The sequence below is a fragment of the Apium graveolens genome, chromosome 8, assembly GCF_009905375.1.
Source record: "Apium graveolens cultivar Ventura chromosome 8, ASM990537v1, whole genome shotgun sequence".
Classification (NCBI taxonomy): Eukaryota; Viridiplantae; Streptophyta; class Magnoliopsida; order Apiales; family Apiaceae; genus Apium; species Apium graveolens.
Window position 1 is genome coordinate 102,852,317 of NC_133654.1, and position 72,089 is coordinate 102,924,405.

The following is a 72,089-nucleotide window of genomic DNA, read 5'->3' on the forward strand; positions in this document are numbered from 1 at the left end:
ACAATATCACCTACGCAAATATCCAACTCCTTCAGAACTCCATACCATCGTTTCCCAAACAAACACTTATCTTCAACCCAATAAATGACTACATCCCATTTTATGCATCCATGCTTTAAACAAATCTTGGACAATCCTTTCCATTGCTTGTACAAATTTTCCAAATCAGTAGGCAATTCTCTGTTCAATTGAACACATTGAATATTACATTTAAGGATATAAAACCAATCTTTATACATATAAAGTTAATAATAAACGTATATATGGATTGAGTGGTCACTATATTCTCCAAGTCCTCCAAACTTGAATACTGTCTGATCACCATCAAGGATTGCTCAAGATCAAGTCTTGTAGCATTATAGTGAATACAAGCGAGGTACCTTTCTGTGACATCATGATTACAATAATATGTAAACTTATCCATCATCCAATTGTTATAGTTCTCTTTGTTGAAAAAATCCACTGGTTCAACTGATGGATGCGTAATTGAAATCGCCATATGATTATAACAGTGGACATTAAAGTTCCCATACCCATAATATTCAAAAAAAATAACAAAATATATTTTTAAATCATAAAATCTCATAAATTCTTGAAGTTCATAAAATTTCTTTTTATATTTATCATAATTTATGTTCCAAACATTTGTCTTGCACTTAATGTGTAATTGGTAATGAAGTTTACTCTGAAATTTATCAATAAAACTAGATGGAATCCTCTGCAATTTTAGACAGATAACGCAGTCAAGTTTAATAAAACTTCAGCTTCTTAAAAACATTTAAATACAAGCATTCAATCACTTACAAATGCTTCATCCTCATCTCTCTCGACATTTGCGAAAACGAAGGTCACTAACGGTTTTCATCCTCTACCTGCATATAACATTGATTAATCATGTATACCTAAACTTTACATTCAGTTTCCCACAAGCAATGAAAAAAATTTGTTTACATATTACCTTGTTAGATATATTTGAGATGTCATGTCTAATCTTATATGTGTTTAGTTTTTCAGAACTTAACAACAGGACATATCAGGACTTACTGGAAATCAGAACTTACTGAAGTCAGAACTTAATATCAGAACTTAAGGTATCAGAAGATACATATCAGTACTTAAGTGCGGGAAGACTTTCAGATAAGGAATGCGGTTGTTTTACAGGAGAAGATCTGGACTAAATCAAAAGAAGATATGCATGAAGAGTTAGAGGACTAGAAGACTTGTAGAAGATATCTGATTGATATATTTTAGGAGACAGAATTATATTCTATATCAATTAGAGGATATCTTGTAACTGTGTACTATATAAACACAAACTTAGGGTTTACACTATATGTGTTATCATTATCGAGAAACCTTATTCATTGTAACCTAGCAGTTCTTAGTGATATTTGTTCATCACTGAGAGAGAACAATAGTTCATATTGTAATAGAGTTTATTGAATATACTTGATCTTTGTTACATACTTTTGTTCAAATCGATTTGATTGTATAAACACTGTATTCAACCCCCTTCTACAGTGTTGTGTGACCTAACAAGTGCTATCAGAGCTTTTCTGTTAATACACATACACTAAAGATCCAAATCACAATCATGTCTGAAGAAACACAAACCCCAACTAAGCCCACCAAAACTCAAGAAACTCAGAACACTCAAACCCACAGTCGATATGAGACAATTAGGGTTCTTAGTATGGGTAATTGGATACAAGACTGCAAAGGATATATGGGATGCTTTGGAGACAAGATGCCAGGGAACTGATGCAATCAAAATGAACAGGAGGACTATCCTCACTCAAGAGTATGAGCACTTTGACTCAAAAGCTGATGAGTCATTAACTGATTTGTATTACAGGTTTGTCAAACTCTTGAATGATCTGTCACTAGTGGATAAGGAATATGATCTTGAAGATTCAAATCTAAAATTCCTTTTAGCTCTTCCTGAAAATAGGGATTTGAAGTCTACTATCATAAGAGACAACTATGACCTTACTGAAACTACTCTTGATGAAATTTATGGTATGCTCAAGACTTATGAACTTGAGATGGATCAAAGGAGCAAGAGGCATGGAAGAAAGTCAAGGACAGTTGCTCTTAAAGTTGAGGAGGAATGTTCTAAAGTTGATGTCTCAAAGAAGGGCAAAGGAAAGACTCTCATCATAAAGTCTGATTCAAAGTCATCATATTCTGATGATGATGATTCGGAAACTAAAAGTTTATCTGAAGCTGATATTGATGCAGAGATGATGCAACTGTGTGCTCTAAAGGTGAAGGGTATCACAAAGATAGCCTACAAGAAATTCAGAAAGGGCAAGAGGTTTTCCAGGAAAGGTGGAAGTTCTGATAAGAAAGGGTTCAGAAAGTCTGAAGGCAAAGGAGGAAAGTCTGACAGAGGAGACAACTCAAATGTCAAATGCTACAATTATGGTGAAAGAGGCCACATATCTCCTGACTACAAGAAAGGAAAAAGTGATAAAGGCAAAGCACTTGTCACAAAGAAGAAAAGTTGGACAGACACTTCAGATTCTGAAGATGAGGTGAACTATGCATTGATGGAAAATGCTGATAGCAGCCCTGAAACTGCTGAAATGAAGGTACCTCAAACAACCTTTGCTTTTCATACTGATGATATTACTGAGTTGAGATTATACCTTAAAACAATGTTCGTAAGTTTTAGAGATCAGATTTTAACATGTGAAAGATTAACAACTCAAAATTTACTAAGTAGTGGAAACTGGAAAGAAGGCTTAGGTTATGGAGATGACAAAAGTGAGAAAGGAACTGTACAAATTGAGCCAATTGTTATTAAACAGACTGCTAAGCCAAAGGTAAATCCTGTTAAATTTGTAGCAAAAACTGTAATGTCTGATTCTGAAAAGATGAAAGATTCTAAGACAGAAGTAAAAGAAAAGTCAAATTTTGACAAATTAAAACAGGATAAACCAGCTGAAGTAAACATAGGCTTAATGACTAAGAAGCAGCTTAAGCATAAGCTGAAAGAGATTATAAATGTAAACAAGGTAAAGGAAGCTAGGAAAAATAGGAATGGAAAGGAAGGTGTGAATAAAAGCAATAATTATATGCCTGTACCTAATGCTCCTAGGAAGAAATGTTACAACTGTGGAAACTCTAACCATCTTGCTTCTTTTTGCAGGAAAAATAAAGATATAAACTCTTTACCTCCTAAATCAGGAGTTAAGAGTCAGTCTGTTAGGTTTAAACCACAAAATCCTTGTTTTCATTGTGGTAGTTTATGACATTCCATTTATACTTGTAAGGAATATCATAGTTTGTATTATGATTATTATCAAATAAAACCTTCTTTGAAGAAAGTTAGTGTAATTCTTTCTAGTGTAAGTTCTGATGCAAAGTCTGATATAAAGTCTGATAAATAACATGTTAGCATAAACTCTAAAATTAAATCCGCTACAAATGCTAACAAACTTAATAAGGCCAAAGGATCCAAGCAAGTCTGGGTCCTTAAAACTAACCAATAGTGGTCTTTGTGATTGCAGGGCAACAGGAAAAATATCCTAGTTCTTTACAGTGGATGTTCAGGACATATGACTGGAAATAAAGCCCTGCTATCAGACTTTGTGGAGAAAGCTGGCCCAGGATTTTCTTATGGAGATGGAAACATGGGAAAAACTCTGGGATATGGTAATATCAATTTTGGGAATGTCATCATTGAAACAGTAGCTGTTGTCTCAGGACTTAAACACAATCTGCTAAGTGTGAGTCAAATCTGTGACAGAGGTTATCATGTGGATTTCTTTGAAGAACGCTGTGAAGTTGTAAGTAATTCTATAGGAAAAGTGGTTCTGAAAGGTTATAGGCATGGTAACATATATGAAGCCAGACTTTTAATAAATTCTGATGTTTCTGAAATCTGTCTGCTGAGTAGAGCATCAATTGAAGACGGCTGGAATTGGCACAAAAGACTCTCTCATTTAAATTTCAACAACATAAATGAGCTAGTAAAAAAAGGTCTTGTAAGAGGACTGCCAAAATCATTATTTGCTCCCGATGGCCTTTATGATTCATGTCAAAAGGCAAAACAAATTAAATCTTCATTCAAGAGCAAAACTAAATCCTCAATTCTTGAGCCTTATCATCTACTGCATGTTGATCTATTTGGTCCAGTCAATGTTATGTCTATTGTAAAGAAGAAATATGCTATGGTTATAATGGATGAGTTCACAAGATACACTTGGGTGTATTTCTTGCACAAGAAGAATGAAACTGCATCTACTCTAACTGATCATGTCAGATAGCGGGATAAATTGGTCAAAGATTCTGTTAAAATAATAAGAAGTGATAATGGCACTGAGTTCAAGAATTCAATCATGGAAGAGTTCTGCAAAGAACATGGAATTAAGCAGGAATTTTATGCACCTGGAACTCCGCAACAAAATGGAGTTGTAGAAAGAAAGAACATGACTCTCATTGAAGCTGCACGAACTACGCTTCATAAAGCAAAGATGCCAACCTACTTTTGGGCTGAAGCTGTGCAGACTGCTTATTTTACACAGAATGCCACACTCATAAACAAGCATGGAAAAACACCATATGAGATGGTGAAGAAAAAGAAGCCAAATTTGAAATACTTTCATGTATTTGGATGTAACTGTTTTGTTCATACGACTCATCCTAAACAGCTGTCAAAATTTGATCTAAAAGCTGATAAAGGAATTTTTGTTGGATATCCACTTTCCACAAAAGCCTTCAGAGTCTACAATTTAAGAACAAGGGTTGTCATGGAATCTATCAATGTATCTTTTGATGATAAGAAGATTACTGGACTTGAAGATTTCAATGATCATGATCAGCTGAAATTTGAAAATAAAGATTTAAATTCTGATTCTGTAAATTCTACATCTCATGCATCTCAAGACTCTCAAGAAGCATCAGAACCAGTCACTGGCTCTTCAAGTTCTGATTCATCAAGTTCTGATGAGCCAAATTCTGATAATTCTGGAAACTCTGATTCTTCAAATCCTGAAGGATCCAACTCAAATTCTGAAGTCTCAGAGAGCATAACTACAGGGGGAACATCAGAAAATGCTGATGGAGACAGCATGGATCATGGGGGAGGATCCAGCTCTAGAGAACAACTTCTATCGGCAAGGAAGTGGACTAAAGCACATACACCTGACTTAATAATTGGAGATCATGAAGCAGGTGTCAGAACTAGAACTGCAACATCAAATGAATGTCTCTATCATTCCTTTGTATCTCATACTGAACCAATGAAAGTGGAAGAAGCTCTTCAAGATGCTGATTGGGTTCAAGCAATGCAGGAAGAGTTAAATGAATTTGAAAGAAATAAAGTCTGGACCCTAGTGCCAAGTCCAAAGAACAGATCAATTGTTGGCACAAAATTGGTGTTCAGAAACAAAACTGACAGTGATGGCATAATTACAAGAAATAAAGCAAGGCTGGTTGCTAAAGGTTACTCTCAACAGGAGGGTATTGATTATGATGAAACATTTACACCAGTTGCTAGATTGGAAGCCATGAGAATCTTTTTGGCTTATGCTGCTCACAAGAAGTTTAAAGTCTTTCAAATGGATGTGAAAAGTGCTTTTCTTAACTGATAATTGGAAGAAGATGTATATGTTGAACAACCTCCAGGATTTGTAGATTCAAAATTTCCAAATCATGTCTACAGATTAGACAAAGCACTTTATGGCCTTAAGCAAGCTCGAAGAGTATGGTTTGAGACTTTAGCTCAATTCCTTCTGGAAAGTGGATTTAACAGATGCACAATTGATAAAACACTGTTCTACCTCAACCATGGAAAAGACTTACTTTTGGTACAGATATATATTGATGATATCATCTTTGGTTCTACAAATGCCAAACTCTGTGAAAGGTTTGCAAAGCTAATGCAATCAAGATATCAAATGAGTATGATGGGAGAACTTAGTTATTTTCTGGGACTTCAAGTCAAGCAAAATGAAGAAGGTACTTTCATAAATCAATCCAAGTACACCAAAAATTTACTCAAAAAATTTGGAATGCAAGACTGTTCAACAGCATCCACTCCCATGGCCACTACAACCAAGTTAGATAAAGATACTGGAGCACCAGTAAATATTACTAACTACAGAGGTATGATTGACTCTTTACTCTATTTAACTGCTAGTAGACCTGATATCATGTATGCTACCTGTCTTTGTGCAAGATTTCAGGTTGATCCAAGAGAACCTCATCTAATAGCTGTGAAAAGAATTTTCAAGTACCTCAAAGGTATAGCTGATCTAGGATTGTGGTATCCTAGAGAATCAGATTTTAAGCTAATTGGTTACTCAGATGCAGATTTTGCAGGACGCAAAATAGACAGGAAAAGCACTAGTGGAAGCTGCCAATTTCTTGGAGGCAGATTGGTTTCTTGGTTTAGCAAGAAACAGATTTCAATTTCCACATCAACTGTAAAAGCAGAATATATTGCTGCAGGAAGCTGTTGTGCACAGATTCTTTGGATGAAGAATCAGTTACTGGGCTATGGGTTAGAATTTTCTAAAATACCTATTTACTGTGATAATCAAAGTGCTATTGCTATGATAGGTAATCCAGTTCAACACTCAATGATAAAGCACATCAGCATTAGGTACCATTTCATAAGGGAACATGTGATGGAAGGTACAGTGGAATTGTATTTTGTTCTAACAGATCAACAACTAGCAGATATCTTCACAAAACCACTATGTGAAGCTACTTTTACAAGACTGATAAATGAACTTGGAATGGTTTCAGGTTCTTTCTCAAAATCGGCTTAGTTTTTATTCTCATGCATCATACTTTATGATCAATATTTACAGATTATCTTATCTCTATATAATCTGTGCTTAAACTGTAATATATTAAATGCTGATTATTATCTGATGTGATTCTACATACTCTGATAGTGTTTTGAATGTTCTGTGATTATTCAATCCAATGAGGATTACTGTGCTAGATACTGACCTAGTAGTCTTTAACATACTAGAAATTCCATGTTTGAATTAGTTGTTTATGTGGAAATTCATTAACACAAGCAAATTCTGATTTTGAGCTTAGTCAAATTTACTTTGTGTATCTTACTAAGTCACAAACTAGATTCTTGCTTCTTATCTGTCAAATTCTGATGTCTGTAAATCTTAAGGATGAACTACATGCTTGATAAGCCTCACTAATCTGAAGAAAAGAAAAGAAAAGAAATCAAAATCAGGTACTCCTTTGAGATCTAGAGTAAATATGTGGAAGGGAAAACCCAAGTGCATTACTGGTATTAAGTTATATGCATTAGAAAAGCAAATAAATTTTTCTTGGTGACTTTTCACATTCTCTGATTACTGGAGAAATACTCTGATAATAGCATAAATTCTAATAGCAGTTGTGACTCACTTACACTGAGAAGCCACTGTAAAAAGAATGTCAAAAGATGCATAAAATAGGCACAAACAGTTGAGGTGGACTTTGCATAAATTTATTTTATAGTAGACTTCATAATTAAAGACAGATTTTAAGCACTGTTCTTAGTTATGCCTTATTTCTAAGATATACTGAAGTTTATCAGACTTTAATCATTATCTGATCATTTGTAAATGCACACACTCACACTCCATGTAAATGATGAAAATTACTGTGGTGATTAAGTTGTTTTTGACAAACAGTTTAGTATTATTTGCATAAATTCTGAGGACAAGTTCTGATGGAAGTTCTGATGATTAAACTCTGAAGAAACCAGTCAGTATTTGTATGAAGAATCACAGAAACAAACATTCACTTTTTGAGTACAGAAGCCATGTTCTGATGACCATTAAATTCTGATAATAGTCAAATTATGTTGCAAATCCTAATGGAAACTCTGATGCTTACGTGGCATTATTTATTTACTTGACTTATTTGTGGTAAATACTGTAACGGTCATATTTTATCAGAAATATTTAAGTGAGATAAAAACAGTCATAATCATTTGGTTAGTGGGAAACGTGTTTGCTTTGAAAAACTGCATGTGCACAATAATTACTGCTTATTTCTCGTGCCCACTAACTACTGCTTTAACTATTTACTGGCTGACAGGTGTAAAGTGTCTGTTTTACTTCCAAAAAGAACTGTTGAGTGGAGAGAGTATATATATGGGAGTTAAAAGATTTTATAATCTTTTACCTACTTTCTAATTCTTTTCTTATCTTTATTATTCTCTCTTTCTTTCTAATATTCTCTGAAGCTCTATCTTTCACATGCATTTTGTCAAACACTTTGCAAACACACATTTTCTCACTTATTTTACACAGAAATGGCACCAAAGGACATTATTTTCAATGGAGCCAAGTTCGTTCCCAACAACTACATGGCTATTCTCTCTAAGGATGAAGCTCCATCAGAACTTCACTTCATCCAAGATTTTATATCTCAAAGTGAGATTGGGTATGCTTTGACCCAACCAGACAATCTCAGAAACTCAAGTGCTGGAGTTATGGAGGAGTGGTGTGTATGATGATGATGGTACAAATGGGTCCCCAAGTATTATCTTTACAACAGGGGAGGATGAACATGTGGTGACTATGTCTACTGTTCGCAAAGCTCTACATCTTTCAGAAAACTGTGTTTACATTTCAGCAGTTGAGGAGCCAGCCCTTCAGCAAATGATGGCCAATCTGGGCTATGAAAAGACTTTGGCAAAGCTTGGACAATTGAAGGGACCCCACATCAGGAGGGAGTGGAGTTTTTTTCTTTGACTGCATTACAAAGGCCTTTGCCAGCTCCAATTTTGATGCAATCTCAATCCTAAGTCAGCAAATCGCGTATGCTCTCTTAAATCAAACACATTTTGATTATGCAAGTGTTGTTTTAGGATTCATAGGTGATAGGATGACAGAAGATAGAAACACAGTTTATTTTGCTAGATTTTGTCATCTTATATACAGTTTCTATTGTTCTGATGCAGCCCAATTGGCTAGTGAGTTGATTAAACCCTTTAAACTTGCTAAAAGGGCCTTCACTGACTTATTATCTACTGATAATAAGAAGACTGTACTAAGACCCCTCCAAATTCCCGTATCTGTCAAACAAGTCTTAGTAAACTCTGATCCTCACAAATACAGTGCTATATATCCTGATGTACAACCAACTCAACCTCCATCAGCACCTACTACTACTACACAAACAGCTCAAACTTCTCAACCTCAACCAACTCAACCAACCATCAGAACATATTTCCATCTAGCTCAATCATCTCAACCTCAACCATCAGTACCTACCATCAGAACTTCATCCTCAAGGCCTAAAAGAGCAAAGTCTGTTCCTAAGTCTCCACCAAGGAGAAGAAGGATGATTCTTAAGGATGCATCTGATGAAGAAGAGGAGCAAGTCCAGGTTCATGCATCAGAACCTGTGACAGTTGAAGCTGAAAATGTGATTTTTCAGAAGACAGTAGAAGCTGCAGGGTCAATCCATCAGAAAAATACTGAAGCTGAGGGTTCTGATAATTTGAAAAGGAAAAGAACTGTAAGTTCTGATGTTGCTCAAGCAACTCCTTCACTATCAAGGAGATTAAAGAAAATGAGGGCAGGAAGGCATTTGGCTAAGCCTCCATCTGAGGATACTGAAGAAGCTGATGAAGGGGATCAGGAATCTCTGATCTCAAAGCCAATAGTAATTAAATCTTTGCCACCCCCAACTCAGGCTGAAGACACTGTTCAGGATATAGTGATCACACCTCCTATCTCTCCTCTTCATGACAATGTTACAATTGAAGATTCAGGATTAAGTCCTGAAATTGACATCCATATGCTGCACATTCCAACTGTTCTTTATCTGGAAGCTCCATTAGCCATTCACCCATCTACAGTTAATTCTCCAATCTTACAGGGTGAGATACCATCTACACCTATTCTGGATCAGGAACCTGGAGATCAGAATTTATATGAAGTTGTTCCAGAATCTCCTATAGCCTCACACACTCTTGTGTTATCAGAGGATAATGAGTCTTCTTCAAGTTCTGGAGATAGTGTTTCAGTAGATACTCCAACTTCTACTCTTGGCAAGGAGGCACTTATTGAAAAGTTTGTTGAACAAGCTGCTCCCGTTCCTTGGGAAGAAACTCACAGAGGTGTTGAGTGGCCCAAGAAGTGGAATGAATCTGATTTCATTCCAAGCTCTAAAGTTCTGACAGAGCATATTGCTAAAGCTGATTAGCTGATGACAAATTCTGATTTCAAGACACAACTCAAAGTCACAGCTCTAAGTGTCAAGTCTCTTCAAGGTCAACACTCTACAACTCATGAAAAGGTTGACAAACTTCTGGAAAAAGATGAAAAGCTGGATATGGAGACCAAGCTTGATAAAAAGAGGTTTATCAGACCTATTTCTGAGAAAGTTGAAGCTATTGAGAAAGCTCAAGTACAGCAACAGGCCCAAATTAATGAGGTTCTGCAAAATCAAGCTTCTCAAAAAGCTCAACTGGATGAAATTCAATTTTCAGTAGAACTTCTTCTCTCTCTCCTACTACCTGATGTTGCCAAAAAGGGGGAGAAGGTAGTTAAGACCAAATGCTCACATACTCAAATACTGAAGAAGAAGGATGACAAAGGTGATGACCAGGGAAACTCTGATAAAAGTAGAGGTCAAGGAAAAGTTTAAGGAAAATCTTCACAGAAAGTAATTTCTGATATTAGCAAATCTTCTACACAGAACAAGTCAAGTTCTGATGCAGTAAATGCTCAAGATCTGATAGCAAGTTCTGAAGCTCAAAATCCGATAGCAAGTTCTGATTCTGATGTTTTGATTCAAGCTGAAAGTCAAGACTCTCAAAAGTTTTTGCAAACTCTGAAGCTGAAGGGAAAGCAGACTACTGTCTACTACAAAGATCCTAAAATTCAGACACTTGATAAAGAGATTGCTAGAAGATTATTTCTCAAACATAATCCTAGAATGGATTTAGAAACTCTCAAGGAGGAAGAAGCTAGATTTACAGCTGAGAAGACAAATCTAAAGTCTAAAGTTTCTGATGCTAAGAAACCTCCAAGGCCTAAGGTAAAAGGCATTGTGATCAAGGAAAAGTCAAATTCTGAGACTTCAAAGCCCATGATAAGATCACAGATTGATCCCAAAGATAAAGGGAAAGGAAAAGTTGATGAACTATCAAAGCCACAGGAGATGAAAATTTCTCAAATCCTGATGAAACCAGTGTGCAAAATAGTTCAAGTTTGTGATGATACTGCTGTTGAAGATGAAAATGTTCAAATTATGAAAAGAAGGAAGATAAATGAAGAATCCAAGACAACCTCTGATAAAGCTCAAGTTGTTCAGAGTGAGAAACAGCAAGCTACAGAAGAAACATTAAATTCTGAACAAGTCATCAAGAAATCAACTTCTGACAGTGCTCAAGTTGATTTAGACAAGATGAAAGTTGCAGATAAAAAGAAACTGCTATGGAAGAATGTCAAACCATCAGATCCAGAGAAAAGCCAATTGTTATCTGATTTCATGACTGTTGGATTGAAATCCAGAGAAGCAAGAGACAGAGTTTGACTAGGTTCTGATGAAGCTAAGATCAAGACAGGAGTTGAAGTGCTTACAAGAGATCCATTTTTGTTAACTGACAAATCCCTTGAAGATGTTACACAGAATCACCTTGATAAGGTTATATCTGTTCAAGTGGTACTAGATGCTCATGACAAGCATAATGTTAAAGAAAATCTGATTCTATTTCTTGAAGATGGAAGGACATATCAAATGTCAGAATCAGATGTGCTGAACAAATCCCTGAAAGAACTTCAATTCTTTTATTATCTTTTAGAGATAAAGTATGAGATTATCAGGAGATGGTCAAATTTCATTATGAAGACCATAAGAGATAAAGCAAGAATTTATGGTTCAAGGGTTACAGAATTCATTCCAAGCATAGTTGAAGATGATGGAAGTAAAATTCCAATGAAGAAGGATTCTGCTAAACTTGAAGCCATTCTGAAAGAGAAATGTCTGTGCTACAATGAAGATTCTTCTCATCCAAGGGTAATTAGACTTGATGATGATTTGGAAAGAAACCATATCTCAGCATTAAGGACTGCAATCTACCAGATTGGAAGTCAGAATGAAGAATTGAAGCAAGTCAAAGCTACACTATCTCAAGTCCTGAGGAATAAAGAAGAAAAACTGATATCAAACTTTGTCAAGAATCACTTTGGATTCAGATTGATTCAGTGATATTGGTAAAAGCTATAAGGACTGTAAGTTGTAGTTAATTGTCTATTTAAACTCTCATTGCATTTGTACTTAAAATGTTTTTGACATCATCAAATCTATTAACTTGTATATTTTTCATAATTTACAAGTTGGGGGAGATTGTTAGATATATTTGAGATGTCATGTCTAATCTGATTTGTATTTAGTTTTTCAGAACTTAACAACAGGACATATCAGGACTTACTGGAAATCGGAACTTACTAAATTCAGAACTTAATATCAGAACTTAGGGTGTCAGAAGATACCTATCAGTACTTAAGTGCGGGAAGACTTTCAGATAAGGAATGCGGCTGATTTACAGGAGAATATCAGGACTAAATCAAAAGAAGATTTGCATGAAGAGTTAGAGGACTAGAAGACTTGTAGAAGATATCTGATTGATACATTTTAGGAGATAGAATTATATTCTATATCAATTAGAAGATATCTTGTAACAGTGTACTATATAAACACAGACTTAGGGTTTACACTATATGTGTTATCATTATCGAGAAATATTGTTCATTGTAACCTAGCAGCTCTTAGTGATATTTGTTCATCACTGAGAGAGAACAACAGTTCATATTGTAACAGAGTTTATTGAATATACTTGATCTTTGTTACATACTTGTGTTCAAATCGATTTGATTTTATAAACACTATATTTAACCCCCTTCTACAGTGTTGTGTGACCTAACATACCCATATCCTAGTCAACATTCCATGAGTCATGCTTTCTCTTAACTTCCCGAATATTCAAATTTGAAACTCAATCCAAGATAGGATATACAGAAATCTTAATAAAATTGTGATCAATCTACTAACTCTAAGAACTACTGTTATAAACCATGAAATCAAATCATTATCTATATTACTCGCAACTTACCTATGCAGTTAACATCAATAAATGAAATACTCTTATGCATACAAAATTTTTATTATATACACTGAAATATTAGATTTGGATCATAGTTAAAGTATTAATGAAACTATTAAACATAAACCCTTAAAAACAAGTGATCACAAGTACATGCATATAAGGATCGAGTTACGTACTAAACTCCATAAAATTTTCATTATCTTATGATTTCGATAGTTGCTTTGTTTTCTCTGCGTGAGTTGTTGTCGTCGTCATATTCGATCCTCGTGAATTGCCGTGCTCTGTTCTCCGTGCTTTGTTTGCTGTTGTGAGTAGGTTTATTAGGCCGAAACCCAAAATTTGATAAATATATGTTGGGTATGAATTACTTTCTCTAAAAATATAACTCTAAATTATTTTTAAGAAAATATTACTATAACAAAATAATTTGATAAAGAATATTGAATTACATTTTACAACATATCATCAAAAAAAATAAGAAAATTAGATTTATTTCCATTTTAATTCTTATATAGTTATAAATGAATAACTATCACATTTTATAAAGTAATTTTCATTCAAAAAATTACCCAAAAAAATTGAAGATACACATAGTGAGATTATTTAATTTTTCATTAATTAAATAATTTATTTATTTGAAAATTTTCTTCATAAAACTGTAGACATTGCAAAAACAACGTATGTCATATGAAAAAATGTAAAATGTGCGTTGCTTTTATTACAAACAAAATATAATATTGGTTGATTATGTTTAAATAAAATATTATATCACCATATTACATTAAATTTAAACTTATTTTTTCAAAAAATGAAAATTAGTGTGGGCGTATCGCGGGCAAAAAATCCCTAGTTCTTTTAGTATTTTGATCGAATTAAAAAGATCCTACCGTCATACATAGGCATAACCAAACCAACCAAAAATATGGTGATGAATTTCATATCTGAAAAATCTCATGACTGAAAACATAATTATTTTTCATTTATTGGTCAATTTGCGAATGCAATTCCAAAGCACGTTTTCTAAACAACAGTAAATCTGGTTCATGGACTCTAATGGCAACAACCACACATACCAGCATGTCTACATTTGATCAAGCAACCTAAATGAGCAATATACTTTATTCTTAAGAAGTAAATTCCATGATGTTGCAATCGTTTTCGAATTTAGACATGTCATTCACATTCAAATGTACCCATGCTTCAATCCCTTCGCCCGATTTGTCAGAAATTAAATTGTGCCATTTCTGATAGGGAGGTTTGCAGTACTGACCCATATTGGCTTTCCCCAGCCAAAATCAGCTTCGTAAAATGGAAACCTTGACCAATCACTGAAAATACCAGCAATTAAAGTCCCAGGTTCTCGAAGAGTGTTTGTAAAACTGAAAGCTTGAGCAACTATCTTTTGTCCTTCATCCTTGAGTGAGAGTAACATTTTGCAGCTCTCCAGGCCTCTTCTCACAGAGCCTGAAAGCTGTTCCACAAGAGTATGCAACTCCACCCCTTTTTCACCTGCATAAGATTGAGCAGTAGTAAATAAGTATAGATTACCGCACTGATCTTTAGGTAGTGGTGGATTTAATCTTTCCCTTATATTTAGTGTCTGAGCAATCAAAAATCCCCTAGTCATATTTGTTTAATGGTATTAAGTAGGGGATAGGATTATAATCCTTTAAATTTTCCAATCCCATGTTTGTTTTGTAAAAAATTAGCGAAGGGTTATCCAAGGATTATAATCCTTTAAATTATCTTATCCCATGTTTGTTTTGTTGGAGTAGAGGATAGTATTATAATCCCATCTAATGCTCGGTGGGAGAAGGTATTGTTTTATCCCCTCCTACAAATCATTTTTTTAAAAGATTATAATCCCTCATTGTTATCCCATATAAACAAACATAGGATTGACAAATTTAAAGAACTATTTTTTAATCCCAAGTACTATCCCACAAAACAAACATAGGATAAAGTTTTAAAGGATTATATTCCAATTCTACACTTAATCCTTTCAAACAAACTTAGGATATGATTATTTAATCCATAGGACTAATTTTGATGGGATTAGTTATCCCCAATTATTATCTCAGGATTATAATCCCATGAAACAAACATGGCCTTAGGGTTTTCAATAATAGCTTTTGCTATTATCCCCAACACCGACTGCACTCTCGTTGGTGACTTTTCGCTTAAGCTGTCTAGTTTGGCCTTTTCTTTAATTCTTGTGATTGCAGTCTTGTTAAAATACATAATTTTTGTAATGATCTTATGATCCTCAACATTTTCTTTAGCCCTTGAAATTCCAAAGGGAAGAGGGGACATTTTCTTCCCTGGAAAAAAAAGAGCCGAGTTCCAGGCAGGTAAATGTCCGGAAGTGGTCTTCCTGAACGCCCTCTAATAGTATATTTGCATGAATAGCCCAGTCCTTGATGAATGTGCTGGTGGTTGACATGTCAGCAACTCTATGTGAAGTCATAACCGCAATTGCATATCCCCCGCAGGAAAAAGTACTGACTTGTACTGCTAGCAAAGGATCAGTGACTTCATCAGCTGCGCCAATTGGAGATGGCAGTAAACAGTTAAGCAGATCAACCTTTAAATTCTTAGGTTTTCCAATAAGATCGTGGAGCCGAACATCAACTTTAGCGTCTACAAAGTAAGCACCTTGATCACTACAATCAATCATGTAACTTCCTTTCATGTATCTTCCAGCAAATGGATAGAATTTGGCTAAGGCGTTTGATAACGACTCTTTCAAGTGCTTGCATCTGGAATTACTAGTTGCACCCTTGGTGTCACTACTTTGGACTTCACCTGGGTAATATAAAATAGTGGGAGTATTCATTGTTGGGCTTAGCTCATCTACCAATGATAAAGGGTAGTCGCGGAGGCTAGGTGGAGTAGAAGTGCATGGTTTGATAAGCTCTCTCGATAGGAGTTCAACTTTCATCTTGTTCTTCAAGTGTGAGTAGTTTTACTTAACAAAGTATGCAAGTTGCCAAAATGATGTACTAAATTTATAAGGAAATGGTGGAAAAAATGATGAATTATTAGATATCAATATAGAAGTACATATGGACGTGCGTGAAAAACATTAATTCTATTATAGAATCTTATCACAATTTATAAAATTTTATTTCAAGCAATATAAAATTCTGCAAAAGACAACTGTATGTTGTTCTTTGACTATAATTGCATGTTTCCTTAAACGACAACAGTATGCTTTTTTAGAATAATAGGGTTGTGATTTTTGCCCAACTCCGAGAAGTTTCTTCTTAATCTTCACCAATTTGATTTCATTGTGGGAAATGCAGGGTTTGTAGCTTTTTTTCTGAAATAGGGTTTTGTTAGTTTTCTTTTCATTTGTTTTCTTTCTCCATAAGGCTTAAGTACGTCAATCTTTGTCAATAATCTACCCTATTTGCATTAAAATGCGGAAATTGCAATGTTGTAGTTTTTTTTTTCATTTTAAGCTGAATAGGGCTGCTTGTGCACTATTTCATTTTAATTGTGGAAAGTGCAAAGGATATGGTGGTGCTTTTCTTTTCTTTCATTTTTTTTGCTAAGTTTTTTTTTGCTTAATAGGTTGTGATTTTTTTTGACAAATATGAGTTATTGCCTTAGAAATGAGTACATGTTCTTATAATTTCTCTTACCTATGTAGATGATAGAGATCTTACCTATTTGAGCTATTCAACCGGTTGTCAATTTAGTCCAACTCCCAAAAGTTTTTTTTAATGTTCACCAAATATATTATTTATACAATAGAGCAATTAGGGAGTTGTATAAGACATTTTATTTCACTTAAAATTACTAATTTACCTCTCAATAATAAATATAAATAACTATCAAATTTAATACCATGTATTAATTACACCTAAGTCATTATTACTCATTAGTAATAAATATAAATAATTGTCATATTTAAATTACATCTAACTCATTAATATTAATAATTTTATATATAATACCATTTATCATTGAATATTAACAACCTATAATTAGATATCGAAAATTTAATAATATTTGCCTATATATATATACTAAATTCTTAATTTTTTTGAAGACTCTATAAAAAAAATATTTTCGAAAATAAATTTATATGTTAGCTAATCTGAAAATGACAATGTTAGTGTATCAAGCATTAAACTAAAGAAATATAAAAAATGATCTCTTTCTATACTAATAAAAGACTCTCGTGAGAGGGGGTTTTATAATAAAGTTGAGATTTTAATTATATGGCCAAATTGAATATAAATTAATATAGGTTTGAAGATTTTGAATATATATGATAATATATATTTATATTAAAATATCAAGTTCATTGCGGTTATATCAATATTTTACAATAGTAAAATGAATCATTTTCTTACATTAACTAGTTTAAAGATTTTTAAAGAGGTATAAGTAAAAAGATTTATAAGATTACTACAGTGTTACAAAAATTGACAATTTCGACGATAAATCGCTAAAAAGCAACCAAACGATATTATAGAGTAAAATCGGAGCATAAAACATTTTTGTCATTTTTCGTTAGAATCAGCGATTTCAAAATCGGCGATTTTCCGGCCAAAATTTGACGAATCAAACACACGATTTTAGACTTTAAAGAGAACAAAAGGAAGAAGAAATATACTCAACATTGAGCTGGTGAAGAGCGGCGATTCTAAATAAGGAAACCAGATGACCACCGAATAGATACTGGAAAGATAAGGAAAGAAGAAGAGAGAGATGTAAAGATTATTAAGACTCTTATTATTTTAATGAATAATGCACACAAAATAATGTTATACCTTGGTATGGATGTAAAAATGACAATATGCCAATTTTACACATCTCAAGTATTATTATTTTACTTATATATAATAAAAAGAATATAAAAATATATCCAATTTTATTCCGATTTAACATTTTGATAAATTCCCGATTTTTGCTAAATTGCAAATCGATAATTCAACCGATTTAGTAAATTTTTCAATTTCTATAACCATGGATTATTGACCTAGTTATTAATATATTTATCATAAAAAATGAAGTATATTGAAAAATATCCTCGTAGTGTCAATTGTACAATATTATATCAATATGTTGGCTTTCATATTCAATCATGACATCTTCTACTATGTAAAGTAAAAATTACCTTGTATTCATTGTATTTTGTATCACTAATTGTATAATATAAACAAATATAATAACTATTTAATTAACTTCGTAAAATATCATTTTTATGATGAGTTGTCACTTATGAGTTGTAATTATTTTTATTAGAAATATGTGACATTTGTATTATATTTGAAGCTTATATTTCAATTTTGTTTCCGCATATTCATTTTGAGAAAAAATACGTTAAGTAAGCCATCGATCTCAATTTCATAAGAATATATTTAGTTAATCGATTTATCAAGAACAAACATCAATATATCATCAATAATTATAATTAAAATAACATCAATTCACGTAATATAGAACATGCCCGTGCATTGCACAATATGGGAATTAAATGTAGGGTTTTGCTAAAAAAAGTTGCTGGAAAAAAGTTGTGTGTGTTTTCTTTTCCTTTGTTTTTTCTAAATATGGCTGTTAATCAAGTCAAATTTGGTTAATAATCTACATTATCTATAATCTTTATTAATAAACGAAATCATGTATAATTTGGTGCTAAAAGTACCAAAGTACCGGTACAGTACTCATATAAGTTGACTTCTATTCTCTATAAACTTTGTTTTTAACACAAATCGACTTACATTCTTTGTAAATTTTTATTTTCTTTGCAAACTACTAAGTAAATTATTAACACGAATTGACTTATATTTTTTGTAAACTTTATTTATTTATAAATTCTATTAAAAATTTATTAAGTTACGTTAAATTAAGTATAATAACATATTTACTTTTATTTTGAAAAACTATTAACCGCAAATTAAACTATTAACACGAATTGACTTTTATTCTTTGTAAACTTTATTTTCTATTAGTTAGTGTCAATCCTAGTGTCAGTTTAATTTTAAATTGGATAATATTATTTTAAAAATAATTAAGTACTAACAAATGATTTTAGTAACATTTATTAACTTTTAAATTGAAAATTATTGATTTAACGATCGTATTCGTTACTGTCCATCACAACGTTTATTTACTTAAAATTAAAAACATATTTTAACAATAATAAATTTATGGGTTGTATTTAGATTATATTAAGTAATATTAAATTAAGTTTAATAACATCTATTTACTTTTAATTTGTAAATTAATTTTTTATCGATAATCAGGTAATAATAAATAAACTATATTGAAAAAACTTATTATAAGATAATTATCAAATAATATTAATTAATATTAAATTATCTAAAAAACAGATATTTGGTTCGTATGATAGAGATACAATTCGTTTCATAAAAATAAAACTAATATATTAGATTTCTATATCAAGTAAAACAATGCAAAACTAGAATTATATTGAAAAATTTCATAACTGATTCGATTCTTTTTAAACACATAACTATTTTATATTAATATATTAATTTAAATTCGTGTTTCGCATATATTATGAATAACTCTCTACAAATATTAAATCGATATTTTTAGTTTCGGTCCCGTGTTTCAAGTTATCAACTATCAACTATCTATACTAATAAACGTCTTGTTACTCACTAAAAATTTATTCAACTATTTATAAAATTTTATGTAATAAAATCTCAACTGACAAAAATTAACTTCTACTCCCTGTAAATTTTATTTTCCTTCAATTTTTATTCATTGCTCAACATCCAACCGTCAATTTACTTTAAAATAATCATATTAATAAGTTAAAATGTCATATTTGTATAAGTAAATAATTAGGTGCATACATAACTAAAACTATACGGTGAAATTTTAGAATTACATTTTAACTTTTATTTTTTTAACTACATATTTTAACAGCATTTTATCTATTATATTTAGATCTGTATTTAAATATATTTGAATTAGTACTATATATTTCAGGTTTCGATTTCGATTGCATGACAAGTTCATCAGCTATATTTGAATTAAGACAGCAGTAGTCAATCGAATATTTCCCTGGGCGCCTAATTTAAGAGCATGGCATTCATGTTACCAGAATATAAGTTACTTCTGAGTTAGACGTAAAGAATGTAATTATGTAATGTGTTTGATTTAGAATTATTGATAAAACTTAATACAATGATAATCGTGTATTTTGTTTTAATAAATGTTTATTGTCTTTTGGCAGTTTTAGAGTTTATTTTGAGTTTGCGATTGTATAAGATTTTGGCAGGTTTAGAATTTAAATTGGAAGCCGAAAATGGCTGGATACTGAAAAATTAGTATTTGGTTATTCTGGAAAAACAAACTTACGACGGTTGTTCTTCAAACATTCCGTCGTAATGTATATATTTTCATATTAATTTTTTTGAATTTTTATTTTCAAGCTTGTAGGTCCCACCTTCTAAAATACGACGTTTTTTCTGTCGGAAATTTCTAACTTACGACATTTTTTTCTGTCGTAAATTATGTTTTATCTTATTAAAAGTGGGTCCCGTAAAGTAATATCCGACGTTTTTTCAATCGTAAGTACATAACTTACGACGTTATTGTTCGTCGTATTCTGGTATCTTGCGACGATAAATTACGTCGTAATTAGATTTATTATTTTATTGAGTATCTGGGCCCTACTTCCTAACTTGCGACGCAATTATATGTTGTGACGAAAAAATGAACTTACTACTCCACCAAAAACGACGATTTTTTCCCGTCATAAATGGCTCAATTACGACGATTTCAGTTCAAAAAAACCGTCGTAAATGGCCAGATTTGTTGTAGTGTTTTGCACGGATTATGAGTTTTAGTTTTATGCAAATAATAATGTGATATTATTATTTTTAATTTTGGGTCCGTATTTCGCACAATTATCAATTAGTTTGCATTTAAATATGTTAAATTCAAGATTTATATCTACACTAATTAAGGGCGTAAGAGTTTATTTCTTTTTTTGTTCAACATATAATGTTTTCTCCTAAATATAAGATTACCAAAAACATTATCAAATTATAAATATTTTATACGTAAAATTTTCGAAACACATAAATAATTTATAAGTTATTATATTAATATTATTTTATATGACAATTTTTAATTTAAGTCATAAATTATATTTTTTAAAGAAATTCATGAGGTTTGAAACTTTGATTAATTTTACTTTCGATACTAGAGTATCAGTCCCTTGTCGGAGATTTTTTTAACAGCATTAAACATCACAGATGACATAGTTTTGGGAAAGGGGACCTAATTAAGCTGATCAGTCATTTAGATTAAAAGATAAGTACTGTCTGTAATACATAATATGAAATCTAATTATTTTATTATTTGTATTTTTTATTACTAAATAATTCCAAAATATACACAAGTTGCTAGGTGCCGAATTGTTTTTTATATAAACGCCCATATCTAGGATTTTTTTAGGGTAATTGATGTTTAAAAATTACCCAATTAAGCACAAATTCTCAATACAGAACAGCTGAAAACACTTGTAAAAACATCAGGCTCCATTTTCATCCGGTGTTTGGTTCGCCACATTCTCAATCTATGTATTGGTTTTAACCATTCTAACCCCTACCTGGAGTTTAGTTTTAAAAAAAAAATCATAGTCATTCCTTAAATCCCAAAATATGGTTTTTCATATCCATCCAAGTAAGGAGGTGGGTATGAGATATAAGTATGAGTATCAACTTTTATTTCACTATTTTAATTTTTATTTAAGCAATTAAATATTAATATTTTGTATTGAAATAAATCTATGAACATAAAATATTTTAAAATAATAATAAAATAATATTTTAATTAAATTAAAATTATTGATTTAACATATTTTAAATTAGAAATATTTATTAAAGCACTCAACAAAAAACAAACACATAATATCATATATGATATATATCTCATTACTGTACGGCTCTAAACTCATTTCTAATTCCAACCAGATACACGTCTTGAAACAAACCACCCTTAAATGTATTATGAAAAGCCCCTTCTTTCGTTAATTCTTCTTTTATTTATTGTTTTTAGTTAAAAATAAAATGGAGTATTTACACTCTTTTTAATTCAATAATTGACTTCTATCTACCCAATTATCATATCTTGTTTCTCCACTTTTGTTTTTGATTTATTGTGCAATACAGTAAATATATATATTAATTCATTGACAAATTATATGAACTCCCGGTATCATAATTTTTAGCACATTTAGTGGTTTTGAATTGTTACGTAGTTGTGAAAAAAATTTACAACTATAATTTGTCAATTATTAACAAAGTGCTGTTGTAAGTTAGTACTCCCTCCGTCCCAACATATTTTTTTTATTTTGATTTTTTATACTGTTTATGCAGCTATCGACTACTAATACATAAAGAGAAAAGTTTGTTTTTAGGATGGATGGAGTATTTAATCATATGACCAACAGGCATCACATCCCACCTGATGTTTGGTGCTGTCAATCATGATCCGTTTGCTACGTTGGAGACAATTGGGAAAGTAATTAATCCAAAATGTTAGAAAAATATTTAGCCTATCATTTAACTGCAAGTAAAAAAATCTACTTCCTGTTGTTGATATTTGACTAACTTAAACTAAAATTCCAGTAAAGAACTTCAAGTTCTCTTGAATCTCTATATCAAGAGAGGTAGAGATTATTCGGTTATTTGCACAACAGAAGCATTACCAACATAAATTATATATTTAATTATACTACCGAGCATTTGTAATGGCCCTTACAACTATGAGTTTTGGCTCCAGTTTCTCTTCAACTCGTTCTGTGCTTAAACCTTGTTTTACTATTATGAAGCCGTCTTGCACTATGCCAAAAGTTTTTAAAACTAGTACTATTGTCCGGTGCAGTAGTGATGATGCTGCACTACTGAGTAGCGAAAATGTTACTAGTGATGAGAAAATAAATGTTAGGAGATCCGGAAATTATCCTCCTTCCATTTGGGATTATAACTCTCTGCAGTCTCTTAGCAGTAATTTCAAGGTGGGGGTGGAAATATCATGTTTAACATCAATTACATGTTCGTCTGTTTATTTATAATGTAATATACAAACGAAATTTACATACTCTACATGCAGGCAGAAATTTGCAGTAAGCATGCAAGTGATTTGAAGGAAAATGTGAGGATGCTTCTCAACACAACCGACACAAACAGCTTCCACAAACTTGAGTTGGTTGATTCAATTCAACGACTTGGAGTTGGTCATCACTTTGAAGATGAGATCAAGATAATCCTCGAAGCTGTATGCAACAACATTGATAATTATTGTTAAATATATGATCTCATTGGGGTCTTCCTCTAACACCTTAAGGTTTTAGATGAGCTGGTTACTCAACAATTATAATTGGGACTGTCAAGATCTTTATGCCACGTCTCTGAAATTTAGACTCCTACGACAACATAACTTTGAAGTCACTCAGGGTACGCTGTTTTCTCTTTAGTTAATTGTTTTGTTCATAATTTTACGTACTCGTTAGAATTGGTAGCAACTTATGGAACTCCATTAATTACAACTTGCAGACGTTTTTAAGGGTTTTATATGCAAGTCGGGAAACTTCAAGGCGAGCCTCAGCGAAGACATAAAGGGTATGTTATACTTATACGAGGCATCACATCTTTCAACAAAGGGTGAGAATATTATGGACCAAGCACGAGATTTTACAGCTGAGAAAAATTTAAAAGATTACATAAATAATAATGACAACAGCATAGATGAAAAACTTGGTGAACTTATTAGTCATGCATTGGAGCTCCCCCTGCATTGGCGGGAAATAAAGCATGAAGCGAGATGGTTCATTGATTTCTATGGCACATGGGAAGATATAAATAATCCTCATGAGCTTGACTTTGCAAAACTTGACTACAACATGGTGCAGTCAATTTACCAAGATGATCTGAAACACATGCCAAGGTACCAGCTTGCTTGTTTTGTTTATGAACCTTTTTCCCCTCCAAACTTCAACTCTCTGTCTATTAAATCATAAATTTCAATCTAATTTATAATAGCTGGTGGAAGGGCATAAAGTTCGGTGATAATTTAAGTTTTGCTCGAGAAAGGGTGATGGAGTGTTTCTGCTGGGGTATGGGTTTCAACTCGAGGCCTGAGTTTGGATATGGGAGGAGGGTGCTCGCCACTATCACTGCTCTGATAACCACTATCGATGATATTTACGATGTCTATGCTAGTTTGGATGAACTTGAATTGTTGACAAAATTAACAAAAAGGTAAAGAAATGTTTTTTTTACGTTAAGCTTCAAAGTTTGCATTAATGATTCAAGTTCACAATCTAGTGAATATATCTAAAGTGTTAATTTTACATGACACTAAGGTGTTTAAATCAAAGTTGTCTGTCAACTAAGCTCTTCTTTCTTTATGGTTTATGGGCGGAGATTTTGACATATAACCGGGTGGTGTTGCTTGATTAGATGGAATTCTGCTGAGTTGGACCAACTGCCAGAATACATGAAGGTCTGTTTTACAGTTTTTTATAATGAAATCAATGAAGTAGCCTGTAAACAGGCACACAAATAGCTTGACAAAAAGCAAATGCAGAGAATTGTATTGAGAGTTGATCCTTATCCAGAAGTTTGGAAAGGTATAATGTTTACTCTGATTTATATTTCAGGAGCTACAGCTCATTTAAAGACTAACTAGAGGACAAACTAGGTGGCCACAAAATTATTCTAGTCCCCACGTAACAACCACAACGTTCTAATAGGACAGCAAGGCAAGGAAAATACATGATAAACTGAATTATAAAAATAATAAGAAAATACTATTGTATTTTCTCAATACTCCCCCTCAAGCCACAGAGGAATCCTTGGATGAGACTGTGAGCTTGTGTAGATGTGAGTTGTGCAGCTACATTGGGGGTTGTTTCGTGAATATATCAGCCACCTGTTGTTGTGATGAAACATGAGCAGTTTTGATAGTGCCAGCCTTGAGTTGATCACGCACATAGTGACAGTCCAGCTCTACGTGCTTTGCCCTCTCGTGCAATATAGGGTTAGCTGCAATAGCTAACCCAGCTTTATTATCACAGTTTAGGACTGTTGGAGGGATGTTTTTCAAGCCGAGATCCTTTAATAATGCTGACAACCATGTGACTTAGCAGGTAGTTTCTTAGATTTCCACAGATAATAAATGCCCTATACTCAGCTTCAGCTGAGGATCTGGATACCACAGATTGCTTCTTAGATTTCCAGGAGATAGGAGAGCTGCCTAAAAAAATGCAGTAGCCTGTTGTCGATCTGCGAGACACAGGACAAGATGCCCAATCACTATCGCAGTACGCAGTCAACTTTGCAGCAGAGTTTGAGGCTAATAAGATGCCTTGAGATGTGGATCCTGTCAAGTATCTCAACAATCTGTATACAGCTTGTAAACGCACTGTAGTTGGTTTATTAGTATACTGAGACATCAACTGTACACTAAAGCAATTATCAGGTCTCGTGATTGTGAGATAAATCAGTTGACCAAGTAAACGTTGATACACCAAAGGATTAGGTAAAGGATCCCCCAAGTCAGGTGTCAACTTTATGTGAGCATCCAGGGGTAGCTGCAGTGGTCTTACATTCAAAAGATTATGCTCCTTTAAAAATATCAATTGTGTACTTATGCTGGCTAATAAAAATCCCATCATTTGAGTGATCTATCTCTAAACCAAGAAAATATCGAAGTTGACCCAAATCTTTCATATGAAAATTTTGGGAGAGCAGAGATTTCAAATTATTGATTGAAGATATGCAGCTTCCACACAACAATAAGTCATCGACATAGACTAATATTAAAGTGAAAGAAGATGAAGTGTGCTTACTAAAGAGGCTGTAATCTGTTTTAAACTGCTGATAGTCCATGTCAAGCAATGTAGAAGATAGTTTAGAAAACCACAGTCTTGGAGCTTGTCGAAGCCCATAGAGTGACTTCTTCAATTTGCAGACCAAAGAAGATGGAATCTCTGGTACTTCCATGTTGACAAAAATTCGACTTCCCAGACCACTGTACCCTTTTGGAAATTTTATATAAACAATTTCAGAGAGTTCTCCGTGAAGAAAGGCGTTTGATACATCCATTTGTTGTGTGTTCCAGTTCTGAATCGCAACCACAGCCAGAATAGTTCGTACAGTAGTAAGCTTCGCCACCGGAGCAAAAGTTTTAAAAAAATCGACTCATTATTTTTTATGGCAGCCCAATATAACCAGTCGAGCCTTGTATTTGTCCACAGTACCGTCCGGTTTAAACTTAGTTCTGTAAATCCACTTATAACCAATAGGTCGTTTTCCTTGGGGCAAAGGGACAATCTCCCAAGTGTTATTTAGTTCTAATGCATCCAATTCCAGATTCATAGCACTGACCCAGGCTTCACTAGTCACAACAGATTGAAGGAGACAGGATCTTGTTGTGTGGTAACCGTGGAGAAAAAACAGTTGAAGCTTGTATCAATTGCGGTGAAAGCCAAATTAGAGATAGAATGAGTTGTATAATTTGCATCAAAGTCTTGAAACCATTGTGGCTTAGTATGAGGTCTGCTGGATCTCCGTACTGTGACGGGGGAAACACTAGCAGGTGATGAGGTGGTAGAAGGTGAAGTTGAAGATGACACAACAGGAGATGTAATTGGTGGTGAGCCCGGGAGGTTTAATTCACTATCATTGTCATAGAAGTCATCACTCAAATCAGGCATTGATGGAGGAATGGGTTGCATATATTTTATAGAGGAGTCCCAGTGAAAAGGAAATATAGATTCCCGAAATAAGACATCTCTAGAGGTGAATTCTTGTTTGGTCATGAGATTCATCAACCGATAAGCCTTTTGGCCAAGAGGGTATCCAAGAAAAATACAGGGCATGCCACGATGCTCAAAATTATCAGTAGGTGGAGAGGGATTGTAAGCAAACGCCAAACATCCAAATACTCTCAAGTGGTCGTACCCTGGCAATTCTTTATACAATACTTCATGAGGTGATTTGTGTTGCAGAACTGGGGTAGGAAGCTTGTTTATCAAGTGAACAGCTGTTAAAACACAAGCCCCCCAAAGATCCAATGGTAAGCCAGCATGAAAGCGTAATGCTCGAGCAACTTCCAAGATATGGCGGTGTTTCCGCTCAACACGAGCGTTTTATTGAGGTCGATAGGGGCAAGAGGTTTGGTGTAGAATCCCATTGTCTGAGAAGAACTTATGACAAGCAGCCGAGGTGAATTCCAAGGCATTATCAGAGCGAATGAACTTAACAGGTTTGTGGAAGTGGGTGGACACATAATTCAAAAACTTTTTAAGATGTTCAAGAGCATCAGATTTAAGATGAAGTAGATAAACCCAAGTGTTTCGAGAGAAATCATCTACGAGTGTAAGGAAATATCTGCATTTTGCATTATAAGGGACTTTATACGGTCCCCAGATATCGATGTGTAGTAGTTCAAATGACTCAGAAGCATGGGATGTACTCATAGAAAAAGGCAGCCTAGTAACTTTAGACATTGGACAGGAAACACAAATTGTATTTTGAGTGAGAAGCACGGATTTTAAGTGTTAGGTCCCAATGTGTTTGTAGAAGGGGGGTTGAATACAAACAGTACCGAATAATCGAATTAAATGCGGAATAAAAAATGTGAAACAAAATTCAAGTTAAATAAGAATATTATTAAACTTAAAAGGTGTTACAACAACTGTATCGATTACAAGGAATTAATCTCAAATTAATTATCACAAATTTAGAATAAATTCGACATGAACTTTTTCTATTTTTTTAATAATTAGAATCAAATGCTAAACGCGATTTGAGATTAAGTTCTAGGGATTTTGATCCGCTAGATTGTTACACAAGAACAAGATAAAGATTTCTAGTTGATTGGATTTAACTTTACAATCTAGAAATTGATCTTGAAGTTTTGCAGAGAAGAATAAAATGTTTTGCTTTTATTTCTGTTGTGTTCTTGTTCTGTGTTGATTGATTGAATATATGAACTGCTGCTTGTCTGCTTCTTTTTAATCAACAGCCGAACTGAAATGAACTAGAATGACAATCTCTTTGGCTCAGCAAGACTATCGGTAGGACTATCAAATTCCAGTAGAACTTTCGGTAGGACTATTGTTTTAGAACTAGCAAGACAATCAGAATGAACTAGCAAGACTTTCGGTATGACAATCAATTGTCATACCGATTGGCATAGTAGTTCAAACAGATTGTTTTTGTTGAAAATAAATAGATTTAAATCCTATAATAATTCTGGTAAGACAATACTTTTGAATTAGCATGACTTTCGGTATGACTATTGATTGTCATACCGATTGTCATACTAATACAATCAGTTGTCTTTGTTGAATTAAACAGATTTTTAAACCAATTTAAATTCTGAAAATTCTTAATATTAATTCAGAATTAATTAATTCAATTAATCAATAAATTAATCTTTGCGGATATAATTTATTTTCTTAATTAAATTATATGACTTAATTAATTAATAAAGAATTAATACTAACCTTGAGCAGCAACCATTCTTCTGAATATCTTCTGAAAATCACTCAAAATTATGAATCAATTCCACCACTTCAATGTTGACACTCGATGTACTGTCTGGTTCATGAGTGACTAACTTCCGTGACGTTTCTTCATATCTTGACTTTGACAACTATGATTTTCTTCAGATTAAATCCTTGTAATTAATTGATACTCTGAAGAGATCTCTGTCACTTGATTAAATCCGCAATCTTGATTTGCATCACTGAGGCTTGATCAATTTCTTGAGCTTCTTCCAGTGAATTAACTCCTCAAGTCTGTAGATGAACCTTGTTTCTGAATCCTCTGACAGATGTTACTCTGCGAGATCTCTTTGACGCTAGATCCACTATTTACTTATTACATTCTTATTTGAGTTGAGTTGAATCCTCGAATATACAAATAGGCCTATGACATATGACTTACAATCTCCCCCTATTTGTTTGTTAGACAATAACACACAAATACCTAGAGGATAACTCAACTAACAAATAAGAAAAGGATATAAAAAGAAATGCAAAGTAAATAGTAGAAAAGTTTCTGGAATAAATATAAAATTTTCCAGCTTCCAAATAAAATGTTCCTCTAGACTGAACATATCTTCAAGTAGTTCCATCTTCACTTGTACAACCACATTTCCTGTTGAGAAGCCCATATCTCTCTTATTTCTCCCCATATGAGAATCAACTGATTAAAGAAGATCACCTTCATTTACCACCCCTCCCGTACAATAGGATCCGCAGATATAAGCCAATGGTACTCCCCTTTTGAAAACAGCTTCTTCCCTTACTAGAAAATCACCTTGTGTTTACCACCTCTCCCGTACAATAGGATCCGTAGTTACAAACAACAATGGTGTGGTGTAGTGTACATATGATCTTTTTCTTCCTCCCTGCTATTTCTCCCCCTTAGTTGAGGAATCCTCCAAACTATTACTTAAGTTTTTATCTCCCCATTAAAGAAGGAATGTATGCCGTCGTCTGAAGGAGTTCTCATATTCACTTGGTTGGAAAAGAAATAACAAGTAGTTTCTCTTTCTTCCTCACTGTGAGTGTGTGATTCTGTTTAGTGTACCTCACATGTGTTTCACTCTTCTCTCCACTCGTGTTTACACTCTTTCTCACAAGTGTATCACTCCTCTCATAGCTCCATATACCAGCTGTACCTGCAAGGAAAATCACCTTAGCCATCCTTAAGGAGGTCACAGGTGGTGCAATGGGAGTTCGCAAATCCCCATCCTTGTTAAACTCGTCAGATGAATCTGAGTCATAATCTACAAGTTGCTAGTTTCCCTTTTAGGGTTCCAGATTTGAATTCTGGGAAGGTAAACAATGATTCAACGAATTTAGCATAAAGATCAAAGTTCCCTTTTAATGTCTGTGAAGACATTTCCTTGTGACTCATCAGGTAATATCTGAATCATTGTCAATAAGTTGCCGATCTGCGCTGTAATATCCGAGATATATCGTGTAATTATTTTCGATATTAAATAATTATTATGTGTGTTCAGTATCTATTTTGTGAGTTAATTGTTAAGTGATATATGTACTTGAATATTCAAAAATAATATTAATTGAGTATTTTAATTTTTATATGTCCAAAATAAAATATAGATAATTGTCATATCTTCCTAATTATTTTTATGTTGATTTATAGATTTATAAGAATCATATGAAATTTTTAAAATCTTTTTCCGGGTAATTAAAATTTATTTTATAAAAACGGGAACCAACCGACGTCAACCGTTGTTACGTTTTTGGAACCCGAAACTCTTCCGAGAACTCCTTCCTAACCTAATTGTAATATTCCGAGCATTTTCCATGTTTCGACTTTTTCGATCCGGCGTACGGTTTGTCCTGCGCGGGTCCCGGCACAACATTTTCGATACAATATTCGTTTCGGTATATTAATAAAACCCGTATTTTCGATAAACGGGAGCTTTTTATTAAACTATCCCAATTATCACTTCGTAGTACGTGTAACTGGGTGCTGAGACCAAGACCGCAGTACAAGTTGTACTGATTTGGATAATTATCCCGAAAACCGATACCGTTTGGATCAGTTTTTATAAATAAACGTACCATTTTATATCCGGAATGATCCAACGGGATACTAATTTTCCGTAATTATAAATAGCCTTTTACCGTATTTTATTTCGTATAAAAATCAATTGCAGACAGATAATTATATAATTTTACAGAGAAAAATCTTATATTCATAAACTGTTCTAAGAATCAAACAGCAAAACGAAGGCGTTACCGATCTCTGTTTTTAAAGCTTGAGTAACCAAAACGAAGGATTTGAGGTGTTCTATCAGATTCTGAGCTTTGTTTCACTGCAGAATCAAAGGTTTAATTTCTAAAAATTTATTTATTTTCGAATTTATTTTATTAAAAATATGAATTTTTGTTCGGATGATTGTTTGTATGATTTGATGATTGCATGTTATAGAGCTTGTTTTCTTGATGATTTTCATATGTCATACGTCTGATTTGGAGTTCAATAACATGTTCAAATTTGAGTTTGATTTTCGAATTTTAAAATTAGGGTTTATAACCCGTATGAATGTTCTTAATTGAAATTTGGGGGTTTCTTATTCTGTGATAGATTGATGATGTGTTATAGTGGGTTGTGTTCTCTGTGAAATTTGCAATCTAGTCGTGTAAGTTTCATGAACCAACGGGGTCTGTAGAGAAGGGAGTTGTGTTTTGAAGTTTTCCGATGTTCGCCGGAAACTGGAAAACTTCACGGCCAAATTCCGGCCAACTCAGGGATTGTTAGGATGAATTGATTGCATGGTTGTGTTCCTGATGTTGTGTAGATGTGATCTGGAGGTGTTGGTGGGGTGAGGACGCCGGGAACGTGTTCTCCGGCGAACCCGACTGTTTTCCGGCGAAGAGCTGGAAAATTACAGTTTGGTACCCCAACTTTTGAAAACGATGCAGTTAGGTCCCTGAGGTTTGCAGACTTTGCAAATTTAGGATTCCTGTTTATAAAATGTTTAAAAATCATATTTCTTATTTATTTTTATTATAAAAATTCGTTTTTAATTTCTGAAAATTCTAAAAATTATTATTTTAATTCTGAAAATTATTTTTAATTCACAAATAAATCTGAATTAATTAGTTAATTAATTTCAGTTAATTTTTAATTGATTAATTAGTCAATTAATTCAAAAATTAATTGATTAATTGATTTAAATTAATTATTAATTGATTTTTAATTAATTATTTAATTAGATTTAATTATTAAAAATGATTTAAAAATTCTGAAAAATAGTTTCGAGCTTTAAAATATTATTCTAAAGTATTTTCAAGGCTCGATAATTATTCTAAAATTGTTTCGGAGCCAGAATTGGCCAACCGAACCCTGTTTATTAACCCGAAATTGATCCAACGACCCGTTTTAAATCCGAAAAATGTTTTAAAAATTATTTTAAATACCCGAAAGCACATTTATGACCCGAGACTTCTTTATAAATGATATGTCATTGATTACGTGATGTATTATGTGTTATACGTGACCTGTTGTTTGACTATCGGTCTATATATTCGGTGTTTACTTCGTTATTGCATAGATTTCAATCCGTTAATCGGATTTGGGTAAAACGAAGGGTATATAGAAGTGTGTGTTGAATAAAACTCTATGAGTTGATGATTGATAGATACTTATGATATGTGAGCAGAAAAGGCAAGACGTAGGAAAGGAAAACAGATAGTTGAAGAGTAAGACGGTTGTGATTGGAAGTCAGTGCAGAGTAGTAAGCTAATACCAGGCAAGTGTTCTGAACTTTCTCGAGACATTGTAATTCTTGATAGTCTTGTTGACATTGCAAGTGCTTTGAAGCACGGAAACCTAAACCCTGATTTCAGTTATTGTTCTTGAGCCATGAACCATATTCTTTCTAAGCCATTGATTATTGTAAACCCAAACTCGAACCTCAAGTATACGATACTATTCCATAAATACATGCAAACAAAATCCCAAACACTGAACTGAATTACTTGTACATTCAACCATTGTATCCTATGCTTGGAGAGCCCAAATCTTTGAAACCCTGAAATATTGATTCTTTTGTTATTCAATTCTTTCATTACCCAGCGTTCAAGCTTTTAAACTACTTATTTGATCCTTACAAAGATTGAAAACCTTTCATTGTTAAACACTCATTGTTGTTAATGATTTTGGTTATTGTTTATTATTGCATATTCTGCTATTATGTTAGAATTGGATTGTTTTTATAAAATTGTGGACCAGATTCGTGGTCAGACAATATAATGGTCAAGTTAGGCCAATGTGTGCCTTGGATCCAATAGTTAGAGCAATGATGTGTGCCTTGCTCGGGGTTAGTGCGTGACTGATCAGCAGCCTAACCTTGGCTTTTAAATTAAAAGTATAATATCCAATTCTAAATCATAATCCAATGTTCACTTGATATCATAATCATAGTCACCTGATGATCATTATTCTCAGTTTTGTCATTTTGACTTGCTGAGCTAGTTAGCTCATTTGTGCGATGTTGTTTATATTCTTTCCAGTTAAAAAGGAACCAGTTGGTAGCGAGGATCCCCAGTCCAGCGCGAGAGCTAGGGGTTCAGGTTGAGGAAGCTGAGCTAGTAGGCTTCTTTTGGGATAATTTAAGTTTGTATTAATGTTTGATACTCAGTGTGAGTTTGAAATAGTTGGGATTTGAACGGTTTGTAATATATTAGTGTGTTTGGCTTGTGTGCATACTTTAACCTGTTGCGGTCCGTGGTAGTTGATAAGTAGGGTCACTGCATATATTATTATTATCTTTATTATTGTTATAAGAAGGTTATAATTAAGATGTGTGTGTGGATCCCAAACTTCTGACCCGGGTTTGGAGGGCGCCACAGGTTTGGTATCAGAGCTACAGGTTATAAGTCACTGACACAAGCCTAGGATAACGGGAATGGGTAGAGGGTTAAGATTAGAAGTAAGGCATAGGATGAGAGAACGTTGAGAGGTTGAGTGCTTTGGTATAACCGGTATTAGTATAGTTTGCATCGTGGTACGAGATTCTTATATTACGATATAATTTCAGATAGCAGAGATGGCCGACTCTTTTGTTCCCGTATCAGCTGATCACTCAGAGCCTTCAGTTGGAGCACCAGCATCGGATCCACGTCCTGTGATTCCACCAGCATTGGCTATTCTACCTCCACCGGTATTGCAGCCCGTACCATTGCAGGCTATTCCACCTCCAGGCATGAGGCCACCTGTCAGAGGACCCCCACCTGCTGATTCAGGCTTTACTAGTCATTCAGTCACAGGAGTACCTTTCCAGTTCTCTCCCTATCCTGTCCCATATCATCAGTTTGAGGCTTGCCTTATGGAGCAGCGATTCCTACAGGGTCAGATCCAGGAGTTATTGCATATCATGCGTACCAGAGAGATGGGGAGTGGTGAGAGGCGACTTAGGGAGAGGCTCCAGGCGTTTTGTAGAGCAGCTGCTGTGAGGATTGCTGAGGCTACACATGAGGACATCACCCCTGATTTCCTAGTGGAGTGGGCTAAGTGGGTTCTAGAGGAGCTTGAGGAGATAGGAGGTCCAGATTTGCCATGAGCCAGAGATTCTGAGATGGAAATGCTGAGCAGTGTTGTTATGATTATGTAGTATGTACAGTAGTGTGTAGTGTGTATCAGAAGACTTTTGAGTTGTATTTATAGACTAGCGATGCTGACTAGTGAGTAGGTTGTTGTACCCTTTTTGCTTTGACTTTCGAAGCGTCTTTACGCTTGTACTACCCTAAAACTTTTGATCTATATATATCAGTACCTTTTTCCTTTCCAGCACTGTCATTTATTTTATTGCACCTATTTTACCTTACCTTATTTATTGCACCAGTTATACCCTGTGATACCATATGCCCTATTTTCCATAACTGTTTATATTCTGTAAAAAAGCATGCAATTTATTTAGTCACAACTGTTTTCAAAAAGAGATATTCCTGTTTTACAAAACCTTTCTTTTATACAAATATTTGATTCAAAAGCTAAATAAATTGATTGATTATTTACAGAAAATGCCTCCCAAAAGAAATACCCGCACCAACACCCATAATGAAGAAACCAACAACAACAACAATAACAACCAAGATGATACAAACCAGAATGTGAACCCAGGACCCATGGACCCAGCAATAGCCCAGATTCTTCAAATCTTGGCCCAACAAACAGTTCACCTGGCACAACAACAGCAGAGACAGACCAATCCCCAGGTAACTTTCAAAACTTTTCAGGCAATAAACCCACCAGAATTCAAGGGTTCCTTAAAGCCAATTGAAGCAAATGTTTGGTTAAAGGAAATAGAAAAGGCATTTGCCTTAGTGAAAGTGAAAGAGGAACAGAAGGTTGAGTTTGCAAGTTACTATCTGAAGAATGAGGCCACTTATTGGTGGGAAATGGTGAAGACATTGGAAGGCACAGATGTTATTAGTTGGGAAAGGTTCAAGGAATTGTTTTTAGAAAAGTATTTTCCTCAGTTTGTTCAGGATCAAATGGAGCTGAAGTTTTTAGAGTTAAAGCAAGGGAATATGTCGGTAACAGATTATGAAGGGAAGTTTGAGGAATTGTCAAGGTATGTGCCGTCGTATGTTGATACTGATAGAAAGAAAGCTAAGAGATTCCAGCAAGGCTTGAAGCCATGGATCAGGGGGAAAGTAGCTATTTTTGAATTGGATACCTACGCCGGGGTTGTACAGAAAGCTATGATCGCAGAGACAGAGAGTGAGATGTTCCAGAAAGATAAGGAAAGCAAGAAAAGGAAAGTTGAGGGAAGTGAGGGTCAGTCACAAACAGGGAAGTTTCCAAATTTTAAGAAGGGCAAGTTTCAGCCAGGGAGAAATTTTAATTTCAGGAGACAAAATGCAGGAGACGGAGGCCAGGGCAATCGTCCAGCTAATGTGAATCTGCCGAATCAGTTGAGATTAACTTTTCCAGACTGTCAAGTATGTGGAAAGAAGCATGGAGGAGTTTGTAACAAGTTGAATGTGGTATGTTTTAAATGCAACCAGAAAGGGCACTATTCAAGGGAGTGCCGAAATCAGCCAGCAAATAAGGATCAGCCTATCCGGAATCCAGCAGTGAAGGTTCCAGTCATTGGATTTATATGCTTTAAATGTGGGAAGCCAGGACATATGGCCAGGGATTGCAAGATACCAGCCCCAGTCAGTAATGCATTGAGGATTATGGGATCTACCCCAACAGTGAATGAGACTTCAAGGGCTAGAGTTTTTGACATGTCGGTGAAGGATGCGATCCAGGATACGGATGTCGTGGCAGGTACGCTTAATGTGAATTCTTTATGTGCCAAAGTGTTAATAGACTCGGGAGCAACTCGATCGTTTGTTTCACAAGATTTTGTTAGTAAATTAAACTGTCCAGTTGAGTGCTTAAATGAAATAATGACTGTGGAATTAGCAAATCAAGAACGTGTAACTGTAAACCAAGTTTGTGGAAATTGTGAGATTGAGATTTCTGGTAGTAAGTTTTGTGTAGATTTGATACCATTTAAGTTAGGAGAATTTGATATGATATTAGGGATGGATTGGTTATCTAAGCATGATGCTCAGATAGATTGTCGAAATAAGAAAATAATGGTGAAAATGCCAGACGAAAGAATAGTAACGTTCAAGGGACAGAAGCAGGTAAAGAAGTTCTTAACGATGATTCAAGCCAAGAAGTTACTACGGCAAGGATGCGAGCATTTCGTAGCATACGTGATTGACAAAAGTCAGGAGCCAACAAAACTTGAAGATATCCCAGTAGTGAATGAATTTCCAGACGTATTTCCCGACGAATTGCCAGGACTTCCTCCAGATAGAGAAATTGAATTTGCGATCGACTTAGCACCTGGAACAGAACCAGTATCCAAAGCCCCGTACAGAATGGCGCCTGTTGAGATGAAAGAGCTAGCAAAGTAATTGCAGGAATTGTTAGAAAAAGGAGTAATCAAACCCAGCGTATCCCCGTGGGGAGCCCCGGTATTATTTGTCAAGAAGAAAGATGGAAGCATGAGACTGTGCATTGACTATAGGGAACTCAACAAGCTGACAATCAAGAACAAGTATCTGTTACCCAGAATCGATGATCTGTTTGACCAATTGAAGGGAGCCAAGTACTTCTCCAAAATTGATTTAAGATCGGGATATCATCAACTAAAGATTGAGCCAGAAGATATACCAAAGACAGCTTTCAGAACAAGGTATGGACATTACGAGTTTTTAGTGATGTCTTTTGGATTGACCAACGCCCCAGCAGCGTTTATGGACCTGATGAACAGAATTTTCAAGGAATATTTGGACAAGTTCGTTATAGTATTTATAAACGATATTTTGATCTATTCAAAGACGGTGGAGGATCATGCGGAACATTTAAGGACAACTTTGGAGATTTTAAGGAAAAAGAAGTTATATGCTAAATTGTCGAAGTGTGAGTTTTGGCTACAAGAAGTTCAGTTCTTAGGACACATAGTCAGTAACGAAGGGATCAAAGTGGACCCAGCAAAGATCGAGGCAATTACGAATTGGGAAAGACCGAGAACACCCACTGAGGTAAGAAGTTTCTTGGGATTGGCAGGATATTATCGATGATTCGTTCAGAATTTCTCAAGGATTGCCACACCATTAACAAAGCTTACACGAAAGAATGAAAAGTTTATATGGAATGACAAGTGCGAAGAAAGTTTTTAGGAATTGAAGAGGAGATTAATCACAACACCTGTTTGTCACTTCCAGACAATCAAGGGAATTTCGTAATTTATAGCGATGCTTCCTACAAAGGATTAGGATGTGTTCTTATGCAGCACGACAAGGTGATTGCGTATGCGTCAAGGCAATTGAAACCACACGAACAAAAGTATCCTACTCATGACTTGGAGCTAGCAGCTATAGTTTTTGCTTTGAAGATTTGGAGACATTATTTGTATGGAGAAAAGTGTGAGATTTTCACGGATCACAAAAGTTTGAAATATATATTTACCCAGAAGGAACTTAATATGAGGCAAAGGAGATGGTTAGAATTGATCAAGGATTATGATTGCTCGATTAATTATCATCCCGGTAAGGCGAATGTGGTGGCAGACGCATTAAGTCGGAAGGAAAAGTTAAATGAATTATCAGTACCTGAAGATATATATAAGGAATTTCAGAAATTGGAATTGGAAATTAGAGTTTGCGAGCCTGGGAAAGCGAAAGTGTACAGTATGACTTTCCAGCCGGAGTTGTTGGAGAAAATAAAGAAATGTCAGAAAGATGTAATGGATCAAGATATAAATCGTTTAATAGGTGAAGAATTATGCACGCAGAAGGATGATCAAGGCATTTTGAGATTTTCATCTAGAATCTGGATTCCACCAGTGACGGAGTTAAAGAATGAAATTTTACAAGAATCACATAGTTCAAGATATTCCATCCATCCAGGGAGTACCAAAATGTACAGAGATTTAAAGAAGAATTATTGGTGGCCAGATATGAAGAGGGAAATTGCGGAATGGGTTAGCAAATGTTATACCTGTCAGAGAGTTAAAGTAGAGCATCAAAGACCAAGCGGATTGCTACAGCCATTGGAGATTCCAGAGTGGAAGTGGGAACATATTACCATGGATTTCATAGTTGGATTACCAAGGACAAGAGCTAATCATGATGCCATTTGGGTTATAGTGGATAGACTTACCAAGTCAGCTCATTTTCTGCCTATAAATGAAAGATTTTCGCTCGATAAGTTGGTCCATATGTACCTAAAAGAAATTGTAGTTCGTCATGGAGTTCCAGTGTCTATCGTATTTGATCGAGATCCAAGGTTTAATTCAAGACTCTGAAAGAGTTTTCAAGAATGTTTGGGAACAAGACTGAATATGAGTACAGCTTATCACCCCCAAACGGATGGCCAAAGTGAAAGAACGATCCAGACAATCGAGGATATGTTACGTGTTTGTGCTATTGATTTCAAAGGAAGTTGGGACGAACATTTACCCCTGGTAGAGTTTACTTACAACAACAGTTATCATGCCAGCATTGGAATGCCACCTTATGAAGCCCTTTATGGATGCAAATATAGATCTCCATTATATTGGAATGAAGTAGGAGAACACAAAATACTCGGACCTGAATTGGTGCAACAGACAAAGGAAGTTGTTGAAATTATCCAGAAGAGATTAATAGCCGCACAAAATCGTCAGAGGAGATATGCAGACCAGTCAAGGAAAGACATGGAATTTGAAGAAGGGAGCTTGGTATTATTAAAAGTATCACCGTGGAAAGGACTAACGAGGTTTGGGAAGAAAGGGAAGCTAAGCCCAAGATATGTCGGACCTTTTGAGATCCTAAAGAGCGTTGGCAAAGTCGCTTACGAATTGGCGTTACCTCCGCACATGGGGCACATTCACAATGTTTTTCATGTATCGATGCTCAAGAAATATAATCCAGACTCCAGGCATGTAATAGAATATGAGCCAATAGAGCTTCAGGCAGATTTATCATATGTAGAGAATCCAATAGAGATTTTAGAGGAAAAAGAGAAAGTATTGAGGAATAAAGTGATAAAGTTAGTAAGAGTATTGTGGAGAAACCCAAAGGTTGAAGAGTCAACCTGGGAGTTAGAAAGTGATATGAGAGAAAAGTATCCTCATTTGTTTTCTTAGGAGATTCTGAGGACAGAATTCTTTTAAGGGGGGAAGGATGTAATATCCGGGATATATCGTGTAATTATTTTTGATATTAAATAATTATTATGTGTGTTCAGTATCTATTTTGTGAGTTAATTGTTAAGTGATATATGTACTTGAATATTCAAAAATAATATTAATTGAGTATTTTAATTTTTATATGTCCAAAATAAAATATAAATAATTGTCATATCTTCCTAATTATTTTTATGTTGATTTATAGATTTATAAGAATCATATGAAATTTTTAAAATCTTTTTCCGGGTAATTAAAATTTATTTTATAAAAACGGGAACCAACCGACGTCAACCGTTGTTACGTTTTTGGAACCCGATACTCTTCCGAGAACTCCTTCCTAACCTAATTGTAATATTCCGAGCATTTTCCATGTTTCGACTTTTTCGATCCGGCGTACGGTTTGTCCTGCGCGGGTCCCGGCACAACATTTTCGATACAATATTCATTTCGGTATATTAATAAAACCCGTATTTTCGATAAACGGGAGCTTTTTATTAAACTATCCCAATTATCACTTCGTAGTACGTGTAACTGGGTGCTGAGACCAAGACCGCAGTACAAGCTGTACTGATTTGGATAATTATCCCGAAAACCGATACCGTTTGGATCAGTTTTTATAAATAAACGTACCATTTTATATCCGGAATGATCCAACGGGATACTAATTTTCCGTAATTATAAATAGCCTTTTACCGTATTTTATTTCGTATAAAAATCAATTGCAGACAGATAATTATATAATTTTACAGAGAAAAATCTTATATTCATAAACTGTTCTAAGAATCAAACAGCAAAACGAAGGCGTTACCGATCTCTGTTTTTAAAGCTTGAGTAACCAAAACGAAGGATTTGAGGTGTTCTATCAGATTCTGAGCTTTGTTTCACTGCAGAATCAAAGATTTAATTTCTAAAAATTTATTTATTTTCGAATTTATTTTATTAAAAATATGAATTTTTGTTCGGATGATTGTTTGTATGATTTGATGATTGCATGTTGTAGAGCTTGTTTTCCTGATGATTTTCATATGTCATACGTCTGATTTGGAGTTCAATAACATGTTCAAATTTGAGTTTGATTTTCGAATTTTAAAATTAGGGTTTATAACCCGTATGAATGTTCTTAATTGAAATTTGGGGGTTTCTTATTCTGTGATAGATTGATGATGTGTTATAGTGGGTTGTGTTCTCTGTGAAATTTGCAATCTAGTCGTATAAGTTTCATGAACCAACGGGGTCTGTAGAGAAGGGAGTTGTGTTTTGAAGTTTTCCGATGTTCGCCGGAAACTGGAAAACTTCACGGCCAAATTCCGGCCAACTCAGGGATTGTTAGGATGAATTGATTGCATGGTTGTGTTCCTGATGTTGTGTAGATGTGATCTGGAGGTGTTGGTGGGGTGAGGACGCCGGGAACGTGTTCTCCGGCGAACCCGACTGTTTTCCGGCGAAGAGCTGGAAAATTACAGTTTGGTACCCCAACTTTTGAAAACGATGCAGTTAGGTCCCTGAGGTTTGCAGACTTTGCAAATTTAGGATTCCTGTTTATAAAATGTTTAAAAATCATATTTCTTATTTATTTTTATTATAAAAATTCGTTTTTAATTTCTGAAAATTCTAAAAATTATTATTTTAATTCCGAAAATTATTTTTAATTCACAAATAAATCTGAATTAATTAGTTAATTAATTTCAGTTAATTTTTAATTGATTAATTAGTCAATTAATTCAAAAATTAATTGATTAATTGATTTAAATTAATTATTAATTGATTTTTAATTAATTATTTAATTAGATTTAATTATTAAAAATGATTTAAAAATTCTGAAAAATAGTTTCGAGCTTTAAAATATTATTCTAAATTATTTTCAAGGCTCGATAATTATTCTAAAATTGTTTCGGAGCCAGAATTGGCCAACCGAACCCTGTTTATTAACCCGAAATTGATCCAACGACCCGTTTTAAATCCGAAAAATGTTTTAAAAATTATTTTAAATACCCGAAAGCACATTTATGACCCGAGACTTCTTTATAAATGATATGTCATTGATTACGTGATGTATTATGTGTTATACGTGACCTGTTGTTTGACTATCGGTCTATATATTCGGTGTTTACTTCGTTATTGCATAGATTTCAATCCGTTAATCGGATTTGGGTAAAACGAAGGGTAGATAGAAGTGTGTGTTGAATAGAACTCTATGAGTTGATGATTGATAGATACTTATGATATGTGAGCAGAAAAGGCAAGACGTAGGAAAGGAAAACAGATAGTTGAAGAGTAAGACGGTTGTGATTGGAAGTCAGTGCAGAGTAGTAAGCTAATACCAGGCAAGTGTTCTGAACTTTCTCGAGACATTGTAATTCTTGATAGTCTTGTTGACATTGCAAGTGCTTTGAAGCACGGAAACCTAAACCCTGATTTCAGTTATTGTTCTTGAGCCATGAACCATATTCTTTCTAAGCCATTGATTATTGTAAACCCAAACTCGAACCTCAAGTATACGATACTATTCCATAAATACATGCAAACAAAATCCCAAACACTGAACTGAATTACTTGTACATTCAACCATTGTATCCTATGCTTGGAGAGCCCAAATCTTTGAAACCCTGAAATATTGATTCTTTTGTTATCCAATTCTTTCATTACCCAGCGTTCAAGCTTTTAAACTACTTATTTGATCCTTACAAAGATTGAAAACCTTTCATTGTTAAACACTCATTGTTGTTAATGATTTTGGTTATTGTTTATTATTGCATATTCTGTTATTATGTTAGAATTGGATTGTTTTTATAAAATTGTGGACCAGATTCGTGGTCAGACCATATAATGGTCAAGTTAGACCAATGTGTGCCTTGGATCCAGTAGTTAGAGCAATGATGTGTGCCTTGCTCGGGGTTAGTGCGTGACTGATCAGCAGCCTAACCTTGGCTTTTAAATTAAAAGTATAATATCCAATTCTAAATCATAATCCAATGTTCACTTGATATCATAATCATAGTCACCTGATGATCATTATTCTCAGTTTTGTCATTTTGACTTGCTGAGCTAGTTAGCTCATTTGTGCGATGTTGTTTATATTCTTTCCAGTTAAAAAGGAACCAGTTGGTAGCGAGGATCCCCAGTCCAGCGCGAGAGCTAGGGGTTCAGGTTGAGGAAGCTGAGCTAGTAGGCTTCTTTTGGGATAATTTAAGTTTGTATTAATGTTTGATACTCAGTGTGAGTTTGAAATAGTTGGGATTTGAACGGTTTGTAATATATTAGTGTGTTTGGCTTGTGTGCATACTTTAACCTATTGCGGTCCATGGTAGTTGATAAGTAGGGTCACTGCATATATTATTATTATCTTTATTATTGTTATAAGCAGGTTATAATTAAGATGTGTGTGTGGACCCCAAACTTCTGACCCGGGTTTGGAGGGCGCCACATGCGCCTATGTCAGATCCACTATCCGCAGATGCATCCAGGGGATTTAAGCCTGGGGAGGTAGACACTGACCACTGACATATGGCTTTTGGATCAGTATCCTCTCCTAACACCTGTAAAGGCAATTGGTCCATTAACGAACCTTAAACAATCGAATCTGACCTTAAAATGGTCGAAACTCTTGTTTCTGTCAACTCATCCTTTGTGTGTGTACCATTTCCTTGTGCATCAAGAATTGTTTATGTTTGAAGTGGTGACACTACATTGGATACCTTGGCCGACAGACAAATTTCAATAGACGCACCCTGTTGAGAGAATGAATCTAGTAACTGTTTTTGTGCCTTTTCAGCCATTACATCTTTTTGAGAAGATGTATGGGGGCTAGCAGTTGTCTCGATTTAAATACTACTCATCTATGTAGGAGACAGAGCTACTGGGTTGACTACAGAACCTTCCTTATGTGGTGCACTAAGGCACTATCTCCCTCACGCTCATTCATACTACATTTAGTGGTAAGAGAGTGTTGGTTGATTCTGTTTTTGTGTTTGTCTTTACAGTTTGGGATAGACGTTGTGGGTTTTCAACCTCATGACTGTCAATGAAAGAAAGTCATTGGAGACTGAACCTGTAACACAGAATATATGGCACTATAGAGATAAAATGTATTTAAGATTTATAATGAATAAAAATTATACATTTAATCTTTTGAGAGTAATGATGTACAATAGTGATTTCAAAGGATTTTACATGAAATAAGAAATCACTAATGTAGAAAGAAGTTTGATTTTGCTTTTTAATATGAATGAGTTTTTGATAAAACATTGATCACTTAGGGTACAGTCTAAGTAATTCTCATTCATGTCAAAAGCTTACAAATATCTGCAACATAATGTTAACAACATATCATTGACCGATACTTGTCAAGTACTTTAGATACTAATTGTTATGTTGCATAAAATTTAAAATAAAAAAAAATAAAAAAAAATAATAATAATAATAATAAAATAAAAAAAATAAAAAAAAATAATACAATACAAATAATAATAATAAAAATAAATATCAATGAATTAAATACCAAATATCTATCAACAAGATATCAACATCCAATTTCATATATCATACAATATTTACAATTATAGAAAATACAAATAAAAACTTATATAAATATAGCAAAAATATAGAAACTAGTTACAAGTTCAATGATAACATTACCAGCTTGCAAACAGCCATATCCCTCAGATAAACCTTTGCTGTTATCTCCAAAGGTAACCAGTGGGCCAGCTTTCTCAATCCACATTTGATAGCAGGGCTCTATCTCCGGTCATATGTCTTGATGATCCACTGTCAAGAATCCACACTCCCGGTTTCACCTGTTTTAATGCCCTGCAACATAAATGGATTAACCCTTCTTCGGAACCCAAACTTGGTTGGGCCCGGCATTCTTGTAGAACTGTCCTTCGTCAGGCAAAACAACATTTTTAATTTTAATTGTCTCAACTTTCTCAATGACTGAACATTTGACCTTGTAAACAGCCTTAACAAATTTCTGTTTAAGCTTAGGCACAAATGTCTCCTTTCTAGCCTTAGAAGGACTAGCAGTCTTAGACCTATCATGCTTCTTGTTATTCACATGCTGACGAGGAGTAGTCTTATCATTAGAAACATGCTTACCATTAAAATAAGCATACATCATATTAAAAGCACAAGACATACAATTAGAAACCCCACATGCTTTATGAGAGTGATTAACAGCAGGCAATTTATGCATGGTAGACATGGCATTTTTGTTATCCAACTCATGTGTGTCTGAGTTAGTCTCAGTTGCTTTCACAACTTTGACTGGAACTTTCGACACACTTGACTTGGAAACAACTTTCTCATTAGCATGATTTTCAGCACGTATTTCTTCTTGAATAACAGAAGAGGTCGCATCAAATGGTTCAGCAATTGATGCTTTATAGAGGGGTTCATCAATACCCTTAAGCACATGTGGTACTTCCCTCCCTTTAGCACAGACATGAGGAGGGGAGTTTATGCCTAATTCTCCAATAGCAACACTGTAATCATAACCTATTCCAGATGTTTTATTAACAGCTTGCTTACTGTAGAACTCTTTAGCCTTCGAACAAGAATTGAAGTAGGCTCTAACCTTAGTCTCAAGACCGGTGATCTTGTCTTTGAGAATAGTTTCGAGTTTTCTATAACAGTCAACTCTATTCTCTAGAAAAGATACTTGTTCTTTTAATTTGTCTTGATTAATGTGCACAAGTCTTAATTCATTGACCTCTTTCTCAAGGTCTGTGATCTGTAAACTTAACAGTTCATTATCACGACGTGCACAATCTAAGTTACCTCTTAGATGATAAACCATTTCAGCATCAGAAAGTTTTACCTCTATTCTTGACGATGAAGCTTTTCCATCAATAGCCATAAGAGCAAGATTTCCTTCTTCTTCATCTTCACTGTCAGTATCATCCCAGCTTCTTCCATTTGCCAGATAAGCCCTTTCAGAGTTCTTTCTTACTTGCTTTGGCTTCCTACATTCTGTGGCAAAGTGTCCCAACTCATTGCAGTTATAGCATCTAATGGTGCTCCGATCAACCATCCCTGTTTTGTATCCCCCACTGCTAGTGTTAGAGGATGAAGATCCACCTTTCTGGAATTTGTTGTAGTTGGACTTGTACTTAAGCTTGGGATTCCTCTTGAATCTGACATGGGAGAATCTCTTGACAATTTGGGCCATTGACTCATCTTCCAATTGCTCCAGCTCTTCCAAGGAATAAAAATCATCACTAGATTGATTTGTAGTAAGAGGATCATATTCTGCTACTATCACATTTTCCTCAGCCTTGGAAAACTGTACCATTCTCTCCGACTGTTGAGATTGTTGTTGTTGTTGACCTTCAGCTACAAGAGCAGTAGATGTGCTGACCATTCTATCTTTCCCGTAGACTTCCTTTTGCTGAATCTGCTCTAACTCATAGGTTTTCAACACACCATAGAGTCTATCCGAAGAAATCTCACTCAGATCTCTAGTTTCTCTAATGGCAGTGATTCTATGTTCAAGATGAGTTGGCAGTGTTAAAAGAAACTTTTTGTTGACCTCCCTGATTGAATAATATTTTCCATTTATGTTCAGGTTATTGATCAATGCATTGTACCGCTCAAACACTTCAGAAATTCCTTATCCTGGATTTGATATAAAATGTTCATACTCAGAGGTTAGGATCTCCAACTTGTTCTCCCTAACTTCCTTTGTGCCTTCATTAATCACCTCAATAGTTTCCCACATGTGTTTGGAATTTTTGCAGTTCATCACATGTCTGTTCATCAAGGGATCAAGGGAATCAATTAATATTAATTGAAGGCTGCATCCAAGGAGGCTTCTTCCTTTTCAGCAGGAGTAAAATCTTCAGGCTCTTCTGGATAGGTTCTAGCTTTGGTAATCACAACATCATCTTCTATCACCTCTAGTTCAATAACCATCGGAGTTTTTGGACCCTTCTTTAACAAGTTCAGATATTTGGGATTTGCAACTTGTAAAAACAAGAGCATCTTCTTCTTCCACATGATATAATTTTCCTTATCAAATAGTGGAATTTTAACGGTTCCAACTTTTTGTGAAGTCATTTTGAATTTTTGAATAAATAAAAATTCAAGGAGTTGAAATATCACAAAAGTATAGGATCTTGATTTGTTCGTTAATCAGAAGGCTCTGATACCAATTGTTAGGTCCCAATGTGTTTGTAGAAGGGGGGTTGAATACAAACAGTACCGAATAATCGAATTAAATGCGGAATAAAAAATGTGAAACAAAATTCAAGTTAAATAAGAATATTATTAAACTTGAAAGGTGTTACAACAACTGTATCGATTACAAGGAATTAATCTCAAATTAATTATCACAAATTTAGAATAAATTCGACATGAACTTTTTCTATTTTTGTAATAATTAGAATCAAATGCTAAACGCGATTTGAGATTAAGTTCTAGGAATTTTGATCCGCTAGATTGTTACACAAGAACAAGATAAAGATTTCTAGTTGATTGGATTTAACTTTACAATCTAGAAATTGATCTTGAAGTTTTGCAGAGAAGAATAAAATGTTTTGCTTTTATTTCTGTTGTGTTCTTGTTCTGTGTTGATTTATTGAATATATGAACTGCTGCTTGTCTGCTTCTTTTTAATCAACAGCCGAACTGAAATGAACTAGAATGACAATCTCTTTGCCTCAGCAAGACTATCGGTAGGACTATCAAATTCCAGTAGAACTTTCGGTAGGACTATTGTTTTAGAACTAGCAAGACAATCAGAATGAACTAGCAAGACTTTCGGTATGACAATCAATTGTCATACCGATTGTCATAGTAGTTCAAACAGATTGTTTTTGCTGAAAATAAATAGATTTAAATCCTATAATAATTCTGGTAAGACAATTCTTTTGAATTAGCATGATTTCGGTATGACTATTGATTGTCATACCGATTGTCATACTAATACAATCAGTTGTCTTTGTTGAATTAAACAGATTTTTAAACCAATTTAAATTCTGAAAATTCTTAATATTAATCAATTAATTCAATTAATCAATAGATTAATCTTTGCATATATAATTTATTTTCTTAATTAAATTATATGACTTAATTAATTAATAAAGAATTAATACTAACCTTGAGCAGCAACCATTCTTCTGAATATCTTCTGAAAATCACTCAAAATTATGAATCAATTCCACCACTTCAATGTTGACACTCGATGTACTGTCTGGTTCATGAGTGACTAACTTCCGTGACGTTTCTTCATATCTTGACTTTGACAACTTTGATTTTCTTCAGATTAAATCCTTGTAATTAATTGATACTCTGACGAGATCTTTGTCACTTGATTAAATCCACAATCTTGATTTGCATCACTGAGGCTTGATCAATTTCTTGAGCTTCTTCCAGTGAATTAACTCCTCAAGTCTGTAGATGAACCTCGTTTCTGAATCCTCTGACAGATGTTACTCTGCGAGATCTCTTTGACGCTAGATCCACTATTTACTTATTACATTCTTATTTGAGTTGAGTTGAATCCTCGAATATACAAATAGGCCTATGACATATGACTTACATTAAGGTATGATATATGTTTGATGTTAGGCAAAGGGGCATGGCCCAACCTATGGTGCCACAAGGACAAGTCACTATCGGTGGTTACATTAGTGCTAGCAACAGATGAGCAGGAAGAATTGACCGGTAGAGCAGTATTAACATAATAAAGTCCATTCTTAGCAACCCCAACAACATGAACACATTTAGTAGTTTTATCAGTGATAGTGCAGTGAGAGGGAAAAAATTGCACATCATAATTATTTTCTTTAAGTAAACGTTGCACCGATAGCAAATTCTGTTTGAAAGTGGGTACACACAGCACATTATCAAGAGTTAAAGTTGGAGCCAAAAGAACCTGACCTTTTTGAGAGATAGGAACTCCATCACCAATGGGAAGGTTAATGCTGTGAGATCCCGTGAGAGAAGTCGTGTTGACCAGAGATGAGAGATGTCGTGTCATATGATCTGAGGCACCAGAGTATACTATCCACTCGTTTAAACCACCAAAAGCATTCAAACACGAGATCATTCCGGAAAAATGATAGTCAATTTCATCATCCATTTCAGATTGATTTGGTGGAGATTTTGATATTTATGGCATCATTCTGGCCAACTGTTCCAACTGTTGTGGAGTAAACAACTGAGATATATCACTTTCCTGAGCATTGGTAGCAAATTTCTGAGGAGAAGACTTCTGTGAGTTGGACCATTTGCTCGCATTTGAACCAAAGTTTCTACGAGCTCCCCCTTGAACAGCCCCTTGTGTAGGTTCCCCTTTTGTAGATTTTGGATGCCAACGTGGATAGCCAATCACTCGCCAACATCTTTCAGAATTGTGGCCTTTAACCCCACACACGGTGCAAGTAACAACACTTCTTTCAGTATTTTTATCAGCATAACTTTTGCTATACATAGCCATTAATTCACCACCAGATTGAGAAGTGCCCATATTCAGTAGCAAACGTTGTGCCTCTTCTTGTTCGAGTGCTGAACATGCCACTTCTATGGTGGGAAGGGGAACTTGTAGCAACAACTAGCTTCTTTGAGAATTATATTGTTCATCCAATCCATTCAAAAATTGAAACAAGCGAGATTCCTCTTTCTGGAGATTTATAGCTTCTAACAGTTTTAACACATCTACAACAGGGGCCGCCACTGTAGGTAGTAGATTAAGAGAATCCAACTCCTCCCAGACAGCTTTCATGGATGTATAGTACTCCGTAACAGTGGCAGAGTTTTGCTTTAACTCGTACAAATCTGGGCTAAGCTTATATTTTCTACTACCATTGGTTAAAGAAAATCGTTTTTCAAGATTAAACCAAATATCCTTAGCATTTTGCATATACATCACAGATCTTTTAATGGTTGGTGAAACATTATAAGTAAGCCACGCAATCACCATGTTATTACATACTTCCCACATTTCAGCTTTAGACAGATCATCAGTAGGCATAGGTACCGTACCTGTAATGAAACCCAGCTTGCGTTTGGAAGATAAATTGATTTCCATCGAGCGTTTCCAGCTTCGATAATCAGAAGAGCCCTGAAGCTTCTCCACCTGGATTGAGTTTGCATTATCCGATGGATGAAGGAATAAAGGGTTCATCATTTCTTGATAAGTGATTCGGCTTCCAGCCATGAGAAAGAAAGGAATAAACAAGATCTGATAAACAAGATCTTGTCTTTAAAGAAGTAAAAAGTGATAAACACTAAATCAGGTATTGAAATTTAATTCTCGTATGAACCTTTCTCTGATACCATGTAAACAAGCACACAAATAGCTTGACAAAAAGCAAATGCAGAGAATTATATTGAGAGTTGAGCCTTATCCAGAAGTTTGGAAAGGTATAATGTTTACTCTGATTTACATTTCAGGAGCTAAGCTCATTTAAAGACTAGCTAGAGGACAAACTAGGTGGCCACATAATTATTCTAGTCCCCACAAACGTAACAACCACAATATTCTAATAGGACAGCAAGGCAAGGAAAATACATGATAAACTGAATTATAAAAATACTAAGAAAATACTATTGTATTTCCTCAATACAGTGTTGCAGAAAGGGAACATGGTATAGACATCCTTCCCTACTTCCAAAAAGTGGTAAGCTTAGCTACTTCTTCTTTCAATGTTTTCAACTATATACGGTTCAATTTATATACAATGTGTGTAGGTCTACGTTTTTGAAAAATAATTTCTCCATCAAGTTAGTCAGTGATATTAATACAAAAAGATACAGTTGACAGATCTTTTTGAAGCTTATATGGTGGAGGCAAGATGGTACCACAGTGGATATAAACCAAGTCTCAGTGAATACCTAGACAATGCATGGACGTCAGTAGGAAGCCCTGTAATTTTAACTCATTCCTACTTTTTAACTACAACTGCCATTACGGACCAAGCCTTACAGTACTTGATGACTGGTCCAAATATAATTCGTCTGGCAGCAACAATCTGCAGACTTGCTGATGATATGGGAAGCTCTTCGGTACTAAATTCTGCATATTCCATAATCAAATCATATCCCCATTCACATCATCTTGTGACAAATAATATACAGTGTTCCAATATATCAAAAAACAATAACATGCTTATTAACATAGCTATATATCCCTTTTTATTTGTGTGTGCTTTTTTGTGATGATGATTTTCTAGTATGAAATAGAGGGGGGACAACCCGAAAGCCATCCAATGTTACATGAATGATAATGGTGTTTCTGAAGAAGAAGCGAGGAAGCAGATTAAGTACCTGATAAGTGAAACTTGAAGGAGTTAAATGAAGAGACACTTGCACGGTCTCATTTTCAGAAACCATTTATTGAGATGTGCATAAAATTTGGCTAAGATATCTTTAACTACTTATCTCCACGGAGATGGACATGGTGTCCCAACTTCTGGTGATAAAGAGCGTCTAACAAATCTATTTGTTAAGCCCATACCTCTGTAATATGTAATCTGCTTGTTTGTCTCCAAAAAAAAGAATGGGTCTATTACATCTATTTGTTAAGGTTATACTACCACTATAGATTGTAATTACCTGTTTTTAAGAACAAATAAAGTATGACTGCTGCTCCTGCTGCTATGACCATGGTGTTCCTGCTTGTGTAACATGTCTTGTTTGGTAATCATAGTTATGTCATTTAGTTTGTTTGTCTCCCAATCAAGTACGTTCTCCCGCTTTTATAATCAGATTCTTAATTCAGAGGATCGTACTTCAATAATAAGTCTGGACTATAGCTAAGGGTTACTCTAATACAAATTGAATTAGAAAACAAACTATAAACCTGAGTACATCAATAATTTACATACGGAAAATAACCAAGTATAAACTAATTTACATTCTGAAAATTAATATATATAAAAATACATTATATATTAACAATTTAGTAATTATCATTAAATTAAACATAAATAATCAATAAATTAGTGGGAATCATTAAATAACACAATACTTATCCGGGAATGAGCGGTGTCATCGGCATCATATCACCATAAGAAATACACTTTTCAGACAACAAGTTTTAAACAACACTTAAAAAAAATCGTTGCGTAAACGCAACTGATAATACATTACAAAAAAAACGGCTAAATACAACTGCCCAAAAAAGGTTGTATTTAACCAAAAACTAAATACAACCGTTTTTTGGGCCGGTTGTAAATACTCGACTCATATTTAGTAAATCGGTTGAATTTAGTACTAAATACAACCGACTTAATACGACCGGTTAAATACGACCGCTTAAATATGACCGGCTAAATACGATCATTTCCGGTCGAATAAATTTTTCGGCTAAAATTTAAATATCCCGCACAAATAATTAAATTTTCTGAAAAAATTTTAGCCAGCCCAAATTAAATTCAACCGTATATGGTTGAAAATGTAATTTTAAATTCGACCACAATCGGTTGAAATAACGAAGTCCAGTTTTTTTTAAAAAATGCCGGATCCCGGAAACCCCCGGAATCTAGACATTTTTCGGCAACCTCAAACTCAATCAAAACACAATTTTCAAGAGGCGATTTTCCGGTGTAATTCAACATGCCAAGTTTTAAATCTACGAAACTTTTAAACTAGTCGAACTATTCAAAGAATAGCTCACGCCGGAAAATATCATTTTAAAGAACAGCATCTCTCTCTCCACCTAACCTGTCTCACTCACCCTGCTACCCCAACTCCATCTTACCTATTAGCTTTTTACACACAAACTACATACAGCCAGCACCAACAACAACAGAAGGAGCTAGTGTGCAAGTGATGTGAGTACACCCAACACCGGCGAGAACTGGCCGGAAAATGGCTTATGTGTGTACTGACAGTGGGAATCTCATGGCTATTGCCCAACAAGCCATCAAACAAAAACAACAACAAGAGCAACAACAACACCAACAACATCTCTCTCCTTTATCTCGCTCTCAAATCCTCTCCACCACTCCTCCTTATGGCTATTCTCCACCTTTTCCTGAGCCGTTTTTACCCGAAGGAACTGAACCGATTTTTCATTTCCCCAATCTCGACCCGAACCACTCTTTCCGGTTCACTGATTTTGGTAACGGATCGGGTGGTGAGTTTGACTCGAACGACTGGATGGAGAGTTTAATTGGCGGTACTGCTGATTCAACTGCTACTAGCTCTAATCTAGACGGCAATTAAGATGTGAGGAAATTTGGTTGAAAGAATGAGGGAGGAGAGAGTGTGCGGGAGGTGGGTGGGTTATAAAACTTTTTTTTATATTTCTTTTATGGCCGTTTGGATTATATTTTATAGTTAAATTTGGTACGTTGATCTTATTCACACGGATTGCTGATATGACAATAAATTTTATTGTATTGGGTTGAATTTAGGAGTGTCAGTCTAATTAATTTATTATAATTAATGTATATTATTATAATTAATATTTCTCGTAATTTCAATGACATAAATAATATAATTATTTAATCTTTTTCTTAAAAAATATTATTATTTACTTTACCAGTCAACTAGTTATTTGACCAGTACTTCTAACTAGTGTTTAATCTCATATTAAGGTTTCGATATTTTTAAAAATATTAATAAATGATCCAACCGTACGGATGTCAAAATCAGTATATTTTAGTGATATGACAAAAAAATTAGAAAAAAATAAATATATTTTGTTTGCTTTATTAATAGTCAAAGAGTAGGTTGACCAGTACTTCTAACTAATGTTTAATCCCATTTTGATGTTTTGGTATTTTTAAAAATATTAATGAATGATCCAACCGTAAGGATGTCAAGATCTGTATATTTTAGTGATATGATAAAAATTTTAGAAAAAAATAAATATATTTGGTTTTCTTTTTTAACGGCCAACTAGTAATTTGACCAGTACTTCTAACTAGTGTTTAATCCCATATTGATGATTCGATATTTTTAAAAATATTACTGAATGATCCAACCGTACGGATGTCAAGATCTGTATATTTTAGTGATATGACAAAAATTTTAGAAAAAAATAAATATATTTGGTTTGCCTTTTTAAGAGTCAAAGAATAGTTTGACTAATACTTCTAACTGGTGTTTAATCCCATATTGATGTTTCGATATTTAAAAATATTAATGAATGATCCAACCGTACGGATGTCAAGATCTATATATTTTAGTGATATAACAAAAAATTTAGAAAAAAATAAATATATTTGGTTTTCTTTTTTAATAGTCAACTAGTTATTTGACCAGTACTTCTAACTAGTGTTTAATCTCATATTAATGTTTCGATATTTTTAAAAATATTAATGAATGATCCAACCGTACGGATGTCAAAATCAGTATATTTTAGTGATATGACAAAAAATTTAGAAAAAAATAAATATATTTGGTTTGCTTTTTTAATAGTCAAAGAGTAGGTTGACTAGTACTTCTAACTAGTGTTTAATCCCATATTGATGTTTCTATATTTTTAAAAATATTAATAAATGATCCAACCGTACGGATGTCAAGATCTATATATTTTAGTGATATGACAAAAATTTTAGAAAAAAATAAATATATTTGGTTTTCTTTTTTAACGGTCAACTAGTAATTTGACCAGTACTTCTAACTAGTGTTTAATCCCATATTGATGATTCGATATTTTTAAAAATATTAATGAATGATCCAACCGTACGGATGTCAAGATTTATATATTTTAGTGATATTACAAAAATTTTAGAAAAAAATAAATATATTTGGTTTTCCTTTTAATAGTCAAAGAGTAGGTTGACCAGTACTTCTAACTAGTGTTTAATCCCATATTGATGTTTCGATATTTTTTAAAATATTAATGAATGATCCAACCGTACGGATGTCAAGATCTATATATTTTAGTGATATGACAAAAATTTTAGAAAAAAATAAATATATTTGGTTTATTTTTTTAATAGTCAACTAGTAAATTGACCAATACTTCTAACTAGTGTTTTAATCCCATATTGATGTTTCGATATTTTTAAAAATATTAATGAATGATCCAACCGTACGGATGTCAAAATAGTTAAATTTTAAATATTCAAATTACTTACATTTTTTCGTGAACTTTTTTTTGACAATTTTCATATACGTGTGGTTGGATTATAATTTAAAACAAATACAAAATAAATTGAAACTCAAACTATAATTATTAAGTGAACAATAAATATCTAACTACCATAATAATCTTTTTTGAAAGAACTAAAATATAAATTTTGTGTATATTTTATTCTATATTTTTTTCAAAAATTTTCCGTCATTTTTAAAAATAATTTGACCGAAATCGGTTGAATTTAGTACAAAATTCGTTGGCGGGAAAATTCCCTCCATTTTCTGGCAAGGCTAAATTCGACGGAATGCGGTTGAATTTAGGAGCACGGCTAAACTTAACCGTATACGGTTGCATATAAATACGGTTGTATTTATTCAGTTGTAATTAGTAAGGCTAAATTCGACCGAATACGGTTGAATTTAGGAGCACGACTAAACTCAACCGTATACGGTTTTATATAAATACGGTTGTATTTATTCAGTTGTAATTAGTAAGGCTAAATTCGACCGAATGCGGTTGAATTTAGGAGCACGGCAAAACTCAACCGTATACGGTTGCTTATAAATACAGTTGTATTTATTCGGTTGTAATTAGTACTAAATTCGACCGTGTAAATACAACCGTATACAAAATACGAACGCATGCGGTTGAATTTAGCCGCACCCTTAAATTCAACCGAAAACGGTTGAATTTGTTGCCGGTTGTATTTGTGCGGTTGTATTTAGCCTTATTTTCTTGTAGTGATAATTTTTTTCCCTCGAACAACCATTGTCTAATCCACGAATCATACAATGACTTTTTAAACCATTGTTAAAAAAGGCAGAAAAAATGAATTTTACACAAAAGTTTTGTAATGTCCAGTAATTTCTAGAATTAGATTAATGATAGAATAATAAAATAAAAATAATTAAAATTGGAAAAGGATTGAGATTTAAAATTTTAATTAGACCAATGGGCATAAAATTTGGATCAGGTTATAATATGGATAACTTGTAGGTTAAGATATAGGGTTTTGTATTGTTATAAATACACCATATTCGTTCTCCTCTTTTTTATCATTAAAATTTGTATTGTTTTATACACAAAAATCAGCAGTCTTGTAAAATTCATATAAAATTCATCGTAATTCAGAATTTGATGATTGTGGACTTTTCGGAAAGATCTTTTCGTTCTCTACAACTTTCGTGTTTCGTGTTTTATAAGAAAGTGTCGTTTAGAGGTTCAAAAATAGTAAATTCAGATCTGGTCAGTTTTTGAGGTAAGTTGTCGATCGATCTCACTAGTGTTTTCAAATTGTGTGTTATGTGTATATATTTGATTATCAAAACATGGGCTAAGTGATAATATATTTGAAACTGTGATGTGTTATAGTATATGTATTATTGTATATGTGTGGTATCGAGACGATAATTTTGGATCTCTGATTTATATCATGGTTTGTGAAAATATCGAATATGAACTTAGGACCGTAGTCACCGGATTGTAGTGACAATTTTCAGAAAATTTAGGACCGTTATCACCGGGGTGTAATGGTCGTGGCATGAATTATGGGTTTTGAATTATTGTTGTTTATGTATTATGTGTATTATGTGTATCGAATAAGAATAAGAATATGTATCGAAAGTTTTTGTTCAGTGTATCATATTATATAGATTACCGTATTTTTTATATGAGTATATGTTGTTTGGCCTACTAGTTAGATCGATTGTTTTCTTGCGGGCTTCGCAGCTCATTCTTACAATTTCAGGTTTCGCCCAAGAATTCGAGTTAGATAACATTGGAATTTCGAGGACCTTACTTTTGGAGTAGATTGATTTTTGGACTTCCGCTACTGCGTTTTTGTAATAGTTACCTTTGTAATAGATTTTGGATTGATTATTGTATTTTATCTTAGTTTCGGTTTGAAATTAATAGACCGGAAGTGTGGGCCGTTACAGTTGGTATCAGAGCAGGCTGTCTTTCGGAGTGTATTATGTATTGGAATAGTACATTCCCTATGTATCTGATAGGGATAAATAAATTATGATTGTATAATTAAATACTGCATTAATTGTACAAGTTGTGGGCTGCTAGGCCCAATAAAAAGATATATGAAACTCAGACCAGAAAGGTTAAGCCTGATGGACCAGATCAGGCCTGGTGGAATAAAAAAGGCCCAAAAGCCCTGATTATTAATTAATTTCGTAATTAATTAATAAGGGAAAAATCAGCTATTAAGAAGAGTCCCGATAAGGATATAAATCCTTATAGATTAGCCTCAAGGGGACCTAAAAGGATAAGGGATCAGCTTCCTACTTCCTAGGACTCCTAAGTCTATCCTAATTCAGAGGCTTGTCCACCAAGTCTCCTATACCAAGTCCAAATCAAGGACTCCCACATCTATATAAGGGGTCTCACCCCCACCAATCAGAACTACGTTTTTTGATTTGATCCTTGGCAATCAGCAAGGTACGTAGGCATCTTGTTAAGGCAGATTGAGTCACGAAACACAAGAGCAGTCAAATCGAGCCTCGAAGCTCACGTTCCTTAGTATTAAATACAGCAATTATATATAGTAGTTTTAATCCATAACATTTGGCGCGCCGTCTGTGGGAATAACGCAACAACAACCATGGCGAGAACACGGAGAACAACCAGCACTCTGGAGGAGGGAACACCATCAGGGACAACCCAGGTGATTTCATCAACCGTGGAGGTTCCTCCCCATTCAACTTATGCATCTACTCAGGGGGAAGCCCAGACAGGGGCAACTCATCCTCAGCCACAAGGGACAACTCCCCCGATTATTCAAGGTACGAATCCTCAAGTTCAACAAATACATATACCTGTGAATTCTCGACCCGTCGGGTATGAATATTCAACTATTGTTACTACTAACCCCCCTTATGGGATGCCCCTTCACCCTGAGGTTGGAGGAAGTGGATATGCGGGGCGAAGCGAAGCACGAGGGCGGTCGCCCCCCTATATACGAGGTTTGGATCCTATCCCTGAGGATCGGGAATTTTCTGGTCCATACACTGAGAGAGACTCCGAATCTTCGGATGATGAAGTGGCCCCGAGAAGGAGGCGTCCTGGAAAAGAGCCAATGGCCGATGGAAGGCAACGCCCCCAAAGCACCCCAGGGGCGAATCCCCAAGAAGTGCAGGAAAAGATCAGGGCTCATGAGGCTGAAATCCAAAGGCTGAGACGTGATTTGGAGGCTCACCAAGCCACCAGATCCCACATACCTCCTAGGGGGAGAAATCCTCCTCCTATCATAGACCTGGATGGTCCGGTAAGAAGAAGGGCTGCTGTCCCAAGAACTGATCCAAGCAATCTCCTTCCCCTTGGAGATCCTGATGATCCAACTCCACCCTTCACAGAAGAGATAATGAATGCCCATATCTCAAGGAAATTCAAGATGCCCACTATCAAAGCCTATGATGGCACGGGAGACCCCGCTAATCATGTTAGGACATTCTCTAATGCACTGCTGCTGCAACCCGTGAACGATGCTATAAAATGTCGGGCCTTTCCTCAAACCCTGTCGGGTATGGCTCAAAGATGGTACAGTCGCCTACCCCCAAATTCTATTGGATCATTCAGAGAATTAAGTCAGGCTTTTATTAAGCAATTCATCAGTGGAAGAGTCCATGAGAAAAGTTCAGCATCTCTTATGAGTCTTGTGCAGGGAGCTAAGGAATCCTTAAGAGATTACCTGAATCGTTTTACAAAGGAGGCTTTAAAAGTCCCAGACCTTGATGATAAGGTAGCCATGATAGCACTGCAACAAGGAACTAGGGATGAGTTTTTCAAGATGTCTTTGGCCAAACGACCCCCTGAGAGCATGTTGCAGCTCCAAGAGAGGGCAGGGAAGTATATCAAGGTTGAAGAAAGTATGAGGAAGACTGTAGTAAGTAATGAGCCCACTGGAGGCAAGAAACGAAAAACTGATTTGGAGTATATCGCTAAGGATAAATATCCTAGAACTGAACAAAACCCTGATTCAACCCCCAAGAAGGGAGGACCTGGGCAAAAGTTCACTGAATACGCTAAGCTGAATGCTCCCAGAAGTCAGATTTTGATGGAGATTGAGAAAGACAGAGATATTCGCTGGCCTAAGCCCTTGAAGGCTGATCCCGCCAAGCTAGATAAGGGCAAGTATTGCAGGTTTCACAAAGATGTTGGCCATGACACCGATGAGTGTAGGCAGTTGAAAGATGAAATTGAGTTTTTGATTCGAAAAGGAAGATTGAACAAGTATACTGGAGATGGAGGAGACAGAAATAATAATGGAATGAAGAACTTTGAAGATCGTAGGAGGGACCAAGATGATCAGGGGCGGAATCCCCAACCTAGAGGACCAGTTATAAACACCATTTATGGAGGGCCGAGACCTCGAGGGCCTGTGATAAACACGATCTTTGGAGGTCCAACTGCTGCTGGATTGTCCAAAAATTCCAGAAAGGCATATACTAGAGAGGTTATGCATATTGTTGGAGAAGCCCCGAAGAGGGCCAGGACAGAAGTAACATTGGCTTTTGATGATTCCGACCTAGAGGGTGTGAAGTTTCCCCATGACGACCCGCTGGTCATAACACCAATAATGGGAAATAGCCCGGTTAAGAGGGTCCTTGTGGATAATGGTGCTTCTGTGGATATCTTGCTCCACGACACCTTTCTAAGGATGGGGTATAACGACTCCCAGTTAACACCAACCGACATGCCGATATATGGATTTGCTGGAGTAGAATGTCCTGTGGAAGGGATAATCAAGTTGCCAACCACCATAGGTACGGAGCCAAGGCAAGCAACGCAGATGCTGGATTTCGTAGTGGTAAAGGCTAGTTCAACTTATAATGCTATCATGGGGAGAACAGGGATACATGCCTTCAAGGCAGTCCCCTCTTCCTACCATTCAGTCATGAAGTTTCCCACCCGAAACGGGATTGGAGAAGAGAGAGGAGATCAAAAAATGGCTAGAAGCTGTTATGTGGCCTCTTTGAGGGCAGATGGAGTCGGGGGGCAGGTTCTCCCTATTGAAGATATGGATGTTCGAGAAAATGATGAGAATAGAGGAAGGCCAGCAGAAGAATTGGTTTCGTTTCCTTTAGATCCCAAGAATCCTGAGAGGATGACTTTCATTGGAGCCACATTAGAGGAGCCCCTTAAAGGGAAGTTAGTGAAATTTTTGCAAGAAAATAGTGATGTGTTTGCATGGTCAGCAGCTGATATGCCAGGCATAGACCCGGAGTTAATTACTCACAAGCTAAACGTGGATCCAAGTCGGAAGACAGTGAAACAAAAGAAAAGAAATTTTGCCCCGGAAAGACAAGAGGCTATAAAGCAGGAAGTGGAAAAGCTCTTAGAGGCTGGTTTCATTGAGGAGATTCAATTTCCGGAGTGGTTAGCAAACCCTGTAATGGTGAAGAAGGCTAATGGAAAGTGGAGGATGTGTATAGACTTCACCGATCTGAATGATGCATGCCCCAAAGACTGTTTTCCGCTGCCTAGAATTGATACTTTGATTGATGCCACCGCTGGACATGAGATGCTGAGTTTCATGGATGGGTTTAGCGGATACAACCAGATCAAAATGCATAAGGATGACATTCCAAAGGTATCATTTATCACTGACTTTGGTGTTTATTGTTATCTTGTTATGGCGTTTGGTCTCAAGAATGCAGGAGCCACCTATCAAAGGTTGGTGAATAAAATTTTTAAGGATCTTATTGGGAAGACTATGGAAGTCTATGTTGATGACATGCTAGTCAAGAGTCTAGTAAAGACTGATCATATAACCCATTTGAGGGAAGCTTTTGAGGTCCTGAGGTACCACAAGATGATGTTGAATCCCACGAAGTGTGCTTTCGGAGTAGGATCTGGAAAATTCTTGGGATTGATGGTCTCAAAGAGGGGAATTGAGGCTAACCCCGATAAAATAAAGGCGATCCTGGACATGGAACCCCCAAAAACTGTCAAGGATGTTCAGAAACTCACAGGAAGGGTTGCTGCGCTAGGACGATTCATCTCCAAGTCAGGAGACAAGTGCTTGTCATTCTTCAAGTCATTAAAGAACATTAAAGACTTTGTATGGAGTGAGGAAAATCAGAAGGCATTTGAAGAGTTAAAGAAGTATATGGGCCAGGCCCCGTTGTTGGCCAAGCCAGTTCTGGGTGAAGTTTTATTCTTGTACTTGGCTGTTTCAGAAAGCGCCTTGAGCGCGGTGTTGGTTAAGGAGGAACTGAAAGTCCAGAAACCCGTATACTATGTCAGCAAAATTTTGCATGGTGCTGAGTTGAATTATTCAGCCATTGAGAAATTCGCTTTAGCCTTGGTGATGGCTTCAAGAAAGCTGCGTCCTTATTTTCAAGCTCACCGAATTGAAGTGCTAACAAATCAGCCACTGAGAAATATCATTCACAGTCCCAAGGCAAGTGGGAGACTAATTAAGTGGGCAATAGAGTTGGGAGAGTTCGATCTCAAGTATAAGCCACGTATGGTCATAAAAGCCCAGGCACTAGCTGACTTCGTGGTGGAATGTACCATACCCAACCAAGAAGTCGGGGGGCAGGAAGATACCACACCTCAAGACAAGGGAGTCGACAATGGGGACAAGGAGAAAGAATATTGGGTTCTCTATTTTGATGGAGCATCAAAAACAAATTCCAGTGGAGCAGGGTTGGTTTTGCAAAGCCCTGATGGATTCTTAATTGAGTATGCCATGAAGCTAGACTTCCCAACCACAAACAATGAGGCAGAGTATGAAGCCCTGATTGCTGGCCTTGGTCTAGCTGGGACACTTAGAGTCAAAAACTTAAAGGTCCGTGGAGACTCGAAGTTGATCATATCCCAGGTAAAGGGAGAATTTGAAGCAAGGGATGATACGATGGCAAAGTATGTTCGCCCTCGAAGTTGATCATATCCCAGGTAAAGGGAGAATTTGAAGCAAGGGATGATACGATGGCAAAGTATGTTCGCCTAGTAAGGGCTGTGATGACCCAATTTAATGAATGCCATGTTGAACACATTCCAAGGGAAGAAAATGCTAAAGCAGATGCGCTATCAAAGTTTGCTTCATCTGAGATTGAAGAAAGTTCAGGAAGTGTGTACTTCCGTGTTTTGAAGACACGAAGCATAGATGTTAAGCTTGTGGCTCCCGTAGGCTTGGGGACGTCATGGATTGATCCCATCAAGGCTCACATTCAGACCGGTTGGTTGCCAAGCGATACAATTGAGGCACGGAAGTTAACTGTTCGAGCACTAAGGTACTCTTTGATAGATGGGATTCTATATAAAAGATCTTTCGTGGTTCCTTACTTGAGGTGTCTCAGGCCCGATGAGGCACGCTTGGCTCTTGAGGAAGTGCATGAAGGCATTTGCGGGCAACACTTGGGGGGCAGGGCCTTGGCTCATAAGATAACTCGTTTAGGCTTCTATTGGCCAGAAATGATGGCTGATGCCAAAGAATATGTAAAGAAGTGTGATCGTTGTCAGAAGCATGCACCAGTCGCCAGACAACCCCCCGAGATGCTGACCTCTATCAACTCACCTATTCCCTTTGCTATGTGGGGGATGGATATTCTAGGGCCTTTTCCTATGGCCACAGCACAAAGGAAGTTTCTGATTGTAGCCATTGATTATTTCACCAAGTGGATCGAAGCCAAACCTTTGGCCAAAATCACAACTAAGCAGGTTGCACAATTCCTGTGGGAAAATATTATGTGCCGATATGGAATTCCCCGTATCCTCGTCACTGACAATGGAACGCAATTCAACAATGAGGAATTCAAGAAGTATTGTGAAGAAAATGAAATTGAGTTACGATTCACCTCTGTGGCTCACCCGCAAGCCAATGGGCAAGCGGAAGTAGCAAATCGGATAATCCTGGATGGACTAAAGAAGAGGATCGAAAAGTCGAGAAATAATTGGGTAGATGAGATACTTCCCATATTATGGGCTTATAGGACTACCTGTAGAGTCACGACAGATGCAACTCCTTTCATGTTGGCATATGGGGCGGAAGCAGTAGTTCCTGTGGAGATATCACATTCCTCTCCAAGGATTCAGGCTTTCGATGAGAAAGAAAATGAGGAAGGGCATAGATTAGCCCTGGATTTAATTGATGAAGTGCGAGATAAAGCACATGCAAAGATAGTAGAATATCAGAAAAAAGCTTCATTCTACTACAACTTAAGGGTTAAAGAAAGGTTTTTTAAACAAGGCGATCTAGTCTTGAGGAAGATAGAAGCGTCTGGTGTAGGACAAAAAGGGAAGCTTGCCCCAAATTGGGAAGGGCCGTACAGAGTCAAGAGTGTTCAAGGTAGAGGAACCTACAAGCTCGAGACTATGGATGGTTTTGAAGTCCCGAGGACCTGGCACGCACAAAACCTGAAGGTTTACTACGTGTAAGATAGGCGAAGTACGATTCTCACTTGTCATTATGACAAGTAGGCTTAAAAGCACCTGGAAGCTTTGCTTGCATAGGATTTTATATTCCAGTAGAATTTACATTGTCTAGTTATTATTGATTAGGGTCGAACCCATGCTATGTAAGGTTTTGAAAAACCAGACTTCAAACTGAAGAAATCGAAATTATTTCAACCTATGGATGTTTGAGTTGTGATAACACTGGTGTGGCCAATTAGTTCAAGCTTGAATGCATATTAAAGTATCAGAAAGATAAAGGAGAAAAATGCGAATAAGGAAAGAAGCATATAAAATAACCCCGGAGGGTAATAAGATCTGATACAAACAAAAGTCCAGACATAAATTAAGGATCAAATTACAGAATAGAAAAACTACTCCTCCATGTGGGAGCCTTCATTCTCTTTCTCCTTATCAGCGCCTTCAGCGTCCTTCGCAGGAGAAGCGGGAGGAGAAGCAGTGTTAGGATCCAAGATGCGATCATCTGGCTGAGGGGAGTTAAAGAGGGCATCTATGCTGTCCTCCGACTCAGCCTGCTCAGGACTTATAAAGTCCTTAGGGTCGACTAAGCCCGGGTACTTCTCAGAAACCTCCTTCACGGCCGCGTCCCATCCCTGAGTAAACTGTAGGGAATAAATACCCTCATCATGAATCTCCATGAGATTCTTAAACTTGTCAGAATCCATGTAGTCATCGATGAGCTTATCCTTATCGCTCCTAAGTTTCACCAGCTCGGAATGAGCCTGAGCCAGCTCCTCTTTCTTCGTGTCCAGCTTCTTCTCCAGGACCTTGGCTCTCTCCTCCCATTTCTTCATCTCTTTCTCAAACCCATCTGAGTTACCCTTCCAGGACCTAGCCTGATGGAGGGCCGCCTGGAAGTAGGTATTACTCTGCAAAGAAATATGTATGAGTTAGCACAAGTTCGTTGGAATACAAGAAAGTTGGGATTCAAAGAAGGAGAGAAAGAAAATTACCGCAGCTTGGGCTTAAGAACCCAGAAGCTCAATAGTCTCAATATCACTCCCCGTAACAATGTCAGTAAAGTCATGGGGAGTGACGGAGTGATAAGACCAATCTTTAGCGTGTTTGGTGGATCCAACCACCGTATCGCTCCTCCTGAAGCCCCAGTTAGGCCTGAAGGAATGTGCCTTAAGTGGAGGATCCACATCGTCCCCCAGCTCGACCACCGGGACGTGGGGCTTAAGAAAAGAAGGACCGTCAGGTTTGCTCCTAGGGTCCCTGTTTAGCTTGGCCCTTTTCTGACGGCCTGACTCCCCCTCCTTAGGCCTGTTAACATTATTGATGGCCTCGCAAGCTGAAAGGAAAAGTAGAAGGAACATTAAAATCCAGAAAAAAAGAAAAAGTGCGATTAAAGAGAAGGAAAAATAATTACGCAGGTATAAATTTACCCTTATCACTGGCCTGGGAGAGACCAACTTTCTTCAAGGAAAACTCCTCTAAAAGGGTCCAGGTATCCGTTTTCCCATCATCTGAAATTAAGGCCTGGTAGGCCACCTCCTCCTCATCAGTCAATCTGATACTACCAGGACTACCATCTGATACCTTGCAAAATGGCCTACGGAAGAGTGTGGCCCAATCACCCCCAGCCCAGGTCAGCCTCACAAACTCATCCCTCCATTTAGGGTTGTTCTCGACTATAGAGTTACTATCAAAGATATGGGGAACTTTGGGTCGTTGGCGAATTAAAACCCATCCCGGTTGACTCATGGAGCTATTATAGAATTGGAAAACTTTCCTAAAGACAGCTACGGAAAGAGGGAAGTTATTCCTGAGACAAAGGACCATAAAACAGATAATATTCCTCCAGGCGTTGGGAGGGAGTTGACAAGGGTTGATTTGTACATCGGCTAATAAACGAGGAATAAATTCGTGGAATGGGAACCTAAGACCTGCGGTCAGGGCTCCTCGATAAATGAACAGGGTATCCCCCTCCCAATTACAAGTCCTATCCCCAGGGGCGGCTGGAGTGATCCTAAGGTGGGGTGGAAGTCTGTACAGGGTATTCATAGACTCTATTCTACCATCTAACTCATGAAAAGTATTACCATGATTATACGAATCTAACTCAGATAGAGAAGGATATTCATCACCTCTCGAGTTAATCATGTCAATGAGAGAAGTATATGGAGATTGAATTTGAATGTTTGTACCTCTCTTAGAGACATTCATCTTCTGCAAACGAGCCAAGTCGCGGTCCGCCATTGATATACTTCGTTTAAAAGCTTGAAACCCAGAAATACTTGAGAATGGTGGAGCTACGGTGGCTGTGTGCTCGCCGGAAATCGCCTACTCAAAGGGAGAACTCTAGAGAAGTTTGTAGAAGAAAATGAGAAATGAGAAGTGAAGTGAGGATTCTCACTTCACACTACACTTATATAGGCGAAAAGCTCGGAATACGAGGCGTTTCTAGGCCCATTTAGCCAGGCCCAACCTAAAAGCCCGTCTACTAGAAATATCAGGAATAATCTAGAAGCTCATATGGAAAATGAATGGTCAAAAATCGACCAGAGTTTTAAACTGGATCGATCGGAGTCCTGATCGATACAAAAGAGAATCCTGATCGATATATTATTCGAACAGAAGGGAAGAAATCCCTTAAATCCGATCAGAGTCCTGATCGATACAAAAGAGAATCCTGATCGATATATTATTCGAACAGAAGGGAAGAAATCCCTTAAATCCGATCAGAGTCCTGATCGATACAAAAGAGAATCCTGGTCGATATATTATTCGAACAGAAGGGAAGAAATCCCCTAAGATCGATCAGAGTCCTGATCGATACCAAAGAGAATCCTGGTCGATATATTATTCGAACAGGAGGGAAGAAATCCCCTAAGATCGATCAGAGTCCTGATCGACACAGAAGAAAATCCTGATCGATATTCCATTCGATCAGAATGATAGAAAATCACTTAATTCGATCAGAGTCCTGATCGGAATCGATCAGGAATCCTGATCGATTAAGCACGTATAACAGTCGACTAGGGTGTCACTTTGAAGATCAATTCGATCAGAGCCCTGATCGAAATCGATCAGGAATCCTGTCGACCAGAGTGTAAGATCCTGAGTTAATTCGATCAGGATCCTGATCGAAATCGAGCAGGAATTCTGATCGATTTGGCTAAATCCTGATCATTTTCTTCTGCATCCTAATCAATTTTGTATGCATTTTAAACCAGAAATTGCGGATAAATCCAGAAAATTGCGGATAAATCCAGAAAATTAAGGATAAATCACAGAAGTTAAGGGAAAATCCTAGAAAATTAGGGATAAATCCCAGAAATTAAGGGAAAATTCCAGAAGTTAAGGATAAATCCCAGAAATTAAGGGAAAAATCCGGAAATTAAGGAATAAATCCAGAAATTAAAGATAAATCCCAGAAATTAAGGGAAAATTCCAGAAATTAAGGATAAATCCCAGAAATTAAGGGAAAAATCCAGAAATTAAGGGAAAAATCCAGAAATTAAGGATAAATCCCAGAAAAATAAGGAAAAATCCCAGAAAAATTAGGGAAAATCCCAGAAAAATTAGGGAAAAATCCAGAAATTAGGGAAAAATCCCGGAAATAAGGGAAAAATTCCTGGAAATCAAAATAATTCCTAAATAAAAGGAAAAATTCGTTGTAAACGTGTAGGTCGCTCCACACTTTACGGAAAAACGAAACCCTGTAAGGGAACAAATAGACTTAACTTCTGCGAAACCTATTCAATGTTTCCCAAAAGTTGGGGGGCAAATGATAGGGATAAATAAATTATGATTGTATAATTAAATACTGCATTAATTGTACAAGTTGTGGGCTGCTAGGCCCAATAAAAAGATATATGAAACTCAGACCAGAAAGGTTAAGCCTGATGGACCAGATCAGGCCTGGTGGAATAAAAAAGGCCCAAAAGCCCTGATTATTAATTAATTTCGTAATTAATTAATAAGGGAAAAATCAGCTATTAAGAAGAGTCCCGATAAGGATATAAATCCTTATAGATTAGCCTCAAGGGGACCTAAAAGGATAAGGGATCAGCTTCCTACTTCCTAGGACTCCTAAGTCTATCCTAATTCAGAGGCTTGTCCACCAAGTCTCCTATACCAAGTCCAAATCAAGGACTCCCACATCTATATAAGGGGTCTCACCCCCACCAATCAGAACTACGTTTTTTGACTTGATCCTTGGCAATCAGCAAGGTACGTAGGCATCTTGTTAAGGCAGATTGAGTCACGAAACACAAGAGCAGTCAAATCGAGCCTCGAAGCTCACGTTCCTTAGTATTAAATACAGCAATTATATATAGTAGTTTTAATCCATAACAGTATCGATCTTGTGGACCACAGTTAAGTTTGACTTAAAAGATATTAGAGGGCGTAGACATATAGGATTGTTGTAAATTTAGGGACCAAATTCTTTTTAAGAAGGGTAGTGTGCAATGTCCAGTAATTTCTAGAATTAGATTAATAATAGAATAATAGAATAAAAAGAATAAAAAGAATTTAAATTGGATAAGGATTGGGATTTAAAATTTTAATTAGACCAATGAGCCTAAAATTTGGATCCAATTATAATATGGATAACTTGTAGGTTAAGATATAGGGTTTTGTATCGTTATAAATACACCATATTCGTTCTCCTCATTTTTATCATTAAAATTCATAGGGCTTTGTACACAAAAATCAGCTAGAAAATTCATCCAAGTCAGAATTTGATGATTATGGACTTTTCAGAAAGATCTTTTCGTTCTCTACAACTTTCGTGTTTCGTGTATTATAAGAAAACGTCGTTTAGAGGTTCAGAAATAGTAAATTGAGTTTTCTGTGATCATATAACTAGAGGTATTCATTTGTAAAGGTGTAATCACACTCATATTAGCAGATAAAATGGAGTGTAAAGGATTTGTACCTTGAGGAGTATCACCCATTGGTATAGTCTTGACTGGTTGTATCAAGATTGCTTAAAGCTTATCTTGAGAAGTGATTAGTACATATGTAGAATCAGGAACATCCTAACCAGGAATAATCCTTGTATCAGGGATGTGATGTTTGTCAGCAATTGCCCCATAGTAGGATTTGATACTAAGTCTGCAACAACACTTTGAACTGTTGGTTCTTGTGTGACATGAGGTGTAGAAGCTTCTTTAATCCTTTGAACTAAAGGTTCTTGTGTACTTTCCTCAAAGATAGGATCATTAATAACATCATCCAATTCAGCAATGTGCTTTTGATGAGCTTCCCTATCTTGTATAGTCTTCAGAATGTCATCAAACACAGAAATTTGACTTCCTTGAGCAATGATAGGAATAGTCATATGTGATCTTATGCCCGCACCTACAGTTTAAGAAGGTGGTTTTTGTGTAGCTGAGGCATTAACATGTGCATCTTCACTTTGAGAAGATGGTTCTTGTGGACTGTACCCCTTCTATGGTGATTGAAGTTTAACCTTCTTGCTTTGAGAAACTGTTGAAGTCTGTGCTTTCCACTTGATAGACTTCTACAGATTAACTTCCTTAGAAATTTCAACTATCTTGGTTGTGTGAGATGTAGTAACTGTCTGATCAGGAATTGTCACTATCTTGCGAGGAATAGCTTGAAACCTGTCAGGATTTGGAAATGATTCGTCAAGATTTGTAGATTACTGATCCAGAGCAATATCAGCCAACACTATAAGACCATATGGTTTCTTGTGAACCTTTTATGCTAACTTTACTAGTCTTCTTTTCTTAGATTTAGTAGCTATAACCAAACTTTGGTCTTCTTCTGCATTAGCACCAGTAACATCCACTGGTCTAGCAGGCTTCTTGAATACAATTGGATCATCACTGTCACTTTCAGTGTTTGATGGTTCATCAACCATCTTAACACCAGCTCGAACTTTCCTTTTCTTTCTTTCTTGAATCTCCTTGATTTTTGTTACTGATAAAACACTTTTCTTCCTTACTCCACCTTTTTGCGCCAAAGATATATGTGAGTGTGAAACAGTCTTAAGACCTGATTTTCTTTGAGATAAATCAGACTTAGCTATTATCTTTAATTTTGGAACCGATTCCTTTTGAGAAAAATCAAAGGTGATATTGTGTTTCGATTTAAGTGAAGAAAAATGGACACTTTGGTCAGGAATAGGGTTGGATGTGCCCTGTCCCACAGTGTTAGGATTCGGACGGAAACACCCACAATCCTCGAGGTAAAATAGTTCTTCTCCTGAAAGTATCTTTCCTTATTGCTAAATCAGTAAGAGATTTAAAATTTATTTGAAAGATCATTAGTAATTCATCATTTTCAAAACTTTCACCATTAAAAGATATGTAAAGACCAATTTTAAGAACCTAGTGTAACCAACACCACCAGCTTTATCACTAAATCGAGCTATCAGGAATTGCATAATAGTGTTACCATAATAAAAAATGACCCAATATCAATGAATAACCTATCTGTAGTGACGATAATGGAAGAGCATCAAAATTAAATACCTTATTCAGAAAAGCTCTACTTATACAACCAAAGTAGAAGTTCTATTTGTTCTAAACATCTCCTGAGCCTTAGTAAAATCTACGGTATGACCAATTTCTCTGACCCAATCAAAGAGTGTCGAAGTGAGAGTCACAACTGGAATCCTTCCATTCAACGCAGATAATTTCAAAGCCGCCTCAACCACAGTAGCATTGATGTCATATTCCTAATTTTTGTGTGTGAAAAGAATGACCCCTTTCTCAGCATCAACCCTTGAATTCTCCCAAATCTGCATAATATGTTTAAACCAAATTCTAGAAGGAGCAGTGAGAGCATACCCAATATCACTTTGGGCTAAAAAATCCTGAATTACTCTGAAAACATCAGGAGTACCAATTACATGCAAGGGGCTTTAAAATTATTAGTTAGAAAAGTCTTGTGATTAAACACATACTTAATCATAGAGAACGAAGAAGCAGACTCAGTATTAGCCATTCAAAAAGTTAGGGTTTGTACGAAGAGAGAGAAAGAGAGAGGGAGAGAGAGAGAGAGAGAGAGAGAGAGAGAGAGAGAAAATCGATAGTAAGTAGTTCGTGTATAGTGTATATCTTACAAAAGAATGATGATAGTTTTAAATCAGCAATAGACAGTAAGACACTAGGACACATGGCATGTGCTAATTGAAAAGAGTAGATAATACAAAAATTAATGTGTAATTTTGGTAAACATGCACGATTTTCAAGGAGAATATGTGATATGGAATCGAAAAATTAGTAGTCATGCTACTACAAATAATCAATTTACAAACAACTCAATAATAATGTACAAAAAATAATTCTAAAATATATTTAATATAAATCAAGTATTACTTAGGAAGAATAATTGAACAAAATCATAATATACTCACAACCAATGTCAGGATTACATCATCAGGATTTAATGTATCAGGATCTGACGTGATGGTCAAGATCTGACAACTCAATTCTTCTTATATTCAACCATCCCAAGCCCATGAAGTAATTTTCTAAACGTTGCTTCTGGTAAAGGCTTGGTGAAGATATTAGCTACTTATTGATCAATCGGAGCAAAATGAAGCTCAATTGTTCCTTCGTTGACATGCTCCCAGATAAAATAATATCTAATACTGATAGGTTTTGTGAGTGAGTGTTGTACTGGATTACCTGTCATTGCTATTGTGATTTGATTGTCGCAGAAGATAGAAATCTTAGTATAAGAAAATCCATAGTCCATTAGTTGATTTCTCATCAGAGAATCTGAGCACAGCAACCAACAATGTATCCAGCTTTAGCTGTAGATGTAGGGATTGAATTCTGTTTCTTGCTCTACCAAGCAACCAATCTACGACCCAAATACTGATAGCCACCGGAGGTACTCTTCCTGTCAATTTTGCATCCAGTAAAGTCTGCATCAGAATAGCCAACCAGACTAAAATCTGATTCTCATATAAACCATAAACTAAGAGATGGAGTCCCCTTCAAGTATCTCATAATTCTCTTTACAGAAACTAAATGAGAATCTCTGGGCTTGGCCTAAAATCTTGCACACAAACAGGCTGCACACATAATATCTGGTCTACTAGCAGTTAGATAAAGCAATGAACCAATCATACCTTGATAGACAACAACATCAACTTCTGTACCATGGTCTGGATCTAACTTTGTAGCAGTGGCCATTGGAGTTGCAGCAGTTGAACTTTCTTGCATATTGAACTGAGTTAATAAATTCTTTGTATACTTATACTGATTATAAAAATTCCCTCATCAGTTTGTGTAACTTGTAGTCCAAGAAAGTAACACAACTCTCCCATCATACTCATTTAGTACCTCGACTTCATAAGATCAGAAAATTTCTTGCACAAATTGTTATTAGTAGACCTAAAAATAATATCATCAACATAAATTTGCACCATAAGCAGATCACTACCTTTATTTATTTAAAACAAGGTTTTGTCAATAGTACCTATTTTGAAACCACTTTCAATTAGAAATTTAGCAAGTATTTCATACCAGGCCCTTGGTGTTTGTTTGAGTCCATATATAGCTTTGTCAAGTCCGTACACATGATCAAGATATTTTGGATCAATGAAGCCAGGTGGTTGCTCAACATATACTTCTTCTTCTAAATCTCTATTCATAAAAGCACTCTTGATATCCATCTGAAAAACCTTGAATTTTTTGTGTAGCATATGCTAAGAAAATCCGAATAGCTTCCAGTCATGCCACATGAGCAAATGTCTCATCATAATAAATACCTTATTGTTGTGAATAGCCCTTTGCAACAAGTCTAGCTTTGTTCCTGATTATCATGCCATCTGAATCCGTTTTGTTCCTAAAAAACCCATTTTATGCCAACCACTGATTTGTTCTTTGGCCTTGGAACTAATTTCCAAACTTCATTCCTTTCAAACTCATTCAACTCCTACTCGATTTCTTGAATCCAATCAGCATCCTTGAGTGCGTCTTCTACTTTCTTTGGTTTCTCTTTAGAAAGAAAGTTGTAATAAATATATTCATGTTCAGTTGCACTTCTGGTTTGGACTCCAGCTCTAGGATCTACTATGATATGTTCAGGTGTATGATCTTTTTTCCATTTTATAGACTTTGGTAGTTCAGTATCATTTCCTAATGCTCCCCCAGCGCTTGTGCGATCATATCCATGTGAAGCTCCCTTGTATCAGTGTTGTTTGTTCCTGATTGAGAATGACTTTTTCTTGAAGACTGGTTACCAGACTGATTTTGATATTCGGTAGAATGATTACCTCCTGATGAGCTATCATATGTTGCATTTGAGAAATTTCCAGTAGATCCTATATTTTCTTGTGTATCTTCTTCATCTGAGTTTGAATTACTA

General features: G+C 35.5%; 3 protein-coding genes across 3 annotated transcripts; 1 reads left to right on the forward strand and 2 right to left on the reverse strand.

Moving 5' to 3' along the window:
* Window positions 1–14,042: 14,042 nt before the first annotated feature.
* Window positions 14,043–16,143, reverse strand: LOC141679815 (pelargonidin 3-O-(6-caffeoylglucoside) 5-O-(6-O-malonylglucoside) 4'''-malonyltransferase-like). The gene is made up of 2 exons (XM_074486204.1): window positions 15,375–16,143; window positions 14,043–14,723 (listed from the first exon to the last, which is right to left on the reverse strand). Exons 1-2 carry the CDS (start codon window positions 16,032–16,034, stop codon window positions 14,322–14,324), a joined length of 1,062 nt encoding a protein of 353 aa, XP_074342305.1. The 5' UTR covers window positions 16,035–16,143; the 3' UTR covers window positions 14,043–14,321.
* A 6,608-nt stretch (window positions 16,144–22,751) lies between these two features.
* LOC141678372 (terpene synthase 10-like) lies at window positions 22,752–34,431 on the forward strand. Its single transcript, XM_074484673.1, has 7 exons — window positions 22,752–23,108; window positions 23,204–23,368; window positions 23,445–23,547; window positions 23,647–24,037; window positions 24,133–24,351; window positions 24,553–24,595; window positions 33,689–34,431. The coding sequence occupies exons 1-7, from the start codon at window positions 22,842–22,844 to the stop codon at window positions 34,208–34,210; spliced, it is 1,710 nt and encodes a 569-aa protein (XP_074340774.1). The 5' UTR covers window positions 22,752–22,841; the 3' UTR covers window positions 34,211–34,431.
* A 14,447-nt stretch (window positions 34,432–48,878) lies between these two features.
* Window positions 48,879–49,484, reverse strand: LOC141679817 (uncharacterized). The gene has a single exon (XM_074486205.1). It carries the CDS (start codon window positions 49,482–49,484, stop codon window positions 48,879–48,881), a length of 606 nt encoding a protein of 201 aa, XP_074342306.1.
* Window positions 49,485–72,089: the final 22,605 nt, after the last annotated feature.

What these genes read in the sequence shown, in the direction of transcription:
- LOC141679815 (XM_074486204.1), bottom strand. Translation starts at nt 16,034, where the DNA reads ATGAAAGTTGAACTCCTATCGAGAGAGCTTATCAAACCATGCACTTCT. An exon ending in CCCTTTGGAATTTCAAGGGC is followed by an intron (nt 14,724 to 15,374) that starts TAAAGAAAATGT and finishes TACCATTAAACA; the next exon opens with AATATGACTAGGGGATTTTT.
- LOC141678372 (XM_074484673.1), top strand. Translation starts at nt 22,842, where the DNA reads ATGGCCCTTACAACTATGAGTTTTGGCTCCAGTTTCTCTTCAACTCGT. An exon ending in TTGACAAAATTAACAAAAAG is followed by an intron (nt 24,352 to 24,552) that starts GTAAAGAAATGT and finishes TTGCTTGATTAG; the next exon opens with ATGGAATTCTGCTGAGTTGG. An exon ending in AACTGCCAGAATACATGAAG is followed by an intron (nt 24,596 to 33,688) that starts GTCTGTTTTACA and finishes ATATAATTTCAG; the next exon opens with ATAGCAGAGATGGCCGACTC.
- LOC141679817 (XM_074486205.1), bottom strand. Translation starts at nt 49,484, where the DNA reads ATGGCTGGAAGCCGAATCACTTATCAAGAAATGATGAACCCTTTATTC.